Below are 72,089 nucleotides of genomic sequence, written 5' to 3'. Positions count from 1 at the left end.
TTCCAGACTTCCAGAGAGGAAACCTGTCTGTTAAATTTCTTGTTATCCAAGAATTACTCTGAAAAAGATAAATGGTTCAGCATTCATTAACGAACATGTGTAAGAAATTATCAGATACTATACCTATTAAAAATTATGGACTTAAGATGACCTATCTAGAGTAATATTCTTGAACCTGTAGGAAAAAAATATTATATAGATTACCTTTCATTTTATAAGGTAGCATTAATTTCTAATATTTAAAAGAATTTCCAGTAAAAATAATTTTCCTTACTTGGCTTTAAAAATCTCAGGGGCTGGGAATTTTCAGAACTCAAATAACTTATTTGATTTTTTCAAAAAAATTTTAACCTCAGTAGAAAAATATATATAAATTATGTTTTAGAAGTTTAGAAATATAAACAAATACAACACACATAATAGAATATAAAACAGGTTTGAGCAATGTTAAAATATAAATGTTTAATCTGTGACTTTAAAAGGTCTTAAGATATTTTAGACCTGGCTATGGACTCTGGCACCAAGGGAAAGGATAGTCTCTTCAATAAATGATGCTAGGAAAACTGGATACCCACATGCAAAAGGATGAAATGGGACCCTTATACTGTACACAAAAATCAATACAAAATGGATCAAAGAGTTGAACAAAAGACCTGTAACCATAAAACTACTAGAAGAAAACATAAGGGAAAGCTTCTTGAGGTTGGTCTTGGCAATAATTTCTTGGATATGTCACCAAAAGCACAGGAAACAGCAGGAAAAATTAAAAAGTGGGACTGCATCACACTGAAAGACTTTTGCAAAGCAAAGAAACAACAAGATGAAATGGCAACCTACAAAATGGGAGAATATATTTGCAAAACATATATCTGATAAAGAAAGGGTTAATATCCAAAATATATTTTTAAATTACACAACTCAGTTAAAAAACAATCCAATTTAAAAAATGGACAGAGGAAATGAATTAATATTTCTACAAAGAAAACATACAACAAACAAGCCTATGAAAAGATGCTCAACATCACTAATCATCAGGGAAATGCAAATGAAAACCACAATGAGCTATCACCTCACACCTGTTAGAATGGCTAATATGAAAAAACCAGAAGAGAACAAGGTTGGCAGGTTGTAAAGAAAAGGAAACCCTTGTACACTGTCAGTTGGAATGTAAATTAATGCAACCACTATGAAAAACAGTATGAAAACTCCTCAGAAAATTAAAAATAGAAGTGCCATATGATCCAGCAATTCCACTTCTGGGTATATACCCAAAGGAATGAAATCAGGATCTAAAAAGGTATCTGCACTCCAATGGAAGCAGCCTAAATGTCCCTTGATGAACAAACTGGATAAAGAAAACGTGGCGGATAGTGCTGCAGTGAACATGGTGGAGATACCTTTTTAGATCCTGATTTCATTCCTTTGGGTATATAGAAGGGAATTCCTGCCATTTGCAACAATATGGATGAACCTAGAGAACATTATGGTAAGTGAAATAAGTCAGATACAGGTGGATAAATACTATGTGATACCACTTATATGAGAAATCTAAATAGTCAAACTGATAAAAGCACAGAGTAGAATGATGGTTGCCAGGTGCTGGGGAGAGGGGAAATGGGGAGGTGTTAGTCAAGGAGCACAAGTTTCAGTTATGAAAGATGACTAAGCCCTAGAGATCTACTGTAAAATATAGTGCTTATAGTAAACAGTACTGTAGTGTATATTAAAAATTCACTGAGAGTAGTACTTATATTAGGTGCTCTTATCAAAAAAATAATAACGATGATAAATAAAGAGGGCAAGAGTGAGATATTGGAGGTGATGGATATGTTTCTAATTGTGGTGGTCTTTTCACAAATGTATACTCATGTCCAAACTTATCCAGTTGTATACATTAAATGGACAGCTTTATGAATGTCGATCATACCTCAATCAAGTGGTTTAAAAAACATATTTTAACTGCCCAATTTTGTTTCTACTTGAGCAGATAATATTGGTTCACTGTCATATGGGAGGACTAAATGATATGAACTCACTAGTCTGATAATAATTTCAGAGGACAGGAAAAAACAAAACTGGTAATATGACCATGGTCCTGTTCTGACAGGTGAGTAGTAGAAAGAGGGAAGAAAGGAATTAAAGCCCAACTACAAATTACATTTCTTATCTTCGCTATCTTTGTTATCCTCAGTAAAGCGAGTCATGTCATTTTTGGCATCTTTTCTCCAATCTGTTATTAACAATTTCCACAAAGCCAAATGCAGACACCCCCAAGATAATCTAGCTTGCTTGCAAACACTTTGAAATTGAAAAGGGACCAATCTAGCTTGAGGCTGTCATGGTCAGAAAATTGTTTCCTGGAGAAATTGAATAGTCAAAGGAAAATAAAAAACCTCTAGATTTTTGGGATATCTGAAAGAAAAAAATTCAGTTTCAACCCATTAACCCTACAGTTAGGCACACCAATCAACAAGGTCTGCTGCTGAAATCTTTTACTGAATATTTTACCGCCTCTGGCATATATATAAATAGGCTATCTAAGGATCACCAGACACCTAAGGCAGGAATCAGACAAGAGAGACAAAAACAAACAAAAGAAAAGCAAAACTTGGGAAAAAAAGATACATTGCTGAAAAAAATAGGAAAAAAAAATCCAAACCCATAATTAATATCCTCTGAGACATAAAAATCAATTTATAAAACAAGAATACAAAACTACAAGGAAGAGTGTTTGGGGTGGTGGGCAGGAGTTGAAAACATAATAGCAAAAGTTTTAAATTAAGTTTGGGTATGAAAGATAAATTGAGAAAAATCCCTCAGAAATTTTAACAAACAAAAAGTACCAAGAAGGAAAATAGGGAAGAAAAGGTATGAGAGGGTAGAGGGGAAGGAAAAGGGAGAGAATTGAAAGAGAAAGGTGAATTGAACACCCTATTAGGAAAGGAATTCTGGTTTACTTTGGATGTTGTCAAAAGTTCAGAAATAACAGAAGTGAAACCAATTAATCACCAGAGTAGTAAAAGTTTTCTGTGCACACACCAGAAAGACAGTTTGAGAATTGGGAACACTCAAATTAAATATTGAATGAGCCTCTGGGTAAATTATTAAAAGTAATGACTAATTTTTCTTCACAGTGATTGGTTATAACCTTAGAATTTTCTTAAATAATAGAGAATTGGTTAGTTGCTACCTCATATCCATTTTGGGAACCAGTTTTAAGTTGTGCTTATGACTCCCAGACACATAAGCAAGAAACGACCGAAGTCAATATCATGAACAAGCTAAATTAAGCTTTGTTTGTATGACTAAACTGATTTTTGTCCCTCAGGGAATTTTCAAGGCTGCTTGTCAATTTGCGTGTGATTTTAACACCAATTAAAATGAGAAGTTAGGGCTTCCCTGGTGGCACAGTGGTTGAGAATCTGCCTGCTAATGCAGGGAACACGGGTTCGAGCCCTGGTCTGGGAGGATCCCACATGCCGCGGAGCAACTAGGCCCGTGAGCCACAACTACTGAGCCTGCGCGTCTGGAGCCTGTGCTCCGCAACAAGAGGGGCCGTGATAGTGAGAGGCCCGCGCACCGCGATGAAGAGTGGCCCCCGCTTGCCACAACTAGAGAAAGCCCTCGCACAGAAACGAAGACCCAACACAGCAAAAATAAATTAATTAATTAATAAACTCCTACCCCCAACATCTTCTTAAAAAATAATAATAATAAATTAATAAAATAAAATGAGAAGTTATATGTGCAACCAGTGTTGGACTCACTGAAACACCAGGCGTCTCTGGTCCAGAGGAAACTAACCTAGGAGGTCATTTTTTATTTTCCAAGAATGAAGGAAGGATAGAGGGAAGGGGATAATTGAAGCATGTCTACTGAATCTCTACGTTCAGTTTCACAGCTCCTGAGTACTCTTCTGTAGAAAAAATGGTCATCTCTGCTATAAAGAATTACAGACAATTTGTGAGACAGTCCTGTAAGTATTATTTGCAAAGCATGGCTCAGCTTTAATTATAAATGGAGATAACGCTCTTATTTTGAGAGATCTTTCTGTATCCCAAAGTAACTGAACCAACTCTATGGTTATTCCAGGCCTCAAAACTTCTCTAAAGAATGGATTCTGAATTTTCACAAACTCTAATCCAAAACAGGTCTCTTCATAACACACCATACTGAGACCTATTCATATCATTTGTAGCTAGAGCAGACCTGTATTTTTTAATTTTCTGTGATCCCAAGGATAATACCAAATAAACAAGCATCTTTCTTCCAAATCTCAAAGCTTAAAGTATTTTTTTACAGGCACAACAGATGATAAAGTTTAATTTGATTGATCTCTGAGAATTTGGCCTCTCAGTGAGGGAGTTAGCCTTGCAGAACTTCTGAGAGAGTGCTAAGGTGGGGATCAAGACCGGTCCACATGATCAATCAGCGGCAGCTACTTGATTTGGACTCCCTTATGATACCCAACCACGGCAGAGGAATAAGTGGTGCTTCCTCAGCCAAGACGAGTGAGAAAAGGAACAGGGCTGACTGCCAAGGCTATGACACATCTCACTGCCACCAGCATTAGATTTTATCCAGGAATGACAATCAAACGTGTAACTGGGATGGCACGAGACCAACGTAATCAGAATGGTAGCTGGGATAGATTGTAAGGATTTCTCCCCCAGTTTTCCATTCCCTGGTTAGTTGATCAAACACTTTTCTAGGTACTGCTGTGAAAGTTATTAAGTTTGCTAATCAGCTGACCTTAAGATAGGGATAGTCTCTTGGATTATCCAGGTGGGCCAATGCAATCACACAAGCATAAAAAGCAAAACAGGAAGATAGAAGGCGCAGTACGAAAGATGCAGCAGAGATGGAGGTCAGACAGATTTCAAGCATGAGGAAGATTCAACACACAATTGCTGGTTTTGTGATGTATGGACCCATGTGGAGCTAAGGGTAGGCCCTAAGCTGACAGCCAACAAGGAAATGAGGACCACGCTCTATAACCACAATGAAAGGGATTCTGCCAACAACCCAAATGAGTTTGGAAGTGGGTTCGTTCCAGAGCTTCCAGTTAAGAGCCCTTGATTCAGCCTTTGAGACCCAAATCAGAGAACCCAGTGAAGCCAACACAGACTTCTGACCTACAGAACTGTGAAATGACAAAATTGTGTTATTTTAAGCTATTAAATTTGTGGTAATTTGTTACAGCAGCAATAAAAATCTAATATAAATGCCCAACCTATCAGTAGAACTTGCACACAGGCTACACACAGTAACTGCTAACTACCACCCCTGGCTATGCCATGTAATGTTTTACCTGAAACTATTGTTGCTGCCTATCTAACTACTGAAATACAAAATGTTTGTTGCTGCATATTTCCTCCTACATTCTATTTACAGTCAAATAATGCATAAATTAGATACCTGAATATTCATTATCCACGTACACTAGCCCCATTTGTACAGGTATTTAGTGGCAAGGGCCAATGGTACTGATACCTGTAATAGTAATGATTTCATACCTAGGATTACCTGTAATAGTAATGATTTCACACCTAGGATTCTAATCCATTTAAAACGTTCTAGAGGCTCACAGGTTTCATGTAGGAGACTGCTCACAGCATTTTATATAACAATAAAGAATAAATAGAATACATCATGGCACAATTATTACATGAAATATTATGTAACCCTTGAATAGATTTTTGAAGGAAATGATCTCCAGTTGCTAAATGAAAGCAGGATACTAAATTGTATCAACTATCTGAGTCTAATTTTATTAAAATTACAAGTACACTTGCACACACAATGAAGACTGGAAAGAAATACATTATGTTATAGTAGTCATTAATGTGTGGTAGGTTATTAGTAATTTTTACATATTTTTTCAAATTTTTATATATTATTACTTTGCAATTTGATTTTTTTTAAAAACACTGAATATTAATCTGTAGAATTAGTTTGCTACTTATACATATGGCACTAATTCTATATACTACTTTGCCAAATTGACCTTTTAGCACATTGGTTCCCTCATCTTCAAAAATAAATTGACCCAAAGAACCTAACATCTCTTTGAACACAAAAATTCTAAGAATATCTAAGTATAGAAATGCCATGAAAACCCTAGGTTTATAATGTATAGCCCTAGAATCATCACTTGGTCTTCGGCATTTTGCTATATTTCTCCTTCATGTCATCGTTGCCAAAGGTCCTTTATGAGCACTTTGTGAACTCTGAACATGAATCATCTCTTAAACCACAATAAATGATCTTCTTATCATCCTATCACTACATGAGTTTTGAAGGCAATTAAGAAAGTACAAACAAGAGCACAAACTATTGGGAAGTTGCTATCTTAATTTTTCTTTATATTTTTAAAGTAATCTTCTTACATGAATGACAACTACATAGAAGTATTTGTGATTTTTCTTTTCAAAATATTTATGCTCTTATCATTGCCTTATATTAACATTATGCATACCAAAATAAGGTTTGCATATATGTTTGTTTGTAAGAGTTTTTAATTGAATTCATTATTTTAAAAATTATCAAATCTATTTTGTATCATTAAAATTATATTTCAGCCATCTAGTTTAAAACTTAATAAACTCTATGCATATCTGTTTTCATTTTTTAAAAATCCTGTCTTTCATATATTTCATTGTATATGTAGGAGTATAAATAAAATTTCAGGTGGAAGCAAACTTGGTACAATTCTTTTGGAAAGCATTTTAGCAAGATACACAAAGAGAATTAAAATGATTAAGCAATCTGACCTCAAAATCCACCTGGAAATTTATCCTTATGAAATGATTCAAAAGAAATAAAAGATCAATGATAGATATTTACTTCCATTTAAAAAGCTTTCATTCAATTATGAGCGTAAAAAATCTATTAGCATTCATCCTGAATTGTTTGAATTTCTCATCTACACAACCCAGATTAAACCTAATTTCTTAATGTACTAATTTGCATTAACCCTCTAAGCTTAAAGAATGCATTAGAAATTCGGTACTCAGTGAAGGAATGGTTTGGAATCTATTTACCAGACTAATAAGTGCAAATAACATTCCTTGAAATATCACTATATTTAAGTTATTACAAATGGCTATGAAACTTTTTTCTTCACTATTATCTCTTCAGAAATGAATATAAAACCATATAAATAAATGCAATTCCTGTTCTGGTATGAATTTAAATGATATTACTTTGCAAATGAATTCAGTTCACCATCTGAGTTTGCAAATATGTGCTGTCAATACCAAGCAGTTTCTTTCTTGTACCACAAAACAAAACAAACAAAATAAAACAAAACAAACATAACAACATCATTATTGGAAAGATCAAGACTAAAGTTTTCTTTTTTGAAAAATGTACATAAAATGTTGAATTACTAAACTGGTGAAAGAAGAGCTAACATTTAACAGAACCATGATTAGTTGTTGCCGTATGTTGTGGTTTGTTTTCAATGTTGATTCCACTGGTAACTTGATTGTAGGTGATACAAACAAGCAAAGATGTGATCAGAGGAGAAAGCAAGAAAAGGGCAAACATGATAAAGTGTAATTAAGTAACTGAAATTTTTATCTGTTGACCTTATATAATATACTATCTATACTGAACTCAGATTGACATATGACATTCTTAATATAATGACTTATTGAGGAGATGAAAGCATTATTGACCTGCTATGGGGTTTTGTTTGTAATGAGTTACTTTGTTTTGTTTAAATTTGGCATTCATAAAGGAGTATGACACTCAAACTCACCCTCTGACTCAGTAACCAGATATTTGTACTTCATAAGCAAGAACCCTTATAATCTGAATATGAATTCCTCAGTTAACAGGGTTTCAAATTGTTCTTAGAGTTTTATTAAAGTGTCTCTTCTCTTGTTTTCGCTTGTGATACATCCAAGAAAGTTAATGTTTTCAGTTAACAAAGGGTTAGTCCAATGAACTTGATCCCCTTTAGGATTTTTCATTACATCTTCATGGTTAGTAATCTTACAATTGCTTATAATTACTTTTAAGTAAGCTTAATTAGCAGTCATTTTATTTACTTTAAAAAAAATCCTAAAGTCGTCTATATTTCATTGTCTTCCTTTTTATTCCGTAAACCATTGAAATATGGTTTCCATTCCCACAATTCCAATAAAATTGTCCTTGCTAAGACTGGTAATGGCCTTTATACTTGTTAGACCATCTGGAAATTGTTAAATCTTTAACTGACAGCCAGGACAAATGTATATTAAAATATCTCTTGTGCTCAGATTCCTTGGATTTTTTTTTAACCTAATAATTATCTCTTTAGATGGTTATTTGGTATTGGCTAAATAAGTAGAAAATTTAGGCCCCAGATCTGACTATTTTGTTTTGCTGGTTTGGATTTGGGGTAAGTGAAAATTGTTTGACTTGTGCAAAGTGAAGAATCAAAACAGATAAGCTCATCAGATGGTGATTGATAAAGCTATAGCTACAACTTTAAACCTCAGGAAAAGATTCAGCCCTGCACCTCCTTGCAGGACAACCTGGTGCAGCAGCCTGGCCACTCCCACCCTGTTCACTGAAACACAGCTCTCTATCTCTGTCTCTGTCTAAAAAATATGGGAATTAGTACATTACAGGGACCTGAAACTGTAGAGCGAAATCTTACTTTCTTTCCACTCTGCTCATATCTACCTACTAAGGTTCCGATTGTGGCTAAGATCGTGGGATATATTTTCTGTTTAGTAACTTCCCTTCCCTGTAATGAACTAGGGAAGTGGAGGGCACAATAAATTAGGCATTGTGTTTAACCAGAAGGTCTCTTTTTCTTGTCATCAGGTGCAAAAACAGGACATGATCTTATGACCTAAGTGCAAGACTCAGCCACCGCAACAATAATTTCTCTTAGTTCTTGAAGTTGTGACACCATTAAAAGTTTCCCATTAAAATTTAAATTTAAAATTTTTAAAATTTAAAAATGACACCATTAAATTTTCCTCATTAAAAGTCTCTTTCTCTGGGCTTCCCTGGTGGCGCAGTGGTTGAGAGTCCGCCTGCCGATGCAGGGGACACGGGTTCGTGCCCTGCTCCAGGAAGATCCCACATGCCGCGGTGCGGCTGGGCCTGTGAGCTCTGCAACAGAAGGGGCCACAACAGTGAGAGGCCCGCGTACCGCCAAAAAAAAAAAAAAAGTCTCTTCCTCCTTAGTTTCAGGAACATTACACTTCTGCTTTACATGGCGCTCCTTGTCCTTCCTCCCTTTCAGTTTCTTTAAGGGAAGGGTACAGTACCCACACTCATTAAATACCAGTGTCTCTCATTTCCATCCTTGACCCATTCCTCATGCTGCAAACTCAGTGGTGTGGGTGTTTCTATAACATCAATTACTGTGCATATTTCAAGTTCTCTCAACAGGTAGGGAGGAATATCTTAACTATCTATCTTAACTACCTACCCATTGTCTCCACTTTGATGTCCCACAGCCATCTCACACTCAACAAATCTAGCTAAACTCTACTCCTATTCTCATTCTCTGATGTCTATATGTATGCACTAGCATCTATTCAATTGTTCAAAATGGAGACATTCCCCATTCCCCTAAAGGGAACGGGAAATAATCCCCTTCCCTTTCTCTCCCCCAAATCTGTAGTCACCAAGCAGCACCTGCCCTTTTATTTTTTTTTCCCATCCTTGGAATTCATCTTCTCCTTTCCAACTTCACTAAACACCATCTCACTATTTTTTTCAGGATAGTATCTTTGTCACTAAGATGATCTCCTTTCTTCTCCTACTCTACAAATCATTCTTCTCTCTGTCACAATTCAGTCTTTCTAAAACAAGAGCCTAATAGTGTCTTTTTCATACTTAAAATTATATCATACTTCAATCCAGTCTCCAAGATCAAACCCAATCTCTTCCGCACAGTGTATGAACTTTTACTTATGCTTCCTGCCCAACCTTTCCAGAATTGATTAGTTTGGCTGATGATAGCTCCTATAACAAATTTTAATGGCTTTTATTAATACAACTTTCTTTTTCTTTCCCATAACTATCAAGGTGAGAATTTCTAGTCTCTGGGCAGCTTTCGTTCACACAGTGTTTCAGGGCCACGAAAGCCTCTGTTTTGTAGTTCTGTCATCCCTTAGGGTCTCAGCGTCTTCTGCAACAAGCCAATGGGAAGGAAACAGTATGGTGAAGTAAGATCCTTAGTTTGGAAGTAACACCTTGGTTTCTTCTCACACTCTGTTGGCTGAAATTCAGTCATATGGCCAAATAGTAGCTGGACACTTGTCAGCAGTAGTTCTATACCAAGGAAGAAGGAACACAAATTTTGGCGAACAGTTCATTTTCTCTGCGTCAACATCAAAAGTCTCCTTCCGTTCCCTATCTTGCTCCCTGTTGCATGGCAGCCATACTTAACCCTCGTACTCCTGAAATACACTATGGCATCCCTTGGCATATGTTGCTGCCTTCTGCTCATGGCTATCTTCTATTCACCTTTAAAAATGCAGCTGAGAAATCTTTTTGTGTAGAAAGCCATTACAGAACTCTTATTTCTGGATTAATAGCCTCCCTATGTGTTCTATATTTTTTTGTTGCAATAGGTGCTTGGAAAATCTTGATAGACTCAGTTATGTACATTTTAAGTTCAAAAATGTTCATCTCTCTTCTCAGTAAGACCTAAAAAATATGAGTGTTGAAAATGAAACCTGTCATTTGGAGCGATTCTTATTACAAATTTATGAAAATATTTTTGGTAAAGTAAAAGGATTTATGATTTTATAAATAGCTGTTATCATACAACTGGTAATATACAATTTGTCAAACAGGAGCTTTTTTTTTTTTTTTTTTCCGGTACGCGGGCCTCTCACTGTTGTGGCCTCTCCCGTTGTGGAGCACAGGCTCCGGACACGCAGGCTCAGTGACCATGGCTCACGGGCACAGCCGCTCCGTGTCATGTGGGATCTTCCCAGTCCGGGGCACGAACCCGTGTCCCCTGCATTGGCAGGTGGACTCTCAACCACTGCGCCACCAGGGAAGCCCAAACAGGAGCTTTTTGTGTGTTTTTCATCTTAAGTGAAAACCTGTAGAAGATGGTATAAAAATCTTTTGCTTAATAATACTCACTTCCTTATTTTTCTGAAGAGACACCAGACAGCATCTCTCAGCTTCCTTTGCAGTTAGGTGTGGCCATACATTTGAGTTCTGACCAAGGAAATGTGGACAGAAATGATGTGTCTCATTTTCAGATCTGGCCCATATAAACCTCTCATATGCAACCAACTTCTTTCCCCTGCAGACTTAGTGTCAAAGTCCAGAAAAATCTCGAAAGCCATATGTTAAAGATGTCAGTGTTTCCATGAGCCTGGGTCCTTGAGTGATGCTGTAAAGCAGAGCCCCCGGCCTACCAAAAGGGAACACTTCCATTTGGCTGTTATGTCGTGAAAAAAAAAAAAACAAACTACTTTTATTATGTTATGTCATTGAAGTTTTGAGGTTGATAATGCCACCAGCATTATCCCAAATTATACAGCCCAGTGTTGATGACTAGAGAATTCATGTTTGGTGATCTCCTGGAAAAGTAAAAATCTTTGCTAACATTAATATTTCAAAATAGATAAATTTGCCTGACCAATGGTGAGCCTGAGGCACTCAGATGTCAGGACCTTCTGCTGCTTCCCTATTGTACCAATTTCACCTTGGGGCTGCGGGACTCTCTTGGAGCTATCGGCTACAGCAGTTGGCCTAAACAAGAAAACAAAGAGCAAAAAAGAGGATTTTGGAAAGAATATATTAAGATTCTCGGTGGTACAATGCTAAGATTATTTTTAAAATAACTTTAAACAGCTTAAACAAAAAGAATCATGAAGAGCTATAACCACGGTGTAAAATTATAAAGACATAAACCCCACCATGCAGAAAAGGACAGCAGTACAGAATCCTGTTTATTTTTAGTATGCAATCAGATGAAAAACAAAAATAAATATTCTTGGTGAGTCCATAACCACAGCCAGCTTACACATAACAAATCATCTGGAACTATGTAAGTCAGGGTCAGTGCTGTGGCTCAAAGGGTCATTATGCTCCTGAGATCGTTCCACAATTCCTATATGTATGTGTGTGTGCATGTGTGTGTATGTAAGTGTGTATACATGTATGTGTGTAGGTATGTACATTTGTATGTGTGTATATACAGAAATATATATATATATACACATACATATATAAAATTAGGCAGGAATGCTTTTCTCAAAGTCCTCAAGAAGATTTTTCCTCAGCCAAATCTGAGAAATATGCCCATGTGTGCACCAATCACAGGCAAAGGAGACAGGCCGGTGTCAATACAATTGTCTACCAATGAAAATTCATACTTCGGGTTAGGACACTTGTTCCATGAACACATTGCTCCCCAATACGTAACCAAAATAGGATTCCCTTACCAAGTGGTTCTCAAAGTGAAGTCCATGGACCAACATTATCAGCATCACATGTGAACTTATCAGAAAAGCACATTCTCAGGCTCCATCCCAAACCTACTGATTCTGAAAAATTGAAGATAGGGCTTTACAAATTGAGTTTTAACAAGAATTTCTGGTGCTTCTGATGCACATTAAAATTTGAGACCCACTACTTTACCATATAAAAGCAGATACTGAGTTTGGGGTAGGCAACTAATTGTTTATGCTATGCCTGGACATTTTCTAATTAAAGATATTTTCTAATTAAAAGTACTTTTCTTGAGAGATCATAACAAAATGAAAGCAAATACAGTTAAAACAAAACGAACAAAAAACCAAAGACATAAAAAGCACAAGAAGAACAAGAAAATGTTAATGTACAGAGGGGAATAAAATCTTAACATGTTTGAGAAAATGGAAAGAGGCAGATGTGGTAACTATTTTATAACAGGAAGTTACAACGTGTGTATAGACAGATGTAAGAATAAAGAGATCCAACTTACTACCACAGAATCCCAGAGAGACTGAGGACTTAGTGACTTCAAGTAAAAGAGAGAATAAAGTTGAAAATTAAAGATCAAAATGAGAAATGCTTGAAAGTCTATATTCACAGGTCTATTCACCAGCCCTCATTCACTATCGCCATGGAGAGAATGTGGTAATGGTATATACCACCCTAAGCAAGGTGTAGGAGCTTTCTTCTGTTTAAAAGATAACAGAAACTTCTAGAGATTCAAAAACAATATTCATGGAGGAGGAGAGGTTGAAAAAAAAACATTGAAAATGGAAGGTACTGGATCTCTCCAGTTTTCCTATTCCTTCTGCAGCAGATATCAGCAGTCAGAAAGCTAAATGGCAAGGTACATATCACTTCTTTTCTCCATATCCAGCTTTGTTTGGAAGATCATGTGTTACTTTGGTAAGTAAAAATTTTACTAGAAAAACAACAACAATGAATCCTTCAGGTCAACAAATATTTTCTTACTGCGCCAGTTTGCCAGTAGTGACGCTGGAAATAGTAAACATTCTAAACACATCTGGTTGATTGGACTCTCCAAAGGAGTTAACATCATTTAGCGGAAAGAGAGAGACAGAGAGAGAGCGAGAGAGAAACAGAAAAGACACCATAAAGAAAAACAAGTTTGACTCGCCCTATTTGTATTCTGTACCGCTTCCTGCTTCCTGGCGAGGCCACCCCGGGGGGCGGCCACTCCCCTGTTAATGACCAAGTTCCAGCTGGTTTCGACCTCCCAGTTCCTCGCGGCCCTGAATCTCAGAACCAACGTTTTTGGAGCCTCTCCACGGGTCAGAAAGGGAGCTGACAATCTCTCCGCGCTGCACTGGGGCGGCGGTCCCGCCTCCGGGTCTCAAGTCTCCCGCAGCTACGCGGAAGCGCCAGTCCCGGGACGAGGGCGGGAAGCCCCTTTGGAACTCACGATCTAGGAAACGAAACCAGAGGCCACGGGTTTCGTCACCGTCACCACGGTCTCTCGGAGGTCTCTTTCCTGGTAACTTCAGGGAGGTTGTGTAAGGAGCACTCTTGACTGCGAAGGGTCGGAAGCCGAGCATCGGCTCCGCGCCCGGGTTCCCCGAGCTCGTCTCACCGCAGGCAGCGCCGGAGCTGCGGCGGCCACAGGTTGGTGGGCGGCGTGCTCGGTCTCCTCCCGCGGGTGCCGGGCGCGGGGCTGGCGCGGGTTCCCAGGCCGGGCGGGGGGCACTGGGGGCTGCTTGGGAGCGAGGGGCGCGAGGGCCGGCGGGTTACGTTTGCGCTGAGGTTGGGGGCGGGGGGCTCAGGCCCCAGCGGCCTCGGGAAGCGACCGCAGAAGCCGACCAGGGACTCAGCAGGGAGCCCGGCTGACCTAGTCCTATCCCGGCCCGTCCCAGGACCTTTCCAAGGCCAAGGTGTTTTCTGCCTGAAACCGCCTTGTAGGTTCGAATGCGCTTAGTCCATCTCTTAATAGCGCGGAAGTGCGCTGGATCATGGCCAGAACCTGGGCTTAGCGGTATCTGCGAGCACTTAGGGGTATTCAGAGGGACGATTAATAGATCCTGCTAGCTGTCGTTGAACAGTCAGTATTAATGAGGAGTGTGGCTGCGGCCAAAACTATACTAGGCACCCTGGGACACCAGACGAATTGGGAAGACAGGCGGTTTATCACATAGAGGCTAAAGCCAGTAGCTCAGGAGTCCACCTGCCTGACTTGAACCTGCCTCTACTACTTAGTATCTGTGGACTCCCAGACAGTTTCTTCCTACATGTTCCTTCCTTGGCTCATCTCTGAAACTGGGTAATGATCAAAAGTTACAAGAGTTAGAGTGTGACGTATAACTTTGGCACTGCAGAGTGTACTCAGTAAACATTAGATTTATTACTTTAAATATTTGAGCAAGTCCTTGATCCTCCAAGCTCACTGTCTGGTTCCCATGTGGTTTTAGACAGCTATTCCAGCAAATCCTGGAATGGCCACTTCCCAGTTCCGGGAACAGGCAGTCAGTGTTTCTCCTAGTTGAGCAATTTGAGATACATGGTTAGTGCAAGTGTTACTTGCTTAGTGTGAAGTATCAGGAGATTCAGGGTCCCCTTGTTCTTCCTGGAGCTTTCTTAACAATGGAACTTTCTCTTAATACCACCCTGGCGAGTATGACAATTGTAGGGCTTTGAACACTGAACAAACACAAGGAAATGAAAAATAAATGAAAAGGGAAGTGAGTGGGTTTCTGCAGTTGGATAGAAGTGTCACATGAAACAGCTGAGTCACAGATTAGCCAGCCTTCACATCTGTAAGGTAACTGTCCTTTCTGACTGAAGGAAGTGAAATAATACTGTACACAACTATTGAATCAGCAAGCACCAATTAAGCGTCTTGTCCTGACAGGCCATGCTCTGGCCTTTGAGAGCTTAGACAGGAAACCTGTAAGAACTGTTCCCTGTTCACCTCTCCATCCTCTGGTCCAGTGATCTCTCTCCTTCTATGCTCTGTGACCCACAGATCTTTATTCCCTTGAATGAGCCAAGCTCCCTCCCTCCAGCCTCAGGACTGCTACCTATGCAGTTCCCCCTGCCTCTAATGCCTCACCCCATCCAAATACACACCTCCATAGCCTAGTTGATTTTAAACTGCCTTTGGCTCTCAGATGTGACTTTCTGACAACCCCACTACACTATCTAAATTAGTGCCTCCATAACTCTTTTTATAGAACCATTATTTTTATTCATAGCGCTAGTATTTGTAATAATATATTGTTAATTGTCTGCCATTTTGTTCTAGTGATTGTTATAGTGCCTTACATGCTCTGTGCCTTCAAGCAATATTCCTTAGAAAGAGGCACAAACTTTATAGTGAGTGACTATTTACAGACATGTTTATATGTGTATATGTGCATTTATATATGTGTACATGAGTGTGTATACTGCATTTTCTGTAATAGTGCTAAATTTTAAAAAACCAAAGCATTATAGTTAAGAAGTGCTAACTATTGTGCTTTCCATTTTTCAAATTTTGAAAATACTAAGTACTTACAAAAAACTCTTGCCTGGCCTAGTAAAAAAAACAAATAGGCAGCAGTAAATTTGAAATTCCTGCTCTCTGCCTTACATAAGAAAAACACCATAAAGATAGTCTATTAACAAATTTCACTGAAAATTGGTAATTTGGGATAATGTTTTTTTTTTTTTTTTTTCCAGTGAATCAAGGACATGACTGCAAAGGAAATGAATTGTGAATCATTCCTATGAGCTAGTTACTGAGCTGTATGACATTAAGTAACCATTAACCTCTCTGGCCTTAGTTTCCTCATTTTTAAGGAGGAAAGGAAACAACACAAATTTGTGAGGGAGCTCTCAGTTGTCAGGAAAGGCTCTTCAGGAGTAATAAAGCAACCAAACTAGGATAGCTGACATAAAGATTAGTTTATGTGTCTTTGGTCTCTTTGGTTTAGTTACTAGTTTTGTACAACACTTGACTACCTCTCTCTCAGTTGGTCCCAGCTGATGAAATGTCTACGTTGTTCTTCAAGGTTTACTATGAAATGCTATCCCAATGTGGTTCTGAGCATATTTGTTTTGATTTCTTGAATCTAAAATACAGAAGTGGTATTTTATAGGCAGAGTCTCTCTTATCAGGTTCCTTGCACTGATGATGGCCTCAGCCACCCCACTTCGGTCCCCTGTCTTGGACATACGTGTACTGGTATACTCAAATCCTCACCAACATCTTGGCCACCTGTTTGTGTGAACCCATCTGTTTTTGCTCTGCTTGTGTTTTACCAAAACCACAGTTCAACAGATGAAGTGCTTTTGACCTTAGGTGTTAACCTTTCTAAATGCATAAAATTTACCTACAAACAGAAGCTGAACAACATGGAAATTGCTTGATTTGTGACTTACCTCAGCAAGGGTTGGGTTCTCCACTAGCTCTAATTCCTCCCCTCCCCCTAGTCTAGTATCTCATTTTCATTTATTCATAGGAAGTTAGGGATATAGAATTCTGGGATTGTGTTTAGAGCAGTAAAGTTTTGTTAAAATAATTAAGGACACATATCTCCATCTTGGGACTCTGAGAAGAATGTCAACTGGCTTGGTTTTTGGCAGTTAAGTAAAATTGGATAAGTAACCCAAATCTAGTTTATGCCTAGTTCATAGGCTTAGTAGTTTCAGGATCTTTCAGAATTAGGGATGTTTCCCCTTTGGGTTGCAGGTTTACTTTAATATTTTTGACGAAATAAGATAGAAATTTCAGGACCCCAAGAGATGGGTCAAAGGGTTTCCTGTAATATGAATTGTGGAGCCACAGCTGGATATCACGTGCACTATTTCCCCTTCTCCCGGGTGGTAGAGGTTTATGATTATCTAGTATCCCATAGCACCAATAGAATAGGTCTTAATGGTGTCTGATAGAATAAATTTAACAGATACATGCTTATATGTATAGTATATGATGCCTTAATTTCCTCAGAAGCTCTCATTTAACAAGTTAGGGCAGATTATAATTTGGAATTCTGTATTTGTCCTGAAGTAATTATGATTCCAGTGGTACAATGTATAATATGACTTCATTAGAGTTCTTTTTCTTTTAGTACAGGATAAGTATGATTTTCTTGCAAGTCTTGCTGCGATTTGTTTCTTACTAGGAGTAGTGGAAGACATTATTTAAAAGTTATAATATTAAATTAATTAACTAATAAATTAATTCATCCAGGACACACAGCCCGATCATTCCCAAAACTGAGTGATGTTATGTCTTGTAATAGAACCATTAAGTTTGAGAAAACCAGAACATCCTTAAAACAGCAAAGGAGAGCAGACAGGGATGAACATGGGGGATGTCTTTAGTCCACAAGTGCGTTATTCTGCCTGTGGCACACATACAGGTTCAACTGTCACTTCACATTTTGCACCAGAGCTTATGATGTAACATTTTTCATGCTTGAGATATTAGGAACTTGTGAAAATTCTAAAAACTACAGGAAAATGAGGACCCAGTTTATATACTGCAGTAGTTTTGCCAACAGGTACTCATCCTCACAAAACTATAGTTTAAGACTCAAAATATTGTGACCAAGTAGGAAGGAAAGAGTAAATATGAACAAATGAGCTCTGTTTGAGTCTGTTTCACTTCCTTTCCTTTGATTTCTGTGCAAGGAGAGAATTATCTCTGGCTTCAGGAAAAGTAAATACTCATATTCATAGTTGGTACTCATTCTGCAAGGACTTGGGTACTTATTGCTCCATTGCTTAAGAGCCTCCACCTGTTCCTAATGTGATGCATAGCACTCGTGTATGAATTCCCTCTCTTTCTAGCACATTCTTTATTTCTGACTGGCACTGAATTTCCCAGGCTCAGACAACTAAATGCTAAGAAGAAATATATTTTAAATTAAAACTAAATTTTTTTTCCTTTCAGATGTATAGACTTGCCCTCCAGAAACTATGGAATTTTTTTTGCCAATTCAGTGATTTGTTCACAAAAATAAATTGTTTAATTCTAAAAATTAGACCTCCAGGTATTATTTAGGATTTTTCCTTGAACTGAGTGCCCTTCTGACATTTTAGGCAAGGCAGGAATGACTGAAACAGTAGTCCCTTAAAATTGCTAAGTTGATTGAAGGGCCATATAACATTTTTTAAAAAAACTAATCATATTATGAAGTGATCCTATGAGAAACAGTAGTTAAGTAAAATCTTGAGCTGTTTAGTCCAGTTTGTTAACTAAGGGATACTATGCATTTCTACTCCAGAAATGGAGTAGTTTTTAAATGTTTTATGTATGTTAGGGTATTGAAGATAATGGGTATGGATTTTTTTTTTTTTTTTTTTTTTTTTTTTTTTTTTTTTGCGGTATGTGGGCCTCTTGCTGCTGTGGCCTCTCCCGTTGCGGAGCACAGGCTCCGGACGCGCAGGCTCAGCGGCCATGGCTCACGGGCCCAGCCGCTCCGCGGCATGTGGGATCTTCCCGGACCGGGGCACGAACCCGTGTCCCCTGCATCGGCAGGCGGACTCTCAACCACTGCGCCACCAGGGAAGCCCATGGGTATGGATTTTAATATAGTCTTTGATCACAGAACTGCATGTTGACAAAAGTAATCATGGTCTATTGTATATAAGAATTTAGTCTCCTTTCTTAGTTGTCCTTCATATGATAGAACATAAAACACAATAATGGCCTTTGAAAACTTTTGGTATGCTTTTGTTACATGTGTTTATTAGCTTATTGTTCACCTTGAATAACTGCAGAAAAACATAAATCTTAATCTTTTTGTTCTTTTGTCCTGAGGAGGTCCATAGCACTTGGTTTCTGACCAGTTAATGCTAACAGGGTAGTATTGTTCTAAGAAAATCCAGGAAGTCAAATTTGTAACAAAAAACATATCTTTAAATTTATTCCAGGGCCAAGAAAACCCATTACTGAACTCTTTGAGTATATATAATTAAGAGGTGACCGTAATTGGAATATTCTTAAAAGTTTTACTATATTATTACATTTTATGCTTATAACAGGCAATGATAAATCAATAACTTTGAAAAGGAGAAGAGGGATATGGTTTCTTCTTGGGAACATTGGATTTTAGTTAAGGATATGGAAGGATCAGTTGACTTTTATTTACCGTTTAGGATAACACAGTAGAAGGAGCTAGTAAAGGGGCAGCAAAAACTGGAGAAGGCCTGGGAAGGGTAGAGCCAATTCATATTAGTGTGTGGGTCCCACGTAAAACAACTGAGTGGCAAGTTTTTGCCTAATGTGTTAATTGTAATTAACAGGCAGATAGGGGTTGGGATTTAAGGTGGAGAGATAGGAAAAGTAGTGACTGGATAATTGTGGGAAAGACTAGGATGGGATCAAGGCAGTAGAAGGCAGAAGTATTGAGTATAATGTTTTTTATCATTATATTTCTGTAGAAATAAGCAAGACAAAGTTTCAGTTGGATTATCATGGTGTTACAGGTACTATAACCCCTGAGTATATGTTTTTAGGCTAAAATCATGTATTGATACACAAACAGGGGGTCAGGCCTTCTCAAATTTGTTGCTGAAGCTGGGCAGAACATGTCCTCAGGACCTGGAATTTCCAGAGATATTTACAGCAGTGTGACCTGATAGCTAACCTTTTTCCTTCTCCCGCTGGACCACACCTGCAGCCCAGCCCTACAGCTGGATGCTGGATTGCATGCTCCCTGTAGATTGTGTAGGTTGGAAGCCTCCAGTTTTTAACTGGAGGGCCTTGGGTTCACAGTGTTTCTGTCTTTCTGCCTCATTGAACCCTCTCTTCCCAAGATTTTTAGAAATTGTTCACCATCCTGGACTGACCTACAACTTGTAAAATCCTACTCAGAAACATAGCAGCAGGGAATACAGTCAAGACTGAAGGGTTTAAATGACCAGATTCTGGAAGACTAGATGAATAGAGGAATATCTCATGTGTATATAGTTTCAGAGTATCTTGTTTCAACTGTCATATTTGAATTATATATTTATATCAGGTCTTCTTTTTCAGAACTGTTTAAATCATGGACAAACAAAGTAAGTAATTTAAGTGTTTACTTTCCACCTATAATGTTAAATCTCTTGTTAATGTGTTATTTGTCATAATGTTCTATTCAGTTTCTGAAAGGATATAATTTGCTTTGTGTTGTTTATGTTCCAGAATCCTAAGTCTGGGCCAGTGTTTTGGCTATAGAGAAGATGTACACAAATATCCATAACCACTAATTTTTCCTTTAAAAATAAAGAAGCCTTAGATAAACCTAAGAAATTTTAGGCTTACTGGGAAATATGTTGTATAATTTATATTACATTTCATCTGAATCAAGTTTCCCTTTTCTTTGTGCATTTTATATACAAAAAGACTGTTCCCATCATATTGTTTAACAAACAATGACTTTAATATGCCAGGACATTGTAATAAAATGCTCAGATACATCCCCAATATATATCTCATAAAATACACATGTGAATAGGTTTAAATAAATACAACTTTATTTTATGGCTTTTTTTTTTTCAAGAAAATTCTAAATAAGATGAGTATTAACCAAACATGTAAAAAAAGACTTTGTCTTTTAAAAAATTCAAGTTTCTGAAGAGAAAAAAAATCCTATGGGAAAAATAGGGAAAACAAAATCCTGCTTTCTGAAGGCTCTCTATTCTCTATGTTTGTTTAGATAGCTAAAGAGATGTTTATCTCTACCACAATGCCAGCTTTGCTACATATACTAGATATTCTTTAGGGCCAGAAACCTTGACTTTTCCTTCACGAAGTTTCATGATTTTTCTTAATGCTTGCGATACTAATTTAATTTTATTAACAATACTTACTTTACTTTTTAAACGTAAATTTACATAGTATTAAGCTATTTTCTTTGCTACAAAAATAGGATGCTTCAAATCACTTAAAAAAAATCATTGGGTCATGGTGACAATTACCTTTTAACTCTTCAACTTCCTATATACAAATGCATGTGTTTGTATGTATATGTGTGCATAAATTGAAATAGAATGTATGGATGTATATAAATATAGAGAGAAATAACAATAACTTGTTGACAATATGAAAGTCCTGTGATTTTTGTAAGTTATTCTAAGTTGCATTTCACAAATGCAGAAATCCATCCATAATTCATATGCTCTCTGATCTACTTGAGCACTTGCCCATGCATTTATTTTCTCTTTGTATAAATTCCCCTGGAATTCCTGAAACCTGGATTGCTCTAGTACCAAAACCCCAGGGATTATGAGCTCCTAATTTCTTGAATATGTCAACTCCTTGATATGTGTGTATATTTACTCTTGTTTAAACAGTGGTACCTGTTAAGAGGTGCCAAAATGTGACATATCATTTAAGGATGGGTCTTTAAGTCTTTCAAGACCCATGATACATACAGGAAATGTGTCAGATTAAAAGTTTGGTCAACTTTTTCTTCTGCACCGTTGCCATGTCCCCATTATTCAAAAATAAACTATTTTGAATTTACAGTTAATAAGCCATAGGGAAGAGACGAGAATATGGTGTAAGTGTAGTGTCCACTAGACCATAAATTCCATGAAGGCATAGCCAGTGTAGCCGGAGAGCCTAACTGAGGGTGACACAGGGGATGCTAGTACTAAATATTTATTTTCTGGCCAGGGTGCTTGCTAAAGGAATGATTAGATAAACACAAATATGAAGAACTAGGAAACTGAACCATTTGTACATACATATTAAAGATTATTCAAACTACATTGATTAGCAGATAACAAAAGTTAATATGTTTATTTATTGTAACTAAGTCAGTTATGATTTTTGTAGTTCAAAATCAGTCAAATACTGGGAATTTCCTATAGTTCAAACTTAATGGGGTAGTTCCAGAGTAAGCATAAAAAGGATATTTAAATACTGAATTGTATGTATTATTTTAAATATTTAAAACATAATTCTTATAGCAACAATTATAGATATCTTTAAAATCACCTATTATCCTTCTATTACCAAACCCACATCCAACTAGGTTCATTTATCTCCTTCTTCACAGTCTATGTAGTTGTTGTTTTTTTTAACATCTTTATTGGAGTATAATTGCTTTACAATGGTGTGTTAGTTTCTGCTTTATAACAAATTGAATCAGTTATACATACACATATGTCCCCATATCTCTTCCCTCTTACGTCTCCCTCCCTCCCACCCTCCCTATCCCTGAGAAAACCATAATTCAAAAAGAGTCTATGTAGTTTTGAAACAATCTATTTTTCCTAGTAACAACAAAAATCAGTGTATGGGAGAGAACACTCATCAGGCATATTTGAAAACTAGAAATTCAGCCCCAGTAATTAGCTGCCTATTTTATCAGAAGGGAATTTGTTTGAAACAAGATTCTACTGCAGACTAACCCTGATAACAGGCATAGCTTTTGTTAAGTGAAGAATTCACTTTGTTTCAGTACAACACAGGAGCATATAAATGAAATTATCTAAGAACAATGCATTTTTTTTCTGATATGTATTTTTTTAAGAAGATATATGTTTACCTCTCCTTGAATTGCAGATGTGCAAATGAATGATCCTCACCCAGGAACACAGTTGCCAGGTGGGTATCTCCCTGAATATCCTCCGGCAGCTTTCCCAGGTAAGACACTGGCTTAAAGAATAAAAAAACAAAATTTATGAGTTATTGATATTCCCCAAAGGGGGTGTGTGTGTGTGTGTGTGTGTGTGTGTGTGTGTCTGTCTGTCTGTCTGTCTCTCTCTGTATTTTAGTAGTGTCTTTTACTAAAAGTTCAATAATGAAATTTGTAGCCTAGTTCTGGATTTTTTTCTTTGACTATACGTTATCATAAATATCATTAAAATATTTTTTATTTATACAGAATAGTAAAAGTGTTGTGTTAATAAAAACAGTAATGAATTGACATTTAGCAAATAAGATATAAGGTTGCACATAAATTAAACCCCAAAATACACATATTAAGTAACAGATTTTATCGATTCTCCATTCGTTCTGAAAATTATGGTCATGCAGTCACATTTAGGAGATTTATCTCTGGGTGTTTTTGAGTCATTTATTATCTAGGGTTAATTATGTTAAGTGATTGTCATGCAAAAGAGATGACTGCTTAAGCCTGGAAGCTTCAAGCAATAGAAACATAGCTACCTGGGATAATTCTCATTTTTATTTTGTAACATACAAAAATGTGAAACCTTTGCTTTTATATACATGCCTTGCCTTTCTAAGAAAAGTAACTGAGTCATATCACTACATACCAAGTAATATATTATTTCTTTTGAACCACTGCATAGAAGACTTCAGAGATTTTCATTTAGACAAATGCAGTTATCAACATTACCAGAACTTGGGCTTCCCTGGTGACTCAGTGGTTAAGAATCCTCCTGCCAATGCAGGGGACATGGGTTCAGGCCCTGGTCCAGGAAGATCCCACATGCCGCGGAGCAACTAAGCCCGTCACACCCACTGAGCCTGCACTCTAGAGCCCGCGAGCCACAACTGCTGAGCCCGTGTGCCACAACTACTGAAGCCCATGCGCCTAGAGCCCGTGCTTCATAACAAGAGAAGCCACCACAGTGAGAAACCCACACACCGCAACGGAGAGTAGCCCCCGCTTTCCGCAACTAGGGAAAAGCCCGTGCGCGGCAGCAAAGACCCAACGCAGCCAGAAATAAAATAAAATAAAATAAAAAACGTTACCAGAACTTTACCAAATGGCAGAGTTCATGGTGCACCTACATTTGCAAGTAGGCCGGCTACCCACATCTCAAGAGACCATCCTGAGGACTTAGGATCAAAAGGAGTCTTGTTTGGCCAGAAGGGTGTCTGCATTTTTTATTCTACTCTGAGCAAACAAATCTGTTTAGGAGCTGAATGGCTTGTTTAGTTGTCTAGCCAGAAACCTCAGTGGAGCCTGGATCTCATCCAGATGTTTGCATTTAAACGAATGCGAGGTAGAAACACTACCAAGGCTCTAAGATGATAGTTCTCAAAGGTGCCTACACTTAAGTATTACTTGTAAACTGCTGAAAACACTAGTACCAGGGCACTATCCCAGGAAAACTGAAACAGAAGCTCTGGTTGTGGGACCCCAGGATTGGTAATTTTTTAATTTCGCAGGTGATTCTAATGTGCAGCCAGGGCTGAGAACTGCTACTCTCAATTTTTAAATGGTTGGTGTTTGAAGAATTATTAGCAAGTCTATAGTATGCACCCAAGGCACTTGGAGGATATTTTAATCCACCCATGGCTAAATAATAGTAGGCGATACATAATTAAGTTATAATGAGACTTGAGAGTTTGTGAGAAAAATAGCTCAAATTTATTTCTCAAGTCGAAGGCCAGTATAGCACAGGTCTTTTATGACAGTGATGCTAACAATAGCAATAGATTAAAACTGAGAGTTTATTGTGCCTAATGTGAATTAACTCATTGAATTCTCAGACAATATTATGGGGTAAATACTATTAATTATCACCATTATGCAAGTGGGAAAACTGGCATAGAGAGGCTGGATCAGGCTTCAAGTTCTGGCTTCTGTACTTAATAGTTGTGTTGTGGTTTTAAGCAAGTTGCTGTACCTCCAAGCCTCAGTTCTTATCTATAAAATGGGCATAATATTTTCTAATTCAGGCGTTTTGGAGATTAAATGAGAGTATGTGTAAAGCAACTAGCACAATGCTTTACAATTAATAAATGACAAATATTTGCTATTATATTAATAATATATTAAATCAATTGGGCTTTAGGTAAGTGAAATATTACCTAAATTTCAGGTAATTCTATATGCTTAATCCATTGATTTGGGAAATAATTATCCTCTCTAAGAATCTCGTGAAGGTTTAATAATGTAACCAATTAATTCACATCTCCTCCCCCTCACTGGCTTGCCTGTGGTTTCGTCTTTGCACTGTAGTCAGTGATGTTTAAAAATAGTTATCTGTTAATATTACAGACAGTACCCACTGGGTACATCATTGGCTTCCTTTTGCTTTCAGGATAAAGACCAAAATGCTTCGTTTGGTCCACCAAACCCAAGGGGCTCCCCTGCCTTCTCCTTATCTGTCTCTTAAGACTGTCTCTCCTGTTCAGGTAGACTGGCCTTTTTGCAGATTTTTAAATGCACTGTGTTTGTTACTATCCCAGGGCTTCTTTCTGAAATATTCATTCCCTGCTGCCCACCTACTCAACTCCTTTGTATCCCTCAGATCTCAGCTGAGGGTGGTCCTCAGGGAGGCTGTCCCAACTCCCTCCCTCTGTCTCTCCCCATCTAAACGCCTTCCTTTGGCACATAAAACCCTGGTCCCTCCCTTCAAAGCGCCTGTCTCTGATTTTAGTTAATCACTTACTGACACTGGTGTTGTAGATCCCTAGAGTAAGGGTGAGTGTAAAATTCTCTCTCCCATTAGGCAATGAGGACAGGGGTTGCATTTGCATTTCCCATTTTAAATCCCAGTGCTTGGTACTCCTAAAAACTTTGCAAGATATCACACAGATCATGGAACTCAGTCTTCTGTTTAAAATCCCTAAAGCCTGTCAATCACACTTGGAATAAAATCCACACTCCTTATTAAGGGGCTCTCAAGATGAATTGATCCTACTTCTTTACTGACAGCTGTTTCTGTTCTTCCTCTCCCTTATAACATCCCTCTCTTTCTCAAACATGTCAGATTTATTCCTAAAGTCAGAGATTTTGTATTTGGTATTCCTGCCTCCTGGAATACTTCTTACCATATCTTCACACACACTTTTTCCCTTCTCAACTTTTAGGTGTCAACCATAAATTTTATCTATCTAAAGTAATTGGTTGATACCTTGCCCTTTTCCCCATGTATTTTCTCCATCAGGTCAATTTGAAATCTTTTTTTAAAATTTATCTTCTGTCTCCTAGAAGTTGCCTCTAAACTGCCTGAGAGCAGGTTGCCTTGTTGATAGCTGTATCCTCTGATTCTAGACCCAATCACATTATAGATCATCTGTAAATATTTATTCATTTAAGAGGGAATAAGTTATAAAACTATACTTAAAAGACATTGCTATGAGGTTTAGTCTGTCTTCTGAGTCATACTTTTTATTGGTGTATGTATTTTGTTGTCAGTATTCCACTTAAAAGTATTTACAATTTTCCTGCTCTAAGTGTTAAATTTTGCATAGCCTTAACTGTTAAAATATTGTGGGACACAGTTCTTTGCAACTACATCCTCCATTCCTATGGAACAGCTACTCTGCAGACTATTCATTTAAGTTATAAAGTTATGAAGCTTCATATTTGTAATCACAAATTCATGTGGAATAGAGTATATACTCATTTCTTCCTCTACTGTGCTTAATAAGTACTTGAGACAATTTTGCCTACTATAAGGTTTTACCTTCCTTGCTTCTCAAACTGTATTTTCCAGAGAGCTTAGGGTGCCAAACTGTGAAATTTACATTTGTAACCTAATATCATAACTTTTTTTTTTTTTCACGTGGAGGGTTTTAGGAATGGGATACACCATGGGTTAAAACTTCAGGCAAATTGTTAACCCAGAGGAGTATCTGGGCAGTACTGGAAGGAATGACATACCCTTACCACTATACTAGGGTTTCTCAACAAAGATACTACAGTATTTCAGGATGGATAGTTCTTTTTTTTTTTTCAAGGCACTGTTCTGGTCCTTGTAGGATATTTAGCAGCATCCTGGCTTCTACCCACCAGATGCCAGTATCCCCTTCCCTTCAATTACGACAGCCAGAAGGGGCTCCAGACCTTGCCAAATATGCCATGAAGGGACAAAACCACTACCAGTTCTATACAGATAAGAAATGTCACATGTTGGAATTCTAGAATTATCATTTTTTACAAGGTGGTTTGGTCCTAGAAATGCTGACTCAAAGCCTTTATTCTGGGCTTTCTACTCAATGCCATCCCTCTTTTCCTGGAAGCCATTCCAGAATTTTTATGTACCCGACTCTAGATCGTTGCTGACTTTCTTTCACTTTATTAGATTTCAAGCATATTTTCACCTGAGTTTTGAATGATAAGGGTAAGGCTGTGGGGCAACTCTAAACACAGCCTAAAACCCTCAGAATAGGAGTGGACCTGAAACCACAGGTATTTCATTGAAAAATCACTGAGAGAGGAAAAACACAAACCTTAAGCTTTTAGAAACAGGATTTCTAAGTAGAAATTGTAGTTTGTAGATAGCTGGGGTGATCCTAAAAGAGTTGAAGTTTGCATTTTTCTCTGCAGTTACAAATAATTTCACATGTTCATATTTCAGGACCTCCAGGATATACTGGCTATCCTGGCACCCAGGCTGGCTATCCAGTCCCGCCAGCTGGCTATTCAGGTGCTGGCCCAGTCGGCTTTCCTGTCCCATACCAACCAGTGACTAGTCAGCCAGGCGCACCTGCAGGGGTACCATGGATGCCAGCACCATCACCTCCATTAAACTGTCCACCCGGATTGGAATATTTGACTCAGGTAATTCAATGCATCAATGTGAGATTTAGTATTTGTCTGCCATTAGAAATCTGGTAGGTTAGTTTTCAGTAAATGAATTGTCTCTCTTGCACTCTCTGCACTAATTTAATTTACCACAATGAACTTGGGCAGCCTATAATATAAGAATTTTGCTCTGTTGGTGGGAATGTAAATTGGTCCAGCCACTATGGAGAACAGTATGGAGGTTCCTTAAAAAACTAAAAATAGAACTACCATACAACCCAGCAGTCCCACTACTGGGCATATACCCTGAGAAAACCATAATTCGAAAAGAGTCATGTACCACAATGTTCATTGCAGCACTATTTACAATAACCAGGATTTGAAAGCAACCTAAGTGTCCATCAACAGATGAATGGATAAAGAAGATGTGACACATACATACAATGGAATATTACTCAGCCATGAAAAGAAACAAAATTGAGTTATTTGTAGTGAGGTGGATGGACCTATAGTCTGTCATACAGAGTGAAGTAAGTCAGAAAGAGAAAAACAAATACCGTATGCTAACATATATATATGGAATCTAAAAAAAAAAAAAATATGGTTCTGACGAACCTAGGGGAAGGACAGGATAAAGACGCAGACGTAGAGAATGGACTTGAGGACACGGGGAGTGGGAAGGTTAAGTGAGAGAGTGGCATTGACATATACACACTACCAAATGTAAAATAGCTAGCTAGTGGGAAGCAGCTGCATAGCACAGGGAAATCATCTCGGTGCTTTGTGTCTACCTAGAGGGGTGGGATAGGGAGGGTGGGAGGGAGACGCGAGAGGGAGCAGATATGGGGATATATGTATACATATGGCTGCTTCACTTTGTTATATAGCAGAAACTAACACACCATTGTAAAGCAATTATACTCCAATAAAGATGTTTAAAAAAAAGAAGAATTTTGGTAGCTCCTAAGTTCTCTAAGAAATACCCTAAGCAGATTTTTTTTTAAATTAGGCCCTTACAAAATATTTGGGGAAGTTATCACCTACTATAAATGATGATATCAAAAGAAAGAAAAAATGTTTAGATTTGTAGAAAAAAGCTCTTTAAATGGATGAAAAGGTCTTAATATTTCTTAGGCCCTTCTGGAAGGAACATATTAACTTTAATTTTATATCTAGAAGTAATATAAACAATTATTAAATATGGATAAATGTTGATAATTGATTACATACATTCTTCTAAAATATAAGAACACTAATGTTAATTTGTTTGGCTTAATAACATATGGTTACAGCTTAATTTTTTTTATTATAATAGATAGATCAACTATTGATTCATCAGCAAATTGAACTTCTGGAAGGTATGTATTCATTGTATTTATCATACTTCTAGGAAGAGAGGACATTTATGCAGATAAAGGCATATCACCAACCACAGGTATAACACCTTCAGTGATGCTGGATATTAAAACTGGTTATTTACAAATGTCTCTCTTCGTGATAATGACTTGATAAGGATTATCAGCAGCTCATTTCTTGAATTAGGAGCCAAGTGGTAAAATACTATTATGCTGGACATCTCTCCTCATGATACAGACCCTACCTTAGAAGGAAACCAGTCAAAACTTACTGTTGTTCCCCCTTCTCTCTAGAAATCATTTCAGTGATTCTATCACTTTGCCTAACCTCTGTCCCTTCAACCGTTTTTTTCCCCCAGTTTGTGATGTCCTTGCAGTTGTCACAGAGCCACATGCAATAGTTCAGTTACCTTAGTAAATATATTTCCAAAGCAAGTGAACTCTGAATTTGGATGGATGGGGATGTTTTGAAAAATTGCATTACTGCCCAGTTTCTCTTGGGAGTTCAGAGGAACCCTATAAAACCCTTTTTTCCACGGGCTGTGGATTATCACCTTGGGCACAGGGACACTGCACTGGAGGGTGTTGACCAGCCGGCCAAGAGGCCTGACTTCCTAGAATGCCACTGGTGCTCCTATGAACGGGGCCTGACTCCTACAGCTGTTTCCTTAGGTCCAGCGCTCGTCAGGTGCAAAGTAAACTTAAGAAGCCACTAGATGTTTCAGGACTGCTGCCGGGGGAAAGGGAATCTGGGTAGATTCATGCACTACAGTATCTTCCTTATAGGTATAAAGAGGTCAGTGAAAACTCTAATAGATTTTAGAATATATCTATTAACTCTTTCTTCACATCTTTGCAAAGTTCTTTTCCACTGATAGAAATTATAATGTGAACTTACTACTGTAGAAATATGGTGGATATTTGGTTAGAATATATAATTGTTGCTTATTACACTTAAATTACTTGTAATGTACACTTAGATAGTTAGAATGTTCTCATTTTTATTAGTTTGTTTGTATTACATTTTCTCTGGAAAGGAACTCTTCATAGTATGATAATTTATATTCTTAACTTTTTTAATGATTCATTTTAGGGAATTTATTCTTGATATTATAAAAAACAAAAAAACAGACACTATACATTATATAGCACTCCATTTATAGTTTTAAGATTTATAAGTTTTATGTATATATTTGGAAATATGTATGTATTAATCATGAAATATAAATTTCAAATTTAGTAGTTATAAATTCTTCAGTTTTTTAAAGAAGGATGTCTAATTTTCTTTTCTTTTTGTCTCCAACTGAAAGTTTATATTTTAACATTATGAGCAGTATAAAGAAATAAAGATTACTCAGTTCATTTTTAGCACCTGAGACTATGACAGGCACTTATACATTTCCCAATTCAAAACTTAATAGGCAATAAAGACATAACCATAGAATTCTCTTGTTTTATTTGTTTTCATTTTTTAAGTAACTAGAAGGAAGCTTAGATTGTGTAAGCCCACTGATCTCATTACACAGATAAACAAGCTGAAGAATTTTCAGATTAAGCCACTTAATGAAACAGTTAGGTAATAGATCCCATTTCATGAATCAGTTTAATTTTTTCACATGAAATATTTGACTGGCCGATATTGAGGTAAAGTGTGGTTCTATTAAAGGCAGGGTCAGGGCCTGTCTGAGTCAGAGCAGAGATACTTAAGGGAGGTCCTGGTGATAAAATTTGTGAAGAACATCTCTATCTGACTAAAAGTCCATCTACACCAATATGAGAGAGTGATTTTTGTCTCTGTTTCTTTTAATTGCTCATTATGTTGGGGGCTTCTAATACCCTATGACCCACGTTAATCAGGGCTATGGACAAGTGGCACCATGAATTGCTCCCTCCTGGCTTTAAGCAAGGAGAGGTTTCCAAAGTGTGGTTCAATGTGGGAAGCCCTTTGGTAAGATACCACGTGGGTGTCAGATGTCAGCACATCTCTGTTTCCCCATGAAGAGATTAGCCCCTGCTAAGGTGCAGAGTTCATTTAGGATGCCAGTGGTCTAGATATCCTCCGACTTGCAGCCTTGGTTGCCAAGCACCTTTCCCCTTGTCTAATACCCATTTCCCACTTCTGAACAACCACTGCTGAGCTAAACAAGGGTGCCCTGGGCCCAGGGTGACGTTCTACCTCACCTTGCATTTTCACTCTCTCCCTCTTCACATGTGTGCATTGAGAGAAAGCCCTCTCACACCTTCCTCACACAGTGCAGAAAGAGAAGCCATGACTGTGGTTTATAAAACTAAATCTCAAGCCAATTTACTTAATATAATACTATACGGTGCATAAACATAGCAATCATCCTATATTCCCCTCCATAGCTGAATACATGAACAAGTAGACATTTTCTGCATTCACTTAAAAGGACTGTCGCCATCGGCAGCACTGCACCATCCTTCACAGCAAAGTCTCCCTTTCTGACATGGGTCTATGGAATTAGGAAGATACGAGTTGTTTTCTCTTTCATGTCTCATACAGGAATTCCTAATTTCTTTGTACTTTAATACCCTCTCATCCATTCCCTTTGCCTTTTTTTCTCTGTTTAGATCATCTCTAAACAACTTTTCTTTTCTTCCTCCTGTATTATATGAAGTATCATCTTAAAATGGTATAACTAGATATTGTAGTATCTTAGGATAGATTGATTATTCTCTTAACACAATAGTCATAGTGAATCCCTCTTTTATGTTTTTAGTCTTAACAGGTTTTGAAACTTGTAACAAGTATGAAATTAAGAACAGCCTTGGACAGAGAATTTACTTTGCAGCAGAGGACACTGATTGCTGTACCCGAAATTGCTGTGGGCCTTCTAGGCCTTTTACAATGAGGATTCTTGATAATACGGGCCGAGAAGTCATAACTCTGGAGAGACCACTAAGGTGTACCAGCTGTTGTTTTCCCTGCTGCCTGCAGGAGGTCAGTGAGCAATGACCAGGGTAATTTTTACAAATACTTTGCAAAGTAGTTCTGCAAGAATTTTCACCTTATTGGTGAATTTATATAATCACATGAGATTTAAAGGAAAAGTGGTCCACCAGCTATTGGTTTATGCTTGAGGGTAAATGGTAGGAAGGAAGGCAGGTGGAAAAGAGTGAGCAGTTAGCCCCATGTCCCTGAGCAGTGTGCCCCCTGGGGGTGAGATCAGGGATCTCAGAGACCAGACTTCTTGATATTCAGGGGGAGCTGAGAACGTAGGTCACCTTGGTCAAGTCCCTTACCTGAAATGACCGTGAGGGCCTGGCCAAAGCCAGAGGAGGGCCCAATAGAGAATATCGTCGAATGCCATCCCAGAGGCAAGTGGACAGAAGAGTGAGGAAAAGAACACATATGTTCAGTTCATCTCATTATTTTAGCCAACCTACAAGGAGCAAACCTAGGAGAGACCCCCTCTGAGAAATCTCAACTCCTGTGTTTTTCAGTTCTCCATTTGAAAAAAACAAGTAATATATTTGAGTCCCTGTAATAGGGGTATGTGAATTGTGAACACCTTCAGCTCCATAATGACCAGGTGTCTCTTTCATAGTACTTGACAGCCCTCTGATAAAGAACATGGATCTCAGGGGAGACTCCAGGGCACAGAGTGTTTATAGGAAGTTGGCCTTTGCTTGTATCTCCACTGGCCTGAGACCAGAGCTGCCTGGGTCACTCAGTCATCCACATGGGTAGCTGTGAGAGCAGGGCACACAAAGATACAAGCACATAGAGATTTGATGTCTAATACTGCTCTTATTTTGAAAGGATAACTGAAGTTGTTCATACTGAATTATTTTGTTTTCCATGTCACTTAGTTTAGATGTAATAATATTCATTGGAATAGCTGAGGGAAAACTGAGTGTGATGGAATATGCTCTATAATTTATAGAGCACATTAGCATACATTATACAATTGGTCTTAATAAAGAGATCTAGGAAGTCCTCAGTTACAGATAAACATGTTGAGATGCTGTCAAGGTCACCCAGCTAATGTTCAGAGCCAAGATTCCAGGCCCCATTTTCTTTCCATGCTAGCACTATTGCCAATCATATTTGAAAACTGCCCCAGTGATCAGGGCTCTGTCCATATACTTAAACCACTGTTTTTAAAGGAATTTGAGGAAATAGCTATTAATAATACAGACATTTTTTGTAAGTATGGAAATTTTAAAATATACAAGACCAGTAGAGCAGTGCTTCAGAATGGAGACAGTACATGCAGCCTCCCCGAGTTTGTGTCTCATCTCTTCCACTTTGCAGCTGGGGAATCTGATACAAGTTAATTAACCTCTCTGTTCCTCAGTTACTTCCTGTATAAACAGGGATAATAGTACCAACTTGGTAAGGATGTGGAGTGAGTTAAGTGGTGCTTAGAACAGTGTCTGACACTTAGAAAGTATTCAGTAAATGAGAGGTCTTATTAGACATTGTTATGATTACAGTTTATATATTCTTTTGCTTTTGTAGATAGAAATCCAAGCTCCTCCTGGTGTACCAGTAGGTTATGTTACTCAGACCTGGCACCCATGCCTGCCAAAGTTTACACTTCAAAATGAGAGGAGAGAGGATGTACTAAGACTTACTGGTCCATGTATTGTCTGCAGCTGTTGTGCAGATGTTGATTTTGAGGTAAGAGGTGTGGTAACATTTATGGGTTTTGCTTTCCTAGTATAAGAATAACATAAGCTGGGAGGATGTTACAAATATAGTAAATGAATATGTGTGTCCTGATATCTCAAGAGGGTCTCAGCGTCCTTCATATTTATCTTTGGTCAGAGAGATGGTTATTGCTCTGATTAAGCATCAGTGTTGATTGTGCTAAATGGAAAAAAGAGAAGCAGAGATTTGTAGTCAAATAAATATAAACAAAGCATCTAACATTGGTGGTTTTTGTATAGAAGTACTGTATGTTATCCATTTTAAGTGGAACATTAACCTTGTCATCAAAGTCTGATTGCCAAAGCATATGGTTCCTCCTTAGCATGAAACACAGGCTGCCAGTGCTCTAGGCCCTCTTCAAAATCTCTGACATCTTTGAGTTCCTACAAAAAGCCCAATTATGCAAAGAGAATTTTAACAAATATATGATGTACTACCCAATCATGCTTCTCTATGATCTCTCCTTTATCTTTGTATTAAATTCATTCATTAGAAATCACAATATATCTGTGTATTTACTACCTGGAGGAATTGCATCACAGCAGTTTTTCAACAAATGGGGCCCAGACTTATGGCCCAAATTATTTAGTTGCAAATGCTTAAAAGCTGAGAGATTATAAAACTTAATCTTGATACCATGATTCTCTTGTATAAGCATAAAATCTGGTAACCTGGACAATTTTCACAGAAGGGACAAAAATCTAAAACTGAGCAGGACTGCCCCCTTATGATAAATAAGTGGGAACTCTGCCACTGCTCCTGACTTGACAAGGTTTTCCACTATCCAGCTTCATTCTTTTATATTATCTGCCTGGCTCTGCTAGTCATATGATTTTTAATTCCTCTGTTATATAAAGATGGATCAGTCCTCTCATTGACTTCAGTGTAGACAGGCAATTCTAAGAAAAGTACATATGATGTAATTAGAGACTTTATAAAGACTCTTACAAAGAATGCATAGTGTGACGGGGGATATAAACTATGTATGTTTGAAGATTTTATAGGTTTGTGTATAATAATAGTTCTCTATGTAGGGGTTATCATTCCCATAAAAGATCCAGAGGATTGAAAGGTAATTGTTGTTTCAGGGAATATTAGTGGAAGTTTTGCTGACATATGCTTTATCTATGTAAAATAAGTAAAAATACTGGTGAAGTAAGTCATACTGGAGTGTGAAACTCTTATATTTAATGATAAGAAAGTTGGAAATCATTCAGCAACCCTTCTCAGTGGATATCTTAAAGCATCTATTATAGGCAATGAATTAACTTCTCTCCTGTGCATCTAGAATGGTGCTAACTAGATAACATCTTTGAGGGAATTGAGAAAATAGTACCTTGAATCACTTTCTATATACTAGATAATAGAAATTTTGAAAGCAGGAATTATCAGTATGAGGGACCATTATGGAACATGGAGAAGAGTCATTCTAAAGGAAAAAATAATTCAGAGGCATTTATAAGTGTACCCAGTGGTACTGATTCATAGATTTGATGTCAGTGGAGGAAGAAAGAAAATTTAGACATGATTCTAAAGTCTTATTGGTCTGATGTCTGATGTTTAAGAAGCTGAATGATGATGCCATTGACCAGGGTAAGAATCCTGAAGGAGAAACAGTTGATTTGTGGGAAGCTAATGATTTGTTTTTGAGTCATGTTGGTTTTTAGGTGTGTAAGGGAAAATGTTAGAGTTTCTGGCATACGGATGGTAGTTGAAGCCATGAGATTATCCCACGGGTGAGTAGAACTTCGACAAGTAGACTTTGTAACCCTTAGAGATAATGAGGGAATCTGTCTTATTCCAGGGCTATTAGGAGTAGGAAAAAAATATGCCTACATGAAACTGATATCCCAATCTAGCCCCCTCTATGATTTTGAGGTCTGAATTTATAACACCAGTATGGGGCTTCCCTGGTGGCGCAGTGGTTGAGAGTCCGCCTGCCGATGCAGAGGACACAGGTTCGTGCCCCGGTCTGGGAGGATCCCGCGTGCCACGGAGCGGCTGGGCCCGTGAGCCATGGCCACTGGGCCTGCACGTCCGGAGCCTGTGCTCCGCAGCAGGAGAGGCCACAGCAGTGAGAGGCCCATGTACTGCCAAAAAAAAACAAAAACAAAATTTATAACACCAGTATGATTCATGAATCTTAAGACATGGAAACTGATCTTGAGTGGTGATACACATGGGAGAACTGAATGCAAAAACATACTAGATGGAGATTGATCACTAAAGTCACCCTCTATCCCTACAGAACAAACCTGTCTCCACATGAGCAGATTCAAAAATTAACATACTGTTCTAGGAACTAATCTACCAAAACCAAACCGCATATAATAGAACAGTCTGTTATCAGTCATACAAAAAATACCTAAATAGACATTAAAGAGCCTAACAAAGAAACAAAAAGGGTCATAAGGGGAGGATGAAACAAATAATAAAGGCCAGGAGGATATAAAAACAAGCCAAATAGAACCTCCAGAAATGAGGAACAGTCATTGATAAAACCTCATTTGAAAGGATGAGCTACAGATTAGACACAGGTAAAGAGAGAGTTAGTGAACTGGATCACCCATATTAGGAATATAAAGAGGAGGTTGGTGGGCAAAAGATATAAACTTGAAGGGACATGGAAGCTAGAATAAACTACTGCATATGCCAAAGAGGAGTTAAATAAAAAGAGGAGACAGAATGTTTTGATATAATATTCAAAGAGATACATAGCTAAGAATCTTGCAGACTTGATGCCATTGGTTCTCAGATTCAGAAATTGCAAGGAGTTCTGGTAAGAAAAAGAAATAACACCCAGATACAGCTTAGATAAACTGCAAACTGCAAACTAAAATAGGAAATCTAAAATCATCAAATGGGAGTGGGGAAGATTATTTCTAATACGTAATTCTCTGACCATTAGGGATTATGAACATTTCTCTAAGTTTACTAGCTACTTGTATTTGCTCTTTGAATTATCTTTTAATATCGGTTGCCTGTATTTTCTATTGGGTTGTTTTTTTCTTGTCAATTCATAAATGTAGTTTGTGTGTTGAAGACATTGACCCTGCATCTGTATTTCTGTCCTCTGATCTGCAAATATTTTCCACAAATCTACCCCTTTTGTACTTTGTTTTATAAATATATCTCAGTTGGCTGGACAACTGTGTCATCACAATTTATTAAGTAAACTTTTCATTTCTTGCTAAGCTGAAATGACATACATTAAATTTCCACAAGCAATTTCTAGATTCATTCTTCTATTGCATTGTTACCACTTTTCTTACAGTGGTGCCTTATAATTCAATTATGGTAACAGTGATGGATCCTGTATTTAGTCATAGCCACACAGTCACTAATCATTCTATTTTATCATATTTTCTTGCTATTGTCAGATGTTTCCTTTCATGTGAACCTTAAGCTCATTTCATTAAATTTTTCAGAAGTTAGAATCCAATTAGTATTGTATTGTCTATGATTTTTTTAAAACTAATATATTTATGATGCTAAACATGTCTCATCCCAAAAGTGTAATATATTTTAATTCATTTATATCTAATTTTATACTCTTCATAAGACCATATAGAACTTCTATCTCTTTTTTTAAATTTTTGTAAGTAATTTATAGGCATTATCACTACTAATCAGGAATATTTCTATTTGTAGGTACTTATTGTTAATATTGAAAAAAGCTATTTATTTTTGTTTACCTCTTATTCAGCCTTGTGACTATATTCTAGTATTTAATTTGGAAGGCATTTTTGCTATATTTACTTGGTTTATCTAGGTATAAAATCATATAGCAAATGAAATCATGGAAGCTCTTCTAATTTGCCAATTAACTTATTTTCTTTTCCAGCCTACTTCTTACAGCAAAACTGAATAATATTTGCCAATTTTGTGTATACCTACTAAGTTGATGATTTCAATTGAAATAGCAGCAAATGTTTCATGATTTAGAAAGATACTGGCTATTTTTCATAGTATTTTTCTATTCCTCTTTTACCTAGAGCAAGAATCAACATACTTTTTTTTTTTTTTTTTTTTTTTGGTAAAGGAAGAGATAGAAAACATTTTAGAGTTTTGGGCCATATGGTCATTGTTACAACTACTCAGGTCTGCCATTTTAGCATGAAAGTAGTCATACACAATACACAAATATTGGGTGTAACTGTGTCCGAATAAAACTTACAAAAACAGGGTGCAGACTAAATTTGGCTCATTGACCCTTGCCTGCTGACCCTGACCTAGATTTTTATTAAGAATTGATACTTAACTTTCTAAACAGCAGAGCATCATAACAGTCATGAATACAGACTCTGGAGAAGAACACCTGGGTTTGAAATCCATTTCCATGACTTCTTATTTGTGTGAACTTGGACAAGTGACTCACCTCTCTTTGCTTTGGTTTATTCATATGAAAATTGTGTGTAATAATACTATATATCCTATAGAGAAATCATGAGCAAAAAATTACCTAAGACTTGTAAAGCATTTATATGCCTAGCATATACTAAATGTTATATAAATGCTTAATTAGTAAGTAAATAAAATACCTTTTCAGGACGTATGGATACACTCATATTTTTGAATTATATGATTTTTTTAGTATTTTTTATACTTTATTATAGTATTTTTTATACTGGGCTCTGTGTGCTAATGTACTATTTGGATTTTTGTATTTATATTTATGTTGTGAGATGAACCTATAGATTTCTTTTTAGAATACCTTTATCAATTATTTGTATTAAATTTATAGGTTTATAAATTTAATAGTAATATAATACCAGTTTATTACTTCCAGAAGTTGCAATCATTTTATTATGTAGATTTTCTGTTTTTAAAATATTTTCTAGAATTTAGCTAAAAATTATCTAGTCCTGTTGACTTTTCAGGTGTAGATCCTTATTCACTTTTCTGTTCCTTTCCTTTAAAACATTATATGTCTACCTCTTACATAAATTTTTGGTGAATTTTTAAATTTCTTGCTATACTAATCAAAATGGGGAAGTGTTAATATCTGGTAAGTGTAGTAGTAGGATTATGATGGCTGATTATCTTTTGTATATTTTGTTAAAATTTTTTTTCAAAAATTAAAAATAATTGAATTAAAAAATAAAATATAAGGTTTTATTACTAGCTTCAAATCCCTACATGACAGCTATGAGCAGATAAAACATGAAGGTCTGCAATAGGGAATTTGTGTTAGTTTGTTTTGCCACAGGAGCGTAACAAATAATCCTTAAAGCTCAGTGGCTTAAGAAAACATGCTTATGGGTCTGAAGGTCAAATGATATACCTAGGCTCAGACAGATGGCTCTGATTTAGGCTGCCAGTTGGTCTCAGGTCTGCTCCAGGTATGTTCATCCTGGAGCTTCAGCAACAGCAGCTGCCTGGATCATGCTTTCTAGTGGCTGATCACTGGAGAGCAAGACCAAGGCAAAACCACTCAGCCATGTTTAAGGTCTCTGCTGGTGTCACATCCACTAACACTCCACTGGTCAAACAAGGCACAAGGCCAAGCCTAATTTCAATGTGCAGGAAAGTATACTGGGCTTACAGAGGGAGGGGACTGAAATGACTATTTGATGAACAGTAATCCATGCTATCACAGTTTTTTTCATATTAGAGGTTTCAAGTTTTTAAAGAACTTAACCACCCACATCCAAATAAAATGAGTCAACTGTTTCTAATTTGCCCACATTTATGTAGCTGTCCCAACCTAAGCTAGGTCTTCAGAGGTTGTTGCCAGCACGTGTGGTACCTTGTGCCTATTTGAAAAGGACACTTCTCTTACTGGTTTGACACAACTCTGCCTATATATACCCTGGCAAGTGTGGACTACATTCAGCCTCCACATGCCTACTTGGCGGGGTGCATTTCTCTGGCTATAAGCTGTTCAACTCTTTATCGTGGCCCTGAGCTTTCCTCAGGCAGAACTGTAAAATTAGAAGAACTTTACTTTGGAGCTTTTTTTGTTCCATACACATTTCCTCTTTTGTTGTTCATCCTCCTCCTGTTGTCGAGTCGTACCCCAGCCTTTGACCTGAGGCATCTCATCAAGTTACTATTGGTTACTTACCTTCACTCAAAACTGCCAGTCCTTTTTACCAGGCTCTTGGCATTTCATGTTTTCCTACTGACAGTGGGTGATAATGGGGCCTCCCATCACCTTCAAAACTGCCTATATCAACTCTCTGTGCTTGTGTTAAAGCAGAAGTCAGATAGGAGTTTCACTTACTACCTTCCTGATGGCTTCTAGAAATTTCATCAAAGAAATATTTCCTGCTTAAATTTTATTTTGGCTCAATTCAACTAACTTATTACTGTATGTCTTAATGGAGAATAGAAAATGTTAAATATTTCAGCTAAACTACTTTCATATTAGTTCTCTGTACCAAAGAAACAGTTTTTTTTAAATGAATCTATAAATGGATATAGGAATCTACATGCATGTAATGAGTGATACAATGTTCATAGTTATGAATGGCATATAATTTTAATATAATATTTGTTTTATTTTACTCCTACTTGGAAAGCAGCTTTATTATTAGTTTTCTAGAATTCTTTGTCTTTTTTTAAAATTAGATTAAATCTCTTGACGATAGATATGTGGTTGGCAAGATTTCCAAGCAGTGGACTGGCCTTGTGAGAGAGTTATTTACAGATGTCGATAACTTTGGCATCCAGTTCCCTTTAGACCTTGATGTGAAAATGAAAGCTGTGATGCTCGGCGCATGTTTCCTCATTGTAAGTTTATTCTTGCTAATCTGGGGTATAGATGGTTTCTCTAGGATCATTCTGAAATAATTTGGTACATTTTACATTTTTAAATGGCCTTAAATTTGTAGGTTTTATTGAAAGTGGTCCTATTTAATTTTAGCTTTGAAATTCCATTTTCTTCTGCTACTCTGGGTTCACAAATGACTAGCTTCTCTCTGGAGGGTCTATGCAGTTTCACATTGTAACAAGAGGATCTTATATATTAAGGAGAGGCTCTGGTTTTAGTAAAAAAAAAAAAAAAAAAAAAAATTGGTGATTTGGAAAAGAGTCTGAATCTTCCAGTGTGTTTAAATGGAATAAGTCTCAGTGAAACAAAGAGATTTCTGCCTGATTCATTATTAAATGAAACCATCTAATACAGAAATACAAATTGTAGTAAGAATCTACATTCAATCAAGCCTTAGACAGAACTACCAATTAAGAGGAAATATATGAGATACAGCAATGACTTTGAACTTGTCTTCACATTAAATTACCTAGGGAGCTTTTAGTAGTAGGCCATATTCCAGTTTAACTAAATCAGAAGCTCAGAATTAAAAGTTTGTGTAGCTCCTCAGATGATTCCATATACAGCCGATGTCAAGGACTCCTGGGACAGAGCAGTGGTTTTCAACCTTAGCTGCATGGTAGAAACACCTGGGTAGCTTTCGCACTCCCTGTGTCAAGACTATGTACCCAGATCTAGTAAACCAAATCCTGAGGTGGATCCAAGCCTTCAGGCTGTTCGAGCTATCATATGATTCCAAAGCAAGCAAGGTTTGGAGTCACTAGATTAATACCTTAAATATTGGCATATGGATGCAATCAGAAAAAAAATAAAAAGTAAAAGAACATACAGAAAAAGGATCCAGTTACTTCAACAAATAAATATCAGGAAAATAAAATAAAAAGAGAGAAACATCAGCTTAATGTAGTTTGTAGACCATGTTTGGAAACTGATTTAAACAAACCAATATAAAAAGACATTTACAAGACACTCAGGGAAATGTGAACATTGGCAATTTGATATTAATGAATTATTAAGGTTTTTAAAAAAAATATGATGTTATTGTGGTTATACAAAAACAGTCCATTTTCTTCAAGGGCACATACTGAATTATTTTCGGTATAAAATGATATGGTATCACAGATTTGCTTTTAAATAATGGGGGTGAGGGAAAAGGGACACAGCAGATGGAGTAACTGGTGAACCAAGCTGGGTGAGTGGTCATTGGGACTTTATTATACTATTCTATCTACTTTGGGACAGGCTCAGTATTTTCTATATAAACTTTTAAATATAACCACAGTTCTATCTAAAAACTATGTTTTCAGTAAGTGTTTATTTCACATGAGAAGAAAATTTTAACCTTAACTTGGGGAACTGTTTAACCAAAGGTTTACACACCATAACCAAAGATACGGTGTGTACAGGGTGGAGAGAGTAGTCTGGGGTGTTTGGATAGGTGAGAAATGGGATTGGGGTGGTGGTGGTGCGGTTATCAGGAAGTGAATATGGGGTAGATTGGGCAGTCTTCCCAATCTTATAGACCTTGGGAAGATACTGAAAATTGTTTAGTTAACTGGTTAATTTTAAGCTATGTATAAATAAAAGAGTTATAAACCCAAATTTTAGAAAGATAAATCCTGGTGACTGTGTACCAAATGGATTGAAGAGAGGTGAAATTGTAATAGTGTAATTGCAAGTGAATGGTGATAAAGATTCAATTATTTCTTTGTAAAGAGAAAAAGGAAAATGATAGATGTGAGAGAGGTACAATCCACAGGATCTGACGGAAGTTGTAGGGGAGAGGGTCTGGTTAGAAATTGATGGAGTAAGACAAGCTGAGGAACACAGTGGACAACAAGTTTGGAAGAGAAATCGTAAAACTGGGCCAAAAAATTCTAAGATGTTATTCTAACTCTAAGATGGCTGTCATTCTCCAGAAACAATCTAAAAATTGTACATGGAACTCCAGTCACAACACAAGTTATATTACTAGAGAAGGAGTACAAAAAGTTGAGGAACAAAGATTGAAAGAGGAACATTCTAAGAGGCATGAAAAAAGTGAAATTTAGAAAAATTACCAGAGGATTAATTAAGTTCATACAGGTATCAATAAGTGAATAGAATTACAGGACTTAATTGCCATTAAAATGGAAAGCTGAAGCTATCAACCTTTCCCAGATCTACCTATTAGTTGATTTTTCTTGTTTAGCAGATACGTTATTGTGTTTCATCAGATCCCTTAGCATTTATGCATCTGAGAGCTGATCTCTGTTTTGTTGCTGAAAACCCATTTCCGTATTTTGTTTTTATCTAGGACTTCATGTTTTTTGAAATGACTAGAAATGAACAGAGAGCAGGAGTGTGGTAATGCATTCATTGACATCTCCTCAGAAAATCTGAAGTCCCTATATCGATTGGGACTATGTAAAAGAAAAACTGGTGGATTTTTCTCTTAATGTAAATGACTTATTGTAGCATATGTGAATTACACTGTGTTGCCTAAAGCTCCAGATATATGATTTTACTTTTCAAATTAAAGAGTTTATTTTTAATATCACTTACTTATAAATGTTTTTATACATTTTCTTTTATACATTTTCTGTTCCATTGTGTATTTTGGAGAAAGGATATAGAAATTTTTACATTTAAACATAACTTCCTATGATTAATTACTTTGAACTACAGTCTCTGCTTTATTTTCAATTTGTATTGCAAAATTAATTAAGGACTTTTTAAAGTAATTTTAATGTAAACTTACACATTATTTTATTAAATCTAGTTACAATTTATTTCATATGTAACAACTGTTATTTTGCAAATACGTATATTCAAAAGAATTCAAAGTGAACATAATTTCAGTGTTTTTTTACAATTACATTCAAATAATACTCAATATTCATATGTCAAGGGAAAGTAAAATTATTTTTTTGATCAGAAAATCACACTACGTTTAACTTCTCCTATAAGCTAATCTGCAACTATAAATAACATTTTCATTTTGACAAGACTATAAATTACCAATTTTTGATAATGATTTTTCGTGAAAAAAGAATGATTCTGTCCCCAAGAAAGACACATTTAAAGACTCACTCACTCTAAAACTGGGATATTGTTATAATTTTTGAAGTAATTATTTATATATGGAATGGTTAGCTCCTGTTCTGTATTCTGTCATTCATGGAACATAATAGTTTTCAGATCACTCAGGTGTTAATTAAATAGAACATATATATTCTGAGTATAAATGTCTACAATGGTCTATTAGATTATTTTTACCAACAATCAAATAACTAAAATAAAAAATTGCTGATATATTTCTTTGCATATTTGATTTTTGTTTTTAAACAAACTGTGAACAGTCAACTCACATGATATTCTGAACTTTACACATTTACCTCCCCTTCCCTTTCGAATCTCCTTTAAAAGAGCAAAAGGATATGATAATCTTTAGCAAAATATATACCTGTGCTGGAAACTAAGTTTTCTTCCTGTCAGAAAGTTAAAGGAATTTTTATACCCTGTTTTGTAGGGAAAACTGAATCAAGTGAGAGGAGATGTCCAACCCACAATTTACCTCATGGAAAGGAAAAGTGTGTTTAGGAAATAAGAACTTAGGGGAGAGATTCCCTTTCATCCTCAGCAGAACTCCAACACCATCAGCTCCTAATGTTGAGAACACTGGGATGGCAGGAAGCTGCAGAAAAGGTGATGTCCAGACCGCCTTTCATTAGCCTAAATAATTCACCAGATGCCAGATTCCTATGATGAGGTGTAACCGAGGCATTCACATTCAGTTTATAGTTGGTACAGACAGCATGCCAGTTAAGGCGAGGTACTTGCACAGCTGGACCTAGTGGCATTAGCTATGCCAGTTAGAGAAGGGAGGGTTTTCCAAGCCCACTGTCAGGTACCACAACCAACCCAAAATGAGGCTAAGAGACTGACATTAACCCCGTGACAGCTACATCTTGCTTTCACTTCCCCCTCCTCCTCCCAATCTCCCCTACTCCTACTCCTTCTTTGCATAGGACTCAAGATCTCCGGTTAAGCAAAGTAAAACTGCAACTTATCTGAACAGCTCCTTCCTTCTTCAACTATGCAAAGAAGATCTGAGCAGAAACCCACACACTATCAGCAGAATCTATTTAAGTTCAAATACTAGAAAAATGTGCTCTCATTAAATATTTACAAAGGAAAGACTCATCATACATGGAAAATGAGAAATTTAAGTGAGAAAAATATCAGGACTTGAAACAAATGTCTTCATTTGTAATCTCAATGAGATTTGAGGAAATGTTGCATATTTATTTCTGGAACTGTTGCATATTTATTTCTGGAACAGGCAGTAGAGAAAAAGGAACATTCTGGGCTTCCCTGGTGGCCCAGTGGTTGAGAGTCTGCCTGCTGATGCAGGGGACACGGGTTCGTGCCCCGGTCCAGGAAGATCCCACATGCCCGCGGAGCGGCTGGGCCCGTGAGCCATGGCCGCTGAGCCTGCGCGTCCGGAGCCTGTGCTCCACAATGGGAGAGACCACAACGGTGAGAGGCCCGCGTAAAAAAAAAGGAACATTCTGATGACGCAAAATTTTAATAAAGTCGAAAAGTATGATAACCACACTTTAAAGTATGATGGTGGCACTGGTATGGTAGATTGATTTAGGTAGAAAAATAACACAATAAGATAAAAGAGATTTTTAAAAATTCTCCCAGAAGTCAGATAAACACAAAGTATAGAGAGGAAAAGGTGATTCCTGAGGAACAGATACATTCACTTCATGTTATGCACAACAGAAATTCCACAAGCAGAAATTAGATGAGGTCAAGAGAACACTTTATTTCCAAACAGGCTGTCATTGCTAGGTGAATGGATTTATCACATACCAGACAAAATTAATGAAAATGACCCATTTCTTTGTTACTTTTGAAGAATAATTTCACCATATACAGAATTCTGGGTGGTTGCGTTTTTTCTCTCACTCTAAATATTTCACTCCACTCTCCTCTTGCTTGCGTGGTTTCCAAACAGAAGTCAGGTATTATCTTTGTTCTTCTATAGGTATGGTGCTTTTTCCTCTGTCTCCTTTCACAATTTTTTTTTATCTTTGATTTTATGTAGCTTGAAAATAATATGCCTAGTGTAGGTTTTTTCATTTTTTTCCTGCCTCATGTTTGCTAAGCTTTCTGAACCTGTGGGTAGGTGCCTGACAATATGAGGAAATTCTCAGTCATTATTGTTTCAAACATTTCTTCTGTTTGTTCCTCTCTTTCTCTTCCTTCTGGTATTCACATTACATTTATGTTACACGTTTGTATTTGTCCCATAGTCCCTGAATATTCTGTTCTGTTTTTTTTCAGTTTTTGTTCTATTTGCTTTTCAGTTTTGGAGGTTTCTATTGAGACATCCTCCTCAGAGATTCTTCAGTTGTGTCTAGCCTACTAATAAGCCCATCAAAGGCATTCTCCATTTCTGTCACAATGTTTTTTATCTATAGCATTTCCTTTTGGTTCCTTCTTAGGATTTCCATCGCTTTGTTACATTGCCCATCTATTTTTGCATGCTATTTTGTCCCTTAGAGACCTTAGCATATTAATCACGGTTGTTTTAAATTCCCAGTCTGGTAATTCCAACACCCCTTCCATGTCTATTTCTGATGCCTGTCTCTTCAAATTGTGTGGGTTTTGGCGGGGGGGGCGGGGGGGGGGGCGGGGGGCGGGCGGTGGTGGTGATGGTTTTTTTTTTTTTAATTATTTATTTATTTATTTTGTGGTATGTGGGCCTCTCACTGTTGTGGCCTCTCCCGTTGCGGAGCACAGGCTCCGGACGTGCGGGCTCAGCGGCCATGGCTCACGGGCCCAGCCGCTCCGTGGCATGTGGGATCTTCCCGGACCGGGGCACGAACCCGTGTCCCCTGCATCAGCGGACTCTCAACCACTGTGCCACCAGGGAAGCGGACTCTCAACCACTGTGCCACCAGGGAAGCCCTCAAATTGTGTTTTTTGACTTTTGGTATTCCCTGTAATTTTTTCCTGATAGCTGGGCATGATATATGGGATAAAAGGAATGCTGTAAATAGGGCTTTTCATAATGTAGTGGTGAGATGTAGGGGAGTGGGAAGTGTTCTGTACTCTGATGATTACATCTCAGTCTTTTACTGAGCTTTCCCTTCTGGACTGGGAACTACACAAGTGTTTTTTCAGTATTTTTTTTCTCCCCTCTTTGATGGAACAGGATGGCTATAGTGGGCTGGAGTTGGGTATTTCCCTTCTATATCACATGTAAGGCTAGAGCTGACCGGAGTTGGGTATTTCCTCTCCACCAGGTCATTTAGGCTGTGGTTAAGTACTTTTTCCTGAGGGCAGACCTTGTTAAGAACAGAGTGCTCTGGTGTGTTTCAAAATGATAACTCTTCCCCTCCCATGCAGGAAGCACAAGGGGATTTTATCTTTTTAATTTACTGTGAGAACTTGATTGAGCTTCTGAGGGAGAATCTCACAAAATTGTGTCCCCCATCTCCCCACACCCACCAATGACAGGGTCCTTGTAGAGTTTCTAACTCACTGACTTGTGCACACTGAGTGTCAGTACATTAATACATTTTCCTTTTCTGGCACTGGTTCTGTGGTGGTTTCCGCTCCTGAGCCTTAGCTCCAGTAAGCCGTGACTTCCTGTGTTCACCTGTCTCTCCAACCTTGGGGACAGCAGTTGGCCTTGTGTCCTCACTTCTGTTACAGATCCTAGAAGAGCTGTTAACTTCTCACTCAGTTCAGCTTTTTACTTGTTAGGATGGAGAGGCGACTTCCAAGCTCCTTACCTGTGGAACTAGAGTCAGAAGTGGCTCTTCATTTTTTTAATGTCAAAATTGGTGCTACATCAAAATTCTTCTCTGATTTTCGTTCGGTCTGTATTTCTTCTTTTCATGCCATAAATAAAATGGTAATTTTATTATGAATATGAGCACATTTTACCCTATATTATAGCTATGTATCTTCTGTTTATGATTTATTTTCTTTACTGCAGTGTGTACTCCTTCTGGGCAGACTCTGCCTCAAAATCATTTTTGTACCTATCCCCAATGATGCCAAAACACTGTGACTTGCATATAGTTAATTTCAATAAATATTTCTCTTCTTGTTGTGGAACAAATGAAAATTTTAAACAGATACATGTAACATCTCAGACTTGACTGAAAATCATGAAAAATTTTGAAATGGAGAGATATCAACATTTCATGTAAAAGGAGAACAGGAGTTTATTTAATGACAAACCCAAGAAACCTCCAAAAAAAACTACAGTTTTTAAGGATGAACTGACATTAATATAATGTGCACAACAAGATTGGTAGCTATGGCACTGGATGTGTCTATAATCCTCATCCTGGGGGTTATAAATACTATAATAATACTATAATAAGAGTATCCAAACTCTTAGAACTCTGGCACCTGAGAAAATATGATTAAAAGGATGAAGAGTGTGGAAACCATGTTCTTTGAAGAATGACTAATGGTATACAGCCTCAAGAAGGGAAAATGTGGGTGCTGAACTATGGAAGTGGGATAAGTTTATTCTTAACTGCTCTGTAATGCCCCAGATTTCTCAGCTATAAAACTGATACAATAATTGTATAATCCTCATAGAGTTGTTGTGAGAGTTAAGTCACTACATGTTAAGCTCTTAAAATAGTTCCTGGCACACTGTAAACACTATAAAAATGTTAGCTACTATTACCATTATTATTCCTCCAAAGCGTTGAACAAGGACCAATGATATACATAGACAGATTTTTCTTTGTATAAGGAAGTGCTTCATCATAATTAGAATTTTCCAACCTCTCAAAATAGTGAAACAGTTCAACTTTCAACTTAAATGCTTCTAAGTCAGAAACTTAGAGTATTTTAGTCTTGGGAAGAAGCCAGACTACACAACCTCCCAGACTCTATGTAGGGACTACTGATGACCTGAATGCAGCTGTAACCATAAGTGACAAGTGCCTTGGAAAGTCACTAGTGAGCACTCTGCATGTGTTTGCAAGATGGTCTGGAGCATTCCGTGTTCCCCTCCCGGCGCTGAGCTGCAATTACTTACGCTTTCAGTCAGCAATGTCTTCATATTGGTATGTTTTCATGGTGAGATTTATGACCATATGAACAGAACACTAAAATTAGGATTCTTTAGACATAACGAACAATGAGGGTATGGGTTTAAGGGAAAGCTAGAAGGAAAAAATAAGGCATTGACAAGGTGTCTACTTCATGACTCTAAAATACACTCTAAAGTACACCTTTTGGGGCTTCCCTGGTGGCGCAGTGGTTGGGAGTCCGCCTGCCGATGCAGGGGACACGGGTTCGTGCCCCGGTCCGGGAGGATCCCACGTGCCGCGGAGCGGCTCGGCCCGTGAGCCATGGCCGCTGAGCCTGCGCGTCCGGAGCCTGTGCTCCGCGACGGGAGAGGCCACGGCAGTGAGAGGCCCGTGTACCGCAAAAAAACCCAAAAACCAAAAACCAAACAATAAAGTACACCTTTTTTATGGAGGCTAAGCAAAGGCACTAGTTGGAGAATATGCCATTGAAAGCATAATGTCCCTAATCTGCCTGGAGTGCTCTGATCATCCAGGAGATAGCCAACTAGAGTACCTAACAGTGTTTTATTTCTACCTAGAAAATCCACAGTCATGTAGAGGAGAGGCTATGTGCTGTTGTGTGTGTGTGTGTGCACGCGTGTGTGTATTGGGGTTACTAGAAAGAACTATGAACAGAATATGTTCTTTTTCCATATTACTCAATCTGTTGTTAAAAAGGATAACACAAGAGACTCCAGGATTCAATTCAGCACTAAAAAAGTGAGCCCTAATTCTTCATAAAGGAAATAATTCATGTCATAATCTCAGTAATTACACTGAAGTCATTAATTCCACTTACGTTACCCTAAAGTTTGTCGTCTCAAACCATTCAGTTATTTGCACATGGAAAGATGTCAAATAAGTTCTCTCCCATCCTACACTTGGCAAACACCATAATGAAAATAATAATCAAGTCATATTTAATACGGGCATTACACATATGATAAAAATGCCATCTTAAAGCAGTAGTAAGAAGTCAACTACTTTTAAGATGACATTAGGATAATCAGAAAATATTTGAAAAAAGAAAGAAAAAGCTAAAATCCTTGTATGTGTCACGTAGAAAAGTAAATATCAGATGAAAAACAAAATACAAAAAACAAAACTTTATAAAAAGAGTAGAAAAACCAAAAGAGTTTACTTTTTTATAATCACTCTTTTGATGAAGGTGTCCCAACAAAAAACTCAGGAAAATACTGAAAATTTTTAATTTTATATTTAGAATCTTATATTGTTGACACGAAATGCCCTAAATTAAAAGCAAAACGTTTAAAGATAATATTGGTATCAATGAGCTATTTAAATTTCCCAGAAATCTATAAAAGTTAAATACAAGTCAAAATAAATAAACAGGAAATATATGATAAAAATCATTAAGTATCCAGTGTATTTACAAATAAACATTCAATCTCACTAGCAATCAGAATCATAAAGACTGAATTTTGGTTCTTGAAAGAAAATCCTGTACATATTATTTCCAGCAGAAGTTGTAAAAGAAGTTGTCTTCTTTTCCATGTGTCAGCAATGGTTATTTTATATACTTTTAAAGTACCTTAACTGTCTGCTTTTCCAAAATTATAGTGACTTTTGAAAACTTGAAATTTTCAAACAACATTAAAAGCCTTATTAAATTACAATACATTTACAACTTCAAACCTCTAAAGATGTAGCTATTTTAGAAGGCTAAACTTCTCATATTGAAAAAGAAACAAAAATACTACCTTGCACACATTTTTTAAATTACCGAGTTTAAAATGGTAATATACATGACACATAGTCATTATAGACATACAACTTATGCGTCCCTGCCACTAGACTGCACTACTTTCAGTCAAGAACAGAGTCCCTTTCGATTTTTATTCTCTAGTGCAAAGCACGGTACCTGATATGATAGAAGAAGCCTGATAAATATCAGTATTTGCCAAATGAAAGTCAATCTGACTCAGAATGAAAGCCTCTGACACAGAATATATGTGCCAAACTTCCATTATACTTATTCCCTATAAATACAAATGGAATAAATAGCACAGATAGATTTATTTGGATTATGTAATAGTGGATATATATATTTTGTAATCCTCATCTGATTGTGAACACCTATGAATAAATTCTGGTATTATGATAGAGCTACACCTATTAGTAGTTACATATGTATTATCTCAAGTTAAGTCTTCAGAACTCAATTTAATACAGAAAGGCAATCTGGAAAATTTCTAGACTGTTATCCCAGCTTAACTATAGTTAGTATGTTTGCTATCAACTGATTTCTAAAGCACAGTAACAACAAAATATAAATTAACAAGTAAATAAATGTAAGAAATGTGTTCATGTTTGTTTTCTACAATGGCCAGTTTTAATGAACTCAATAAACAAATTAAGAAAACCCAGAGGGTACTAAACAGAAACAGATTACAATTAAAAAGCAAGCCGATTTCACATATAAATTTCCCATATCTTTTAGGTTTCTAACTGGTGGAAATGAAAAGCATCTCCCAATTGTAAATATGATATTTTCAACCATAAACAAAGATTGCAAATAGTATAATTCAAATTATAGATAAGGAATGTCGCTGCTTAGTGCATTGTGTTCATCTTTCCAAGGTGAAAATTCACCTCCTACTTTGTCTAGTCAGCTGTACTTCTTCTCACTAATATAAACTGTTCATTTAATTTGGCAAACTTTATTCTACAAACATGGCATTGAGAAATGAAAAAGGGTGAGAAAGAAAGAACCTATCAGCAATAAATCCAAGCACATTTTCTACCCCTGGTAGATAATAATGATGATAATACTTAACAGATACTGAGCATTTAGTATGTATTAGACATGTACTAAGACTATATATTAACTTATTTGACTCTAATATTTTTATAATATTATCTCCACTTTAGAGATGAGACAGCAGATGAGGAAAGTGTGCAGAGTGGTGGAGCTACCACACAGCATCTTTGTAGTCTTTACAATTGAGACAGCACTGAGTCAGTTAAGCTCACACCTCCTACTACTTGTACATGAACAACCAGTGAATGTTAAGAAGTTTGATATGTCATGGCCCACTGACCAAGTGGCTCAGTAAACGTAGCTTGCAGTACATACATCTATACATATATGTGCATGAGTGTGTACTCATGTATGTATGGGATCTTCAACTTAGAAAGGTTTTTTTTTTTTTGAGAATGAGGGTGGAGAAGCACTGATGATGCCATCTAGTTGCTGGGGCAATTACAGAGATTAAGGCATCCACTGAATAATCTGCTCTTATTCTTTCTTCTCCTTTCCTGTGTGACATGCCCCATGTGACTAAAGAAAAGGCAAAGCAGCTGTGCTGAGATGGTAGACATTTATCTCATATTGAAAGTATTTTCCCTGACTGATTTTATGAAAGGGGGTTTCTTTTATATTTTGTTGCAAATGAGCTTATCAAATAAACACATCCCCAAACCCAATTAAATCAAGAATTTTATATGTTGGAATCATGGCTACTTTCCTCAGTAAAACAAGGGAAAAGTTGAACTGGTAAGTCTCATAAATGGATATATTTGAGCCAAGAAAGAACATACAATGTTTAAGAATGTTGGCCCTGGAAGGTGTACTGCCTGGCTTCAATTCTATCAGCTGTGGTCACATTCCTTAACTCTCCATAAACATCCATTACCTGTCAAATCGTGATAAAATTCAACTAAAACAGGGCTACCCTGGTGGTGCAGTGGTTAAGAATCTGCCTGCCAATGCAGGGGACACGGGTTTGATCCCTGGTCCGGGAAGATCCCACATGCCGCAGAGCAACTAAGCCCGTGCACCACAACTACTGACCCTGTGCTCTAGAGCCCACAAGCCACAACTACTGAAGCCCACGTGCCTAGAGCCCGTGCTCCGCAACAAGAGAAGCCACCGCAATGAGAAGCCTGCACACCACAATGAAGAGTAGCCCCCGTTCACCGCAACTAGAGAAAGCCCACGTGCAGCAACGAAGACCCAACACAGCCAAAAATAAATAAAATTAAATTTAAAAAAATTTAAAAAAACATTTAACTAAAACACAGAGAATTAAATTTTTATAGTCAATATAGCATTCAAATCAAGTTCTGGCATGCAGTAAGTGCTTAACTGCTATTTTATTTATAAAAATATGCAAACTCTTTCCTTTACAGCATTTCTAATCTCTTAACCTTTGTAAGGGCTCTGACTGTTCACTAAGCTGGATCCAAGAACCTACTACGTCTGGGGACTTATAAGAGTGAGACATTGGTAGAAAACTATGAAATTCATATTATTTCTATTTGTGTCTGCTATTAGCATTCCACAGTTATCCTGAAATAATTAAAGTCTAAACCCTGAAAGAGAATCTGTGAATTTACTTTGCTATCTAGTTGATACCTAAGATTCAATATCATATATTTACAACTCACTTTTTTAATAAAATAATATAACTGTACTGCATTTTTTTCATTTTGGAGCTCATAGATGACATCTTTCATATATGGATTTAAATTAACATTTACATCAAAGAACTCTTTAGAAATACTGCCAATGAAATATGAGGTTTATTGGGAAACCAATTTTAAATACTTTTTCAACAGTCCACTAGTTTCCCTGTATCCTGTCTTTGTATGTAGTCTGCATACCAAAAAATGATTATCAAAGTACAACTGCCTACAAATTTCAAATATTTAACATATCTGTAATTGTAATTAATCCTGATTAAATACATCACATGATGCACATATCAATGTTCATACAAATATGAACATACATCCACAATATTCAGTATAATCAAAAAAGAATAGGAGAATTCAAATAAAAAAACCCAGCAGGAGCTTCAAGATGGCAGAAGAGTAAGATGTGGAAATCACCTTCCTCCCCACAGATACATCAGAAATACATCTACATGTGGAACTGCTCCTATACAACACCTACTGAACGCTGGCAGAAGACCTCAGACCTCCCAAAAGGCAAGAAACTCCCCACGTACCTGGGTAGGGCAAAAGAAAAAGGAAAAAACAGAGACAAAGAATAAGGATGGGACCTGCACCAGTGGGAAGGAGCTGTGAAAGAGGAAAAGTTTCCACACACTAGGAAGACCCTTCCCAGGTGGAGATGGGAGGGTGGCAGAGGGGGTAAGCTTCCGAGCCACGAAGGAGAGCGTAGCAACAGGGGTGCGGAGGGCAAAGCAGAGAGATTCCAGCACAGAGGATCGGTGCGGACCAGCACTCACCAGCCCGAGAGGCTTGTCTGCTCACCCGCCGGGGCGGGCGGGGCTGGGAACAGAGGCTCCGGCTTCGGAGGTCGGATTGCAGGGAGAGGACTGGGGTTGGCTGCGTGAACACAGCCTGAAGGCGCTAGTGCGCCATGGCTAGCCGGGAAGGGAGTCCGGGAAAAAGTCTGGAACTGCTGAAGAGGCAAGAGACTTTTTCTTCCCTCTTTGTGTCCTGGTGCACGAGGAGAGGGGATTAAGAGCCCCGCTTAAAGGAGCTCCAGAGACGGGCGCGAGCCACGGCTAACAGCGCGGACCCCAGAGACGGGCATGAGACGCTAAGGCTGTTGCCGCCACCCAGAAGCCTGTGTGCAAGCACAGGTCACTATCCACACCTCCCTTCCCGGGAGCCTGTGCAGCCTACCACCGCCAGGGTCCTGTGATCCAGGGACAACTCCCCAGGGAGAACACACAGCGCGCCTCAGGCTGGTGCAACGTCATGCTGGCCTCTGCCGCCGCAGGCTCACCCTGCACTGTGTACCCCTCCCTCCCCCTGGCCTGAGTGAGCCAGAGCCCCCGAAATAACTGCTGCTCCTTTAACCCCGTCCTGTCTGACCGAAGAACAGACGCCCTCAGGCGACCTACACGCAGAGGCGGGGCCAAATCCAAAGCTGAATCCCAGGAGCTGTGCGAACAAATAAGAGAAAGGGAAATCTCTCCCAGCAACCTCAGGAGCAGCGGATTAAATCTCCACAGCCAACTGGATGTAGCCTGGATCTGTGGAACACCTGAATAGACAATGAATCATCCCAAATTGAGGAGGCGGACTTCGGGAGCAATGATATAAATATATATGTATTTTTTCCCTTTTTCTCTTTTTGTGCATGTGTATGTGTATGATTGTGTGTGTGATTTTGTCTGTATAGCTTTGCTTTTACCCTAGAGTTCTGTCTGTCCATCTTTTCTTTTCTTTTTTCTTTTTTTTTCTTAATATAGTTTTCAGTGCTTGTTATCATTGGTGGATTTGTTTTTTGTTTTGGTTGTTCTCTACTTTCTTTCATTCTTTGTTATTACTTTAAAAATATTTTAATTATTATTTTTTGTTTTTTATTTTATTTTACCTTTTTCCTTCTTTCTTTCTCCCTTTTATTCTGAGCTGTGTGGGTGAAAGGCTCTTGGTGCTCCAGCCAGGCATAGGGCTGTGTCTCTATGGGAGAGCCAAGTTCAGGATATTGGTCCACCAGAGACCTCCCAGCTCCACGTAATACCAAACGCCAAAAACCTCCCAGAGATCTCCATCTCAATGCCAAGACCCAGCTTCACTCAACGACCAGCAAGCTACAGTGCTGGATACCCTATACCAAACAACTAGCAAGACAGGAACACACCTGTTAGGACAGACACTGCCTAAAATCATAATAAGGTCACAGACAAGCCAAAACACACCACCAGATGTGGACCTGCCCACCAGAAAGACAATATCCAGCCTCATCCACCAAAAGACAGACAATAGTTGCCTCCACCAGGAAGCCTACACAACCCCCTGAACCAAACTTAGCCACTGGGGGCAGACACCAAAAACAATGGGAACTGCGAACCTGCAGCCTGAGAAAAGGAAACGTCAAACACAGTAAGTTAAGCAAAATGAGAAGACAAAGAAAAATACAGCAGATGAAGGAAGAAGGTACAAACGCACCAGACCTAACAAATGAAGAGGAAATAGGCAGTCTACCTGAAAAAGAATTCAGAATAATGATAGTAAAGACAATCGAAAATCTTGGAAATAGAATGGAGAAAATACAAGAAACGTTTAACAAGGACCTAGAAGAACTAAAGAGCAAACAAACAATCATGAATAACATGATAAATGAATTCAAAAATTCTCTAGAAGGGATCAATAGCAGAATAACTGAGGCAGAAGAACGGATAAGTGACCTGGAAAATAAAATACTGGAAATAACTACTGCAGAGCAGAAAAAAGAAAAAAGAATAAAAAGAATTGAGGACAGTCTCAGAGGCCTCTATGACAATATTAAATGCACCAACATTTGAATTCTAGGGGTCCCAGAAGAAGAAGAGAAAAAGAAATGAACTGAGAAAATATTTGAAGAAATTATAGTTGAAAACTTCCCTAATATGGGAAAGGAAATAGTTAATCAAGTCCAGGAAGCACAGAGAGTCCCATACAGGATAAATCTAAGGAGAAACATGCCAAGACACATATTAATCAAACTATCAAAAATTAAATATAAAGAAAAAATATTAAAAGCAGCAAGGGAAAAACAACAAAAAACATACAATGGAATCCCCATAAGGTTAACAGCTGATCTTTCAGCAGAAACTCTGCAAGCCAGAAGGGAGTGGCAGGACATATTTAAAGTGATGAAGCAGAAAAACCTGCAACCAAGATTACTCTACCCAGCAAGGATCTCATTCAGATTTGATGGAGAAATTAAAACCTTTACAGACAAGCAAAAGCTGAGAGAGTTCAGCACCACCAAATCAGCTTTACAACAAGTGCTAAAGAAACTTCTCTAGGCAGGAAACACAAGAGAAGGAAAAGACCTACAATAACAAACCAAAACAATTAAGAAAATGATAATAGGAACATACATATCGATAATTACCTTAAATGTAAATGGATTAAATGCTCCAAACAAAAGACATAGACTAGCTGAATGGATACAAAAACAAGACCTTTATATATGCTGTCTACAAGAGACCCACTTCAGACCTAGGGACACATACAGACTGAAAGTGAGGGGATGGAAAAAGATATTCCATGAAAATGGAAATCAAAAGAATGCTGGAGTAGCAATTCTCATATCAGACAAAATAGACTTTAAAATAAAGAATATTAGAAGAGACAAAGAAGGACACTACATAATGATCAAGGGATCGATCCAAGAAGAAGATATAACAATTGTAAATATTTATGCACCCAACATAGGAGCACCACAATACATAAGGCAAATACTAACAGCCATAAAAGGGGAGATCAACAGTAACACATTCATAGTAGGGGACTTTAACACCCCACTTTCACCCATGGACAGATCATCCAAAATGAAAATAAATAAGGAAACACAAGCTTTAAATGATACATTAAACAAGATGGACTTAATTGATATTTATAGGACACTCCATCCAAAAACAACAGAATACACATTTTTCTCAAGTGCTCATGGAACATTCTCCAGGATAGATCAGATCTTGGGTCACAAATCAAGCCTTGGTAAATTTAAGAAAACTGAAATTTTATCAAGTATCTTTTCTGACCACAACGCCATGAGACTAGATATCAATTACAGGAAAAGATCTGTAAAAAATACAAACACATGGAGGCTAAACAATACACTACTTAATAATGAAGTGATCACTGAAGAAATCAAAGAGGAAATCAAAAAATACCTAGAAACAAATGACAATGGAGACACAACGACCGAAAACCTATGGGATGCAGCAAAAGCAGTTCTAAGGGGGAAGTTTACAGCAATACAAGCCCACCTTAAGAAGCAGGAAACATCTCAAATAAACAACCTAACCTTGCACCTCAAGCAATTAGAGAAAGAAGAACAAAAAACCCCAAAGCTAACAGAAGGAAAGAAATCATAAAAATCAGATCAGAAATAAATGAAAAAGAAATGAAGGAAACGATAGCAAAGATCAATAAAACTAAAAGCTGGTTCTTTGAGAAGATAAACAAAATAGATAAACCACTAGCCAGACTCATCAAGAGAAAAAGGGAGAAGACTCAAATCAATAGAATTAGAAATGAAAAAGGAGAAGTAACAACTGACACTGCAGAAATAAAAAAATATCATGAGAGATTACTACAAGCAACTCTATGCCAATAAAATGGACAATCTGGAAGAAATGGACAAATTCTTAGAAATGCACAACCTGCCAAGACTGAATCAGGAAGAAATAGAAAATATGAGCAGACCAATCACAAGCACTGAAATTGAAACTGTGATTAAAAATCTTCCAACAAACAAAAGCCCAGGACCAGATGGCTTCACAGGTGAATTCTATCAAACGTTTAGAGAAGAGCTAACACCTATCCTTCTCAAACTCTTCCAAAATATAGCAGAGGGAGGAACACTCCCAAACTCATTCTACGAGGCCACCATCACCTTGATACCAAAACCAGACAAGGATGTCACAAAGAAAGAAAACTACAGGCCAATATCACTGATGAACATAGATGCAAAAATTCTCAACAAAATACTAGCAAACAGAATCCAACAGCACATTAAAAGGATCATACACCATGATCAAGTGGGGTTTATTCCAGGAATGCAAGGATTCTTCAATATACCCAAATCTATCAATGTGATAAACCATATTAACAAATTGAAGGAGAAAAACCATATGATCATCTCAATAGATGCAGAGAAAGCTTTCGACAAAATTCAACACCCATTTATGATAAAAACCCTCCAGAAAGTAGGCATAGAGGGAACTTTCCTCAACATAATAAAGGCCATATATGACAAGCCCACAGCAAACACCATCCTCAATGGTGAAAAACTGAAAGCATTTCCACTAAGATCAGGAACAAGACAAGGTTGCCCACTCTCACCACTCTTATTCAACATAGTTTTGGAAGTTTTAGCCACAGCAATCAGAGAAGAAAAGGAAATAAAAGGAATCCAAATCGGAAAAGAAGAAGTAAAGCTGTCACTGTTTGCAGATGACATGATACTATACATAGAGAATCCTAAAGATGCTACCAGAAAACTACTAGAGCTAATCAATGAATTTGGTAAAGTAGCAGGATACAAAATTAATGCACAGAAATCTCTGGCATTCCTATATACTAATGATGAAAAATCTGAAAGTGAAATCAAGAAAACACTCCCATTTACCATTGCAACAAAAAGAATAAAATATCTAGGAATAAACCTACCTAAGAAGATGAAAGACCTGTATGCAGAAAATTATAAGACACTGATGAAAGAAATTAAAGATGATACAAATAGATGGAGAGATATACCATGTTCTTGGATGGGAAGAATCAACATTGTGAAAATGACTCTACTACCCAAAGCAATCTACAGATTCAATGCAATCCCTATCAAACTACCACTGGCATTTTTCACAGAACTAGAACAAAAAATTTCACAATTTGTATGGAAACACAAAAGACCCCGAATAGCCAAAGCAATCTTGAGAACGAAAAAAGGAGCTGGAGGAATCAGGCTCCCTGACTTCAGACTATACTACAAAGCTACAGTAATCAAGACAGTATGGTACTGGCACAAAAACAGAAAGATAGATCAGTGGAACAGGATAGAAAGCCCAGAGATAAACCCATGCACATATGGACACCTTATCTTTGATAAAGGAGGCAGGAATGTACAGTGGAGAAAGGACAGCCTCTTCAATAAATGGTGCTGGGAAAACTGGACAGGTACATGTAAAAGTATGAGATTAGATCACTCCCTAACACCATACACAAAAATAAGCTCAAAATGGATTAAAGACCTAAATGTAAGGCCAGAAACTATCAAACTCTTAGAGGAAAACATAGGCAGAACACTCTATGACATAAGTCACAGCAAGATCCTTTCTGACCCACCTCCTAGAGTAATGGAAATAAAAACAAAAATAAACAAATGGGACCTAATGAAACTTCAAAGCTTTTGCACAGCAAAGGAAACCATAATCAAGACCAAAAGACAACCCTCAGAATGGGAGAAAACATTTGCAAATGAAGCAACTGACAAAGGATTAATCTCCAAAATTTACAAGCAGCTCATGCAGCTCAATAACAAAAAAACAAACAACCCCATCCAAAAATGGGCAGAAGACCTAAATAGACATTTCTCCAAAGAAGATATACAGACTGCCAACAAACACATGAAAGAATGCTCAACATCATTAATCATTAGAGAAATGCAAATCAAAACTACAATGAGATATCACCTCACACCAGTCAGAATGGCCATCATCAAAAAATCTAGAAACAATAAATGCTGGAGAGGGTGTGGAGAAAAGGGGACACTCTTGCACTGCTGGTGGGAATGTGAATTGGTTCAGCCACTATGGAGAAGAGTATGGAGGTTCCTTAAAAAACTACAAATAGAATTACCATATGACCCAGCAATCCCACTACTGGGCATATACCCTGAGAAAACCAAAATTCAAAAAGAGTCATGTACCAAAATGTTCATTGCAGCTCTATTTACAATAGCCCGGAGATGGAAACAACCTAAGCGCCCATCATCGGATGAATGGATAAAGAAGATGTGGCACATATACACAATGGAATATTACTCAGCCTTAAAAAGAAATGAAATTGAGCTATTTGTAATGAGATGGATAGACCTAGAGTGTGTCATACAGAGTGAAGTAAGTCAGAAAGAAAAAGACAAATACCGTATGCTAACACATATATATGGAATTTAAGGGAAAAAAATGTCAGGAAGAACCGAGGGGTAAGACAGGAATAAAGACGCAGACCTACTGGAGAACGGACTTGAGGATATGGGGAGGGGGAAGGGTGAGTTTTGACAGGGCGAGAGAGAGTCATGGACATATACACACTAACAAACGTAGTAAGGTAGATAGCTAGGGGGAAGCAGCCGCAAGGCACAGGGATATTAGCTCGGTGCTTTGTGACAGCCTGGAGGGGCAGGATGGGGAGAGTGGGAGGGAGGGAGACGCAAGAGGGAAGACATATGGGAACATATGTATATGTATAGCTGATTCACTCTGTTATAAAGCGGAAACTAGCACACCATTGTAAAGCAATTATACCCCAATAAAGATGTTTAAAAAAAAAAATCTGTTTATCATTTTTTAAAATTAGCATGTATGAGACGCTAAACCTGTCCCATCCCAGTAGTGTTATGTCTTTTAATTCATATATTATTTTGTATTCTTCATAAAGTCATATAGTTTTCTTCATACAGAACCTCTGCCTTTTCTGTTAAGTTATTTCTAAGTAATGTATAGCCATTCTCATTATTAAGAAGAAATATTTACATTTTGAGGTGCTTATTTTAAATGATGAGAAAAGATATTTTTCTTTACCTTTATTCAGTCATATGACTGTATTCTAATATTAAATTTAGGTGTTTTTGCTTTATCTACTTAGTTTTTCTGGGTATAAAATCACAGTGCAAATGAGATGGTAGCTGCTCTAGTGTTTATGTACCAGTTTGTTCACTTTTCTCGAGCCTACCTACACATCAATAATAATAATGATGATGATAATAGTGGGAATACCTACCAATTTGGTTATTTCAATTGAAATAGTAACAAATATTTAATAATTTAGAAAGTTATTACTATTGTTTTCATACCATTTTTTTCTATTCCTATCTACCTAAAGCAGGAATGAAAAAAAAATTTTTGTGTAGAGGGCCAGATAGAAAACATTTAAGGTTATATGGGTCATGTATTCATTGTCACAACTACTCAATTCTACTGTTGTAGCATAAAAGTAGTCATAGGCAATATATAAATGAATGGTCATGTTTGTGTACCATTAAACTTTATTTACAAAAACAGAAGGCAGGCAACTGTGGCCCACTGACCATTGTTTGCTACCTCCTGACTAAGATTTTCATTAGGAATTTTAAAACTTTTTAAAAGGAAGAATGTTATAACGATCAAGAGCGCAGACCCTGGAGCCAGAATGCCTTGGTTTGAAACCCATGACTACAGTTTCTTATCTGTGTAACATTAGACAAATTACTTAACCTTTCTTTGCTTCTGTTTTTATATATGGAAAATGTATATAATAATAGTATGTAACATGCAAGTTTATTATGTACATTAAGTTACCTAACAATTGTAAAGCCTTTGTATGTCATCCATATACTAAAAATTATATAAATGCTTAATTATTAAATAATATCTTTTCAGCAACCACTGATACAATCATTTGTTTTTAATTGTATCAATTTTCTAGCATTTCACACTTATGATAGTATGTTCTTTTGATACTTACCTAGCTTTATGCACTAGTTTTCTATTGGGATTTTTGCATTTATATTTATATTATGTGAGTCTATAGTTTTCTTTTTAGAATATCTTAATAGTTATTGGTACTAAACTTATGGATTTGTGAATTCAATTCAAATGTAATATACATAGTGCTTTTATTTATTTATTTTTTGTGGTACGCAGGCCTCTCACTGTTGTGGCCTCTCCCACTGCAGAGCACAGGCTCTGGATGTGCAGGCTCAGCGGCCATGGCTCACGGGCCCAACTGCTCCACGTAATGCGGGATCCTCCCGGACCGGGGCACGAACCCGCGTCCCCTGCATCGGCAGACGGACTCTCAACCACTGCGCCACCAGGGAAGCCCCATAATGCTATTTTTAACCCACAGTTCTGACACCAAATGTATGAATTTTTTTCTCACACCAAACAATTCTCCAACTCTCCAGGCACCAACTGGTTGTCCTACAATTTGATTCAATTCCAACACTAATTGGGGTTGATGCATACCCCACAGGTTAAGGACTCAGTCGCACTAGACTGCCCCTACTTCAGATGCTAATCGCAAGTCCCAGAACTCCTGCACTTCTGACCAACCTTCTATAAAGCAGCGGTTTTCACAATTCCATTCTCAGAGGCAATAATTTGCTGGAATGGATCACAGAACTCAGAAACACATTTTACTCATGATAATGGGTTCTATGAAGGATATAATCAGGATACAGATGAACAGCAAGATGAAGTACAAGCATACCTCTTTTATTTGCATTTCACTTTATTGCACTTTGCAGATATTGCACTTTTTACAAATAGAAGGTTCATGGCAACCTTGAGTGAAGCAAGTCTATCAGCACCATTTTTCCAACAGCATTTGCTCACTTCATGTCTCTGTGTCACAAACTGGTAATTCTTACAATATTTCAAACCCTCCACCAGCAAAAAGATTATGACTTACTGATGGCTGGAATGTGGTTAGCATTTTTTAGCAATAAAGTATATTTAATTAAGGTATGTACATTGTTTTTTTAAGACATAATGCTATTGCACACTTAATAGGCTACAGTATAATTTACAAATAACTTTTATATATACTGGAAAACCAGAATTTCATGTAACTCACTTTATTGTGATATGCACTTTATTGCAGTGGTCTTGAACCAAACCTGCAATATATCCAAGGCATGCATGTATATAGGGTGAGGTCTGAAAAGGTACTGAACAGAAGAACATCTGTCTTCATGGTGCTGGGATACACCAGCCTCTAAGAATATGGATGCATTCACCACCCTGGAAGATCTCCGAACCCCATCATTTAGTTTGGTTGACTAAATCATTGGCCATTGGTTATTAGGTCAATCTCTAGCCTCTCCCCGGCTTCTCCCCCACAAGCCCCACTCCCCTTCCACTTGCCAAGTCTCTAATCCTTGGCTTGGGCTTTCTGGTGACCAGCCCCAATCCTGAAGCTCTCAGTGGCCCACAGCCAGTCATCTCATAAGCCCACTAAAGATTTATCGCTCAGAAGTTTCCAAAGCTTTTAGCATATGTGTGCCAGGAACCTGGGACAAAGATCACATGTTATAATTTTAAAACTCTCCTACAATTCCTATCACTCAGAAAGTTATAAGAGTTTTAGAGCTCTATGCCAGGAATCAGACAGAAAAACTAAATATATATTCCTTCTTGCATAACAAATACCAATTAATTTTTTCAAAGTTGAAATAACTTTATTATAGGGATTTTCTCTTTTTAAAAGGTTATCTGAAATTTAGGTAAGTATTACCTAGTCCTGATTACTTTTCAGTTGTAAGTCATTGTTCATATTTGAAGCATTCCATAAAGAATTATAATTTTTACTTTTTGAATGACTTTTGATGAAGTTTAAAATTTCTTGCTATAGGAATCAAAATGGGGAAATGTTACTATCTGTTACGTCCAGTGGTAGGATTATGGTTGTTGGTAAATTATCTTCTATATTTTTTATTTTAAAAAATATTTTTAAATTAAAAATAAATTTAAAAAATAAGATTTCTTTACTAGCTACAAATGCTTAAATGGCAGCTATTAGAGAATGGAACACTGAACTGTACAAGAGATTTGTGTCTGTTTTTGCCACAATAACGATGCATAAGAACCCCTAAAGCTCCGTAGCTTAAAACAACAAGCAGGGAGACGAGGGGAAGATGGCGGAAGAGTAAGATGTGGAGATCATCTTCCTCCCCACAGATACACCAGAAACACATCTACACGTGGAACAATTCCTACAGAACACCTACTGAACGCTGGCAGAAGACCTCAGACCTCCCAAAAGGCAAGAAACTCCCCACATACCTGGGTAGGGCAAAAGAAAAAAGAATAAACAGAGATAAAAGAATAGGGACGGGACCTGCACCAGTGGGAGGGAGCCGTGAAGGAGGAAAGGTTTCTACACACTAGGAAGCCCCTTCACGGGCGGAGACTGTGGGTGGCGGAGGGGGAAGCTTCAGAGCCGCGGAGGAGAGTACAGCAACGAGGGTGCGGAGGGCAAAGCAGGGAGATTCCCGCACAGAGGATTGGTACCAACCAGCACTGACCAGCCCGAGAGGCTTGTCTGCTCACCCGCCGGGGCAGAGGGGCTGGGAGCTGAGGCTCAGGCTTCGGTCGGACGCAGGGGGAGGACTGGGGTTGGCGGCGTGAACACAGCCTGAAGGGGTTAGTGCACCACGACTAGCCGGGAGGGAGTCCGAGGAAAAGTCTGGACCTGCCGAAGAGGCAAGAGACATTTTCTTGCCTCTTTGTTTCCTGGTGCGCGAGGAGAGGGGATTAAGAGCGCTGCTTAAGGGAGCTCCAGAGACGGGCGCGAGCCACGGCCAAAAACACGGACCCCAGAGACGGGCATGAGACGCTAAGGCTACTGTTGCCGCCACCAAGAAGCCTGTGTGCGAGCACAGGTCACTATCCACACCCCCCTTCCGGGGAGCCTGTGCAGCCCGCCACTGCCAGGCTCCCGGGATCCAGGAACAACTTCCCCAGGAGAACGCACGGCGCGCCTCAGGCTGGTGAAACGTCACACGCCTCTGCCGCCGCAGGCTCGCCCCGCACTCCGTGCCCCGCCCTACCTCCCCGGCCTGCGTGAACCAGAGGCCCCAAATCACCTGATTCTTTAATCCCGTCCTGTCTGAGTGAAGAACAGACGCCCTCTTTCGACCTACACGCAAAGGCGGGGCCAAATCCAAAGCTGAGCTCCTGGGAGCTGTGAGAACAAAGAAGAGAAAGGGAAATCTCTCCCAGCAGCCTCAGAAGCAGTGGATTAAAGGTCCACAATCAACTAGATGTACCCTGCATCTGTGGAATACGTGAATAGACAACGAATCATCCCAAATTGAGGAGGTGGACGAGAGCAAGATTTATGATTTTTTCCCCTTTTCCTTTTTGTGAGTGTGTATGGGTATGCTTCTGTGTGCGATTTTGTCTGTATAGCTTTGCTTCCACCATTTGTCCTAGGGTTCTATCCGTCCTTTTTTTTTTAATCTTTTTTTCTTAATAGTTATTTTTTATTTTAATACTTTATTATATTTCATCTTACTTTATTTTATTTTACTTAATCTTCTTTCTTTCATTTTTTCCTTCCTTCCCTCCTTGCTTTCTTCCTCCCTCTCTCCCTCCTTTCTTTCTTTCTTTCTACTTCTACTAATTCTTTCTTTCTACTTTTTCTCCCTTTTATTCTGAACCGTGTGGATGAAAGGCTCTTGGTGCTGCAGCCAGGAGTCAGTGATGTGCCTCTGAGGTGGGAGAGCCAACTTCAGGACACTGGTCCACAAGAGAACTCCCAGCTCCACATAATATCAAATGGCGAAAATCCCGCAGAGATCTCCATCTGAACACCAGCACCCAGCCTCACTCAACGACCAGCAAGCTACAGTGCTAGACATCCTATGCCAAACAACTAGCAAGACAAGAACACAACCCCACCCATTAGCAGAGAGGCTGCCTAAAATCATAAGTCCACAGACACCCCCAAAACACCCCACCAGATGTGGACCTGCCCAACAGAAAGACAAGATCCAGCCTCATCCACCAGAACACAGACACTAGTCCCCTCCACCAGGAAGCCTACACAACCCACTGAACCAACCTTAGCCACTGGGGACAGACACCAAAAACAACGGGAATTATGAACCTGTAGCCTGCCAAAAGGAGACCCCAAACACAGTAAGATAAGCAAAATGAGAAGACAGAAAAACACACCGCAGATGAAGGAGCAAGATAAAAATGCACCAGACCTAACAAATGAAGAGGAAATAGGCAGTCTACCTGAAAAAGAATTCATAATAATGATAGTAAAGATGACCCAAAATCTTGGAAATAGAATAGACAAAATGTAAGAAACATTTAACAAGGACCTAGAAGAACTAAAGATGAAACAAAAAATGATGAACAACACAATAAATGAAATTAAAAATACTCTACATGGGATCAATAGCAGAATAACTGAGGCAGAAGAAGGGATAAGTGACCTGGAAGATAAAATAGTAGAAATAACTACTGCAGAGCAGAATAAAGAAAAAAGAATGAAAAGAACTGAGGAGAGTCTCAGAGACCTCTGGGACAACATTAAACACACCAACATTCGAATTATAGGGGTTCCAGAAGGAGAAGAGAAAAAGAAAGGGACTGAGAAAACATTTGAAGAGATTATAGTTGAAAATTTCCCTAATATGGGAAAGGAAATAGTTAATCAAGTCCAGGAAGCAGAGAGATTCCCATACAGGATAAATCCAAGGAGAAATATGCCAAGACACATATTAATCAAAGTGTCAAAAATTAAATACAAAGAAAACATATTAAAAGCAGCAAGGGAAAAACAACAAATAACACACAAGGGAATCCCCATAAGGTTAACAGCTGATCTTTCAGCAGAAACTCTGCAAGCCAGAAGGGACTGGCAGGACATATTTAAAGTGATGAAGGAGAAAAACCTGCAACCAAGATTACTCTACCCAGCAAGGATCTCATTCAGATTTGATGGAGAAATTAAAACCTTTACAGACAAGCAAAAGCTGAGAGAGTTCAGCACCACCGAATCAGCTTTACAACAAGTGCTAAAGGAACTTCTCTAGGCAAGAAACACAAGAGAAGGAAAAGACCTATAATAACAAACCCAAAACAATTAAGAAAATGGGAATAGGAACATACATATTAATAATTACCTTAAATGTAAATGCGCCCACCAAAAGACACAGATTGGCTGAATGGATACAAAAACAAGACCCATATATATGCTGTCTACAAGAGACGCACTTCAGACCTAGAGACACATACAGACTGAAAGTAAGGGGATGGAAAATGATATTCCATGCAAATGGAAACCAAAAGAAAGCTGGAGTAACAATTCTCATATCAGACAAAATAGACTTTAAAATAAAGAATATTAGAAGAGACAAAGAAGGACACTACATAATGATCAAGGGATCGATCCAAGAAGAAGATATAACAATTGTAAATATTTATGCACCCAACATAGGAGCACCACAATACATAAGGCAAATACTAACAGCCATAAAAGGGGAAATCGACAGTAACACATTCATAGTAAGGGACTTTAACACCCCACTTTCACCAATGGACAGATTATCCAAAATGAAAATAAATAAGGAAACACAAGCTTTAAATGATACATTAAACAAGATGGACTTAATTGATATTTATAGGCCATTCCATCCAAAAACAACAGAGTACACATTTTTCTCAAGTGCTCATGGAACATTCTCCAGGATAGACCATATCTTGGGTCACATATCAAGCCTTGGTAAATTTAAGAAAATTGAAATTGTATCAGATACCTTATCCAACCACAATGCTATGAGACTAGATATCAATTACAGGAAAAGATCTGTAAAAAGTACAAACACATGGAGGCTAAACAATACACTACTTAATAATGAAGTGATCACTGAAGAAATCAAAGAAGAAATCAAAAAATACCTAGAAACAAATGACAATGGAGACACGATGACCCAAAATCTATGCGATGCAGCAAAAGCAGTTCTAAGAGGGAAGTATATAGCAATACAATCCTACCTTAAGAAACAGGAAACATATGAAATAAACAGCCTAACCCTGCACCTAATGCAATTAGAGAAAGCAGAACAAAAAACCCCAAAGTTAGCAGAAGGAAAGAAATCATAAACATCAGAGCAGAAATAAATGAAAAAGAAATGAAGGAAATGATAGGAAAGATCAATAAAACTAAAAGCTGGTTCTTTGAGAAGATAAACAAAATTGATAAACCATTAGCCAGACTTATCAAGAAAAAAAGGAAGAAGACTCAAATCAATAGAATTAGAAATGAAAAAGGAGAAGTAACAACTGACACTGCAGAAATACAAAAGATTATGAGAGATTACTACAAGCAACTCTATGCCTATAAAATGGACAACCTGGAAGAAATGGATAGATTCTTAGAAATGCACAACTTGCCAAGACTGAATCAGGAAGAAGTAGAAAATATGAACAGACCAATCACAAGCACTGAAATTGAAACTGTGATTAAAAATCTTCCAACAAACAAAAGCCCAGGGCCCGATGGCTTCACAGGTGAATTCTATCAAACATTTAGAGAAGAGCTAACACCTATCCTTCTCAAACTCTTCCAAAATATAGCAGAGGGAGGAACACTCCCAAACTCATTCTACGAGGCCACCATCACCTTGATACCAAAACCAGACAAGAATGTCACAAAGAAAGAAAACTACAGGCCAATATTACTGATGAACATAGATGCAAAAATCCTCAACAAAATACTAGCAAACAGAATCCAACAGCACATCAGAAGGATCATACACCACGATCAAGTGGGGCTTATTTCAGGAATGCACGGATTCTTCAATATACGCAAATCAATTAATGTAATACACCATATTAACAAATTGAAGGAGAAAAACCATATGATTATCTTAATAGATGCAGAGAAAGCTTTCGACAAAATTCAACATCCAGTTATGATAAAAACCCTCCAGAAAGTAGGCATAGAGGGAACTTTCCTCAACATAATAAAGTCCATATATGACAAACCCACAGCCAACATCATCCTCAATGGTGAAAAACTGAAAACATTTCCCCTAAGATCAGGAACAAGACAAGGTTGCCCACTCTCACCACTCTTATTTAACAAAATTTTGGAAGTTTTAGCTACAGTGATCAGAGAAGAAAAGGAAATAAAAGGAATCCAAATCGGAAAAGAAGAAGTAAAGCTGTCACTGTTTGCAGATGACATGATAGACAGATGTTTGCAGATGACATAGAGAATCCTAAAGATGCTACCAGAAAACTACTAGAGCTAATCAGTTAATGTGGTAAAGTAGCAGGATACATAATTAATGCACAGAAATCTCTAACATTCCTATACACTAATGAGGAAAAATCTCAAAGTGAATTCAAGAAAACACTCCCATTTACCACTGCAACAAAAAGAATAAAATATCTAGGAATATACCTACCTAAGGAGACAAAAATCCTTATACAGAAAATTATAAGACACTGATGAAAGAAGTTAAAGATGATACAAATAGATGGAGAGATATACCATGTTCTTGGATTGGAAGAATCAACATTGTGAAAATGACTCTACTACCCAAAGCAATCTACAGATTCATTGCAATCCCTATCAAACTACCACTGGCATTTTTCACAGAACTAGTACAAAAAATTTCACAATTTGTATGGAAACACAAAAGACCCCGAATAGCCATAGCAATCTTGAGAACGAAAAACAGAGCTGGAGGAATCAGGCTCCCTGACTTCAGACTATACTACAAAGCTACAGTAATCAAGAGAGTATGGTACTGGCTCAAAAACAGAAACATAGATCAATGGAACAGGATAGAAAGCCCATAGATAAACCCACGCACATATGGACACCTTATCTTTGATAAAGGAGGCAGGAATGTACAGTGGAGAAAGGACAACCTCTTCAATAAGTGGTGCTGGGAAAACTGGACAGGTACATGTAAAAGTATGAGATTAGATCACTCCCTAACACCATACACAGAAATAAGCTCAAAATGGATTAAAGACCTAAATGTAAGTCCGGAAACTATCAAACTCTTAGAGGAAAACATAGGCAGAACACTCTATGACATAAATCACAGCAAGATCCTTTTTGACTCACCTCCTAGAGAAATGGAAATAAAAACAAAAATAAACAAATGGGACCTAATGACACTTCAAAGCTTTTGCACAGCAAAGGAAACCATAATCAAGACCAAAAGACAACCCTCAGAATGGGAGAAAATATTTGCAAATGTAGCAACTGACAAAGGATTAATTTCCAAAATTTATAAGCAGCTCATGCAGCTTAATAACAAAGAAACAAACAACCCAATCCAGAAGTGGGCAGAAGACCTAAATAGACATTTCTCCAAAGAAGATATACAGACTGCCAACAAACACATGAAAGAATGCTCAACATCATTAATCATTAGAGAAATGCAAATCAAAACTACAATGAGATATCATCTCACACCAGTCAGAATGGCCATCATGAAAAAATCTAGAAACAGTAAATGCTGGAGAGGGTGTGGAGAAAAGGGAACATCCTTGCACTGCTGGTGGGAATGTGAATTGGTACAGCCACTATGGAGAAGAGTATGGAGGTTCCTTAAAAAACTACAAATAGAACTACCATATGACCCAGCAATCCTACTACTGGGCATATACCCTGAGAAAACCATAATTCAAAAAAAGTCATGTACCAAAATGTTCATTGCAGCTCTGTTTATAATAGCACAGAGATGGAAACAACCTAAGTGTCCATCATCGGATGAATGGATAAAGAAGATGTGGCACATATATACAATGGAATATTACTCATCCATAAAAAGAAACAAATTGAGCTATTTGTAATGAGGTGGATAGACCTAGAGTCTGTCATACAGAGTGAAGTAAGTCAGAAAGAGAAAGACAAATACCGTTTGCTAACACATATATATGGAATTTAAGGGAAAAAATGTCATGAAGAACATAGGGGTAAGACAGGAATGAAGACACAGACTTACTGGAGAATGGACTTGAGGATATGGGGAGGGGGAAGGGTAAGCTGTGACAAAGCGAGAGAGAGGCATGGACATATATACACTACCAAGCGTAAGGTAGATAGCTAGTGGGAAGCAGCTGCATAGCACAGGGAGATCAGCTCAGTGCTTTGTGACCGCTTGGAGGGGTGGGATAGGGAGGGTGGGAGGGAGGGAGTCACAAGAGGGAAGAGATATGGGAACATATGTATAACTGATTCACTTTGTTATAAAGCAGAAACTAACACACCATTGTAAAGCAATTAGACTCTAATAAAGATGTAAAAAAAGAAAAAAAAGGATAGAACTGAAAAGTGTAACACCTGAAATGGAAAAATCACTGGAGAGGCTTAACAGCAGATTGAAATAAAGGTCAAAGCTTATAGAGAGATTCAAAGAAAATATCCAGTTCTAAGAAAAGAATAAAAGAAAGAAAATACAAATAAATCCTCAGTGATCTGTGGGACACTATCTAGAGTTCTGGCATATATTCAGTTGGATTCCTGGAAATAAGGGAAAGAATGGAACATAGAATAGTTTAAAAGAAAACTGGCTGAAATGTAACCACATTTTGGGGAAAAAATCAGCTGACATATCCACAAAGCTCAGAGAACTCCCAGCAGGAAAGACAGAAAGAAAACCACATATTTTAGACTAACTATTTTAACATATTTTAGACTAACTGCAGGAAAGCCAAAGATATAAAACAATGACAGCCTACTCGACAGATAAAAATGGAAATCAAAGTGATACTATCTTTAAAATGTGCGGAAATAAAATAAAACACTGTCAATCCACAATTCTATATTTAGTAAAGATGAATCTCAAAAATGAAAGCAAAATAAATATATTTTCAGATTAATAAAAGCCGAGAGAACTTACTGCAAGCAGATCTGCACTTTAAGATATCCAAAAGGAAATTCTTTAGCCCAAGGACAGGTGACACTATATGAAATTCCAATGTCCAAGAAAGAATAAAATGCACATGGACTTATGTATATGTGGGTAAGTATAAGATTTATCTTCTTTTTTCCCTTCTCTTAATACCTATAAAAGAGAACTGACTCTATGCCAAAGTTATAACAATGTACATGAAATTTATATCATATGTCCATGTGAAATATGTGACAACAATCACATAAAGG

The 72,089-nt window shown here is 37.6% G+C and overlaps 1 protein-coding gene across 5 annotated transcripts; it reads left to right on the top strand.

Annotated features, from left to right (window-relative positions):
- The first annotated feature begins 13,993 nt into the window (after positions 1–13,993).
- On the top strand, positions 13,994–43,943 carry PLSCR1 (phospholipid scramblase 1). 5 transcript variants are annotated; one of them, XM_065875779.1, is made up of 9 exons: positions 13,994–14,076; positions 20,432–20,457; positions 22,952–22,993; positions 27,673–27,875; positions 29,155–29,197; positions 31,936–32,156; positions 33,681–33,842; positions 40,446–40,607; positions 42,944–43,943. In XM_065875779.1, the coding sequence occupies exons 2-9, from the start codon at positions 20,445–20,447 to the stop codon at positions 42,995–42,997; spliced, it is 900 nt and encodes a 299-aa protein (XP_065731851.1). In that variant the 5' UTR covers positions 13,994–14,076; positions 20,432–20,444; the 3' UTR covers positions 42,998–43,943. The 5 variants fall into 5 exon arrangements, with proteins under 5 accessions (XP_065731851.1, XP_065731850.1, XP_065731852.1 ...); XM_065875778.1 differs by lacking the exon at positions 13,994–14,076 and having other exon boundaries at positions 22,952–23,032; positions 42,944–43,279; XM_065875780.1 differs by lacking the exon at positions 13,994–14,076 and having other exon boundaries at positions 20,445–20,457; positions 22,952–23,032; positions 32,008–32,156; positions 42,944–42,997.
- The last annotated feature ends 28,146 nt before the right edge of the window (positions 43,944–72,089 follow it).

This window comes from Phocoena phocoena, chromosome 4, assembly GCF_963924675.1.
Source record: "Phocoena phocoena chromosome 4, mPhoPho1.1, whole genome shotgun sequence".
Taxonomy (NCBI): domain Eukaryota; kingdom Metazoa; phylum Chordata; class Mammalia; order Artiodactyla; family Phocoenidae; genus Phocoena; species Phocoena phocoena.
Note: the sequence above shows the minus strand (reverse complement) of the source record. Positions and strands in the feature narration are given on the sequence as shown.

Bases quoted from the DNA above. Each gene is read 5' to 3' on its own strand.
- PLSCR1 (XM_065875778.1), top strand. The intron at 23,033-27,672 runs GTAAGACACTGG...TTCATATTTCAG, and splicing joins TCCTCCGGCAGCTTTCCCAG to GACCTCCAGGATATACTGGC. The intron at 40,608-42,943 runs GTAAGTTTATTC...GTTTTTATCTAG, and splicing joins TCGGCGCATGTTTCCTCATT to GACTTCATGTTTTTTGAAAT.